At 36.3% G+C, this 72,089-nt stretch overlaps 1 protein-coding gene and 1 long non-coding RNA gene across 3 annotated transcripts; both read left to right on the top strand.

Moving 5' to 3' along the window:
* The first annotated feature begins 24,674 nt into the window (after positions 1-24,674).
* LOC131440498 (protein hedgehog) lies at positions 24,675-58,776 on the top strand. The gene is made up of 3 exons (XM_058611818.1): positions 24,675-25,653; positions 41,649-41,910; positions 57,189-58,776. The coding sequence occupies exons 1-3, from the start codon at positions 25,300-25,302 to the stop codon at positions 57,839-57,841; spliced, it is 1,269 nt and encodes a 422-aa protein (XP_058467801.1). The 5' UTR covers positions 24,675-25,299; the 3' UTR covers positions 57,842-58,776.
* Positions 58,777-61,596: 2,820 nt separating this feature from the next.
* LOC131438607 (uncharacterized) lies at positions 61,597-71,240 on the top strand. 2 transcript variants are annotated; one of them, XR_009230961.1, is made up of 3 exons: positions 61,597-61,936; positions 62,006-62,256; positions 71,152-71,240. It is a non-coding gene; the product is annotated as an uncharacterized LOC131438607 (long non-coding RNA). The 2 variants fall into 2 exon arrangements; XR_009230964.1 differs by adding an exon at positions 63,366-63,476 and having other exon boundaries at positions 61,597-62,256; positions 71,152-71,183.
* Positions 71,241-72,089: the final 849 nt, after the last annotated feature.

Here is a 72,089-nt window from a genome sequence, read left to right as displayed (position 1 = left end):
TTCTCAGAGTCAATATGCCTGAACTTACTTGAAAATATTTTTGGGATTTCCGTCGAGCGTAGATGATCCGGGATTCCACGTACTTTGCGCTGCATGGATGTATCGAAAAATAATGTTGAGTCAGGGGCATTCAGGATGCTGGCACGGATAGGAATATATCTTGACGGGTTGATTTCCTGTGACATGTGGTTAAAATATTATTAGCAGGCGACCCCACCATTATTATTGTTCAATTTCGTACACACAGTGAAGAAAGCGAAAATCAACACCGAAGCTCGAGTTTGAAAACACAAGCGAGTCCATCAGCACCGAGCACGCACACTTAAATTAGATTACCGATCTCTGCTGCTTAAACCTTGCCCACATTATCGAAATGACGGAATGCGCAATGAATTCTTACCTGAATGCATGATTTTTCAGTGCTCGATCGGTTCAGTGCTAGAATTTTCGCCTGAGTTGGCTGCTCGATCAACCCTCGATTGACAGTGACTTTATAAATATCATTGAATATTCGCTCATTCTATGAATATGTTAGTGTAAAATTTAGGCGACTTAAGCCATTTCACTTTACTCCAGCTAGACGAATGGATGATGCTGACTAAGGTAGGCCGTTTTGTTAATTTCCAGTGAATTTCAACAGTTTATGTTGGAATTCTAAGAAGAACTGGTTATTTACTAGTTCTGTATATCCGAAAAACATGAAGATTTAAATGTGTATATTCAGTTACGTTATGTTTTCATTTAAAAATAAACTGAAAATTAGCACGAAAACGTGCAAAATCGGGAAAAAAGAAGACAAATTGACAATTCAGTCCGCATCTTTTCACTCAATTCCGACAGATTTCCGAATTAACCGGTTGTAGGCGAAATTCATTCGGAATCGGTTGTTGCACTGGATTTGGAATTGATTCGGAATTATAATTATATTATAATTATAATTATTATAATAATAATATTAAAAATCAAATGATAGTAACCACGCTGCGACTGCTGTATGTTCGAGACATACATAATCGTGGCATCCTATTACTTCTATAAATCAAATTCATTATAATAGCTTTTTTGCTATTAATCTACATAAATAGGGTTATATTGTGCCAATAATCATCTAAATAGCAGAGCCCTCATGTTAATTGTGGAATACTTGACATTCAATTAACGAATTATGATGAAATCGAATTCAATGTCTTTGTTTCGACTCTAAGAAGCAATACCGCAGCTTTCTCATATTAGTCATATTCTCGAAATGAAATATTTTACCTATCAACTTACAATGCCTACACAAAACAAGAATTATAAGACTAGTTCAAAGGATTTCGTTTGTTTAACATCGTCTTTTATAGAAACACACTTTTTAATTAAAAATATCTACACTTATCCGCTGTAATTTCGAAATTGAAAGTCAGTTTGTAAAAACCGTCATTTAAAACGACGATGCAAAAATGGGAAAAACTCTTCTGAATTTGGCTCAACACCTGTTTCAATTTGTGAGCTATGTTACCGTATGGCGTACTGCACTCAGAAAAATCCTCACTTCAATGCTACGTGAAAATGTATGTGATTTTTATCCATCGAACTTTTCTTGTAATACTTATGTGAAGTATAGATAGCACATAATGACCTCATGAACTCTTAGTCCACATTTGTATCACGTAATATCTACGTCACTTTTTTCGTAGATTCTATAGAACAATTTGGTGAAATTTATTCAAAATTCATTTAAATTTATATCATCTGAACTTAGATTTTACCAGAATTTTGCATAATAGTCACATTATTTTCATATAATTGTTACTATAAAGTTCTATATTGAATCTTAATAATGTATATTGGTACTAAAACTAATAGATTACATAGTCTGTTGGACATAACATTGCGATAAATTTTGTTTGCACGCAGATATTCTGCAAATTTTACTTTTAAATTCGTTTCTGTTGAATCACTGGTGAAAAATATCAGAAATACAGAATGCATTGTTCTAAATGTATGATCTGGTCCTTTCTCCGGAGCAGCTAAACTGAAGCAAACATTGTTCCCTTTATGGAATGCCTTCAGCTGTAACTAGTAGTTCAAGATGCGATAAATGTGCTGGAACACAGTCTAGAGGTTTTGCCTTTTGAACCCCGCTGTAGAAAAAAAAACAAAATTGAATTGTGTTTCAGTTCCGTATTTTTGGTGCACAGAATTCGCGTAAATCGCCAATTGGTCATGCAAATAAGTTGTTTAGGATTGGGTTCGCAGAGCCATTTAGTAAACTCAATAAATGGTACATTTGCTTATAAATTATACTGCTGCTTGATACTAGTAAAGGGTGATTTTTTAAGAGCTTGAGAACTTTTTTAAACAATAAAACGCATAAAATTTGCAAAATCTCATCGGTTCTTTATTTTAAACGTTAGATTGGTACATGACATTTACTTTTTGAAGATAATTTCATCTGCCACAACGTCGAATTTTCAGTGAATGGGCCCTAGAAAAGTTGGCAGAAAATCCGCTTTTTTATCGACAAATTTTGTTCAGCGATGAGGCTCATTTCTGGTTGAATGGCTACGTAAATAAGCAAAATTGCCGCATTTGGAGTGAAGAGCAACCAGAAGCCGTTCAAGAACTGCCCATGCATCCCGAAAAATGCACTGTTTGGTGTGGTTTGTACGCTGGTGGAATCATTGGACCGTATTTTTTCAAAGATGCTGTTGGACGCAACGTTACAGTGAATGGCGATCGCTATCGTTCGATGCTAACAAACTTTTTGTTGCCAAAAATGGAAGAACTGAACTTGGTTGACATGTGGTTTCAACAAGATGGCGCTACATGCCACACAGCTCGCGATTCTATGGCCATTTTGAGGGAAAACTTCGGAGAACAATTCATCTCAAGAAATGGACCGGTAAGTTGGCCACCAAGATCATGCGATTTGACGCCTTTAGACTATTTTTTGTGGGGCTACGTCAAGTCTAAAGTCTACAGAAATAAGCCAGTAACTATTCCAGCTTTGGAAGACAACATTTCCGAAGAAATTCGGGCTATTCCGGCCGAAATGCTCGAAAAAGTTGCCCAAAATTGGACTTTCCGAATGGACCACCTAAGACGCAGCCGCGGTCAACATTTAAATGAAATTATCTTCAAAAAGTAAATGTCATGTACCAATCTAACGTTTAAAATAAAGAACCGATGAGATTTTGCAAATTTTATGCGTTTTATTGTTTAAAAAAGTTCTCAAGCTCTTAAAAAATCACCCTATATTAGATCTGAAAGTATAATAAAAATTAGCTAGACTCCGTAACTGTCGATAGAATCAATAAGCAATTATTTATCCTAAAATCACTGTGATAAATACCGTAGAAGGGTCAAAAGGGATTTGGCCTATGTTGTTTGTACTAGGTTTTTCAACTGGCGCCATATTGCGAGCACAAAATGAACATGACAAAATGAACTCAAGTAAGTACGTGACACATAAAATATATGTGACAACAGCAATAATTCAGACATATGGTTCATTTCATATTCAATCTTTATCCGCTGGTTGGTAAGAACATCACGTGAACCCTGATGTCATAGCCATCTACGGGAATCTACGTGATTGTTCACATAAGGTTAACGTGTGGATTTTTCTGAGTGTGGTAATAGTTTATACCACAGACGTCATATTAACAAGATATCCAGCTCTCACATTTCCCGAACAAATCATTGGCAGTTGGTCCTTTTTTGCGAGCATAGCGCCGTCCGCATCGAATCTCGTACAACGAAGTAGGGGAGAGAAATTTCAAATTCGTGCGCGCCGAAATAGAAACCCTGCGCACCCATACAATTGACATGATATGTTGAATGTGATGCCGTGCGATGGCGTTACTGAACTGAAGATTGATTTCGCCTCAAGCTGACAGGTTCTGTTTATACCCAAATACGCTGTCTAAGTTTTATTCATGTTTTCAATTATATTTTTTGACAGAATCTAATACAGGGTCCGCCATCTAACATTCTTTTCTTGAACTAGCGGTTATCTCGACATTGGTAACCTTAATGTCACTTCTGATTTGACAGAAACTTAGTTTTATCTTGCGCTGAACGAAAATGGTTGTGTATACGCTTGAGGAACGCGTGAAAATAGTTCAGTTTTACTTTGAAGAAGACCCCGATTTTTGCCAAAAAATCATGTTCTCGGATGAGGCAGATTTTCATCTCGGCGGGTATGTTAATAAGCAAAATTGTCGCATCTGCGGGACGGAAAACCAGCACGTTATCATGGAGAAGTCGGTGCATCCTCAGAGAGTGACGGTTTGGTGCGGATTTTGGTCTGGTGGCATCTTCGAAAATGAGGCAGGAGCCGCCGCCACGATCAATGGAGAGTGCTACCGCGCCATGATTAGCGATTGGTTCTTCCCGTTACTTGAAGAGGAAGACTTGGACACCATTTGGTTCCAACAAGACGGCGCTCCGTGCCACACAGCCAACGCTACGATCGATCTTCTGCGCACAGTCTTCGAAGATCGAATTATCAGTCGAAATTCGGATGTCGTTTGGCCGCCTCGGAGCTGTTAGACTATTATATTTGGGGGGTTGTCAAAGGTAAATGTTATGTTATGTGTTATGTGGACAAGTCAGAGACAATTCAAGCCTTGAAGGACAACATTCCTGCAGTCATAGATGAAATAAAACTGCATACAATCGAAAATGTACTAAAAAACTGGACCGACCGTATGGCGTACTGCAAGGCCAGCCGAGGCAGCCATTTGAATGAAATTATATTCGGAGGGATTGTACTTTAATATGAAAAAATAAATTTGTAAATCGGATGAACCGTTGCATGTTTTAAAATAAAGTTACATGACGGACCCTGTATTTATGAAAATATAAGTAATATGAAAAAGTCATCATTACACCACTATATGGATTGAAACAGGTTCTTAAAAAATGAAGAAACTACGCCGGATGTTAGGCAAAATATGGATTTGCCGAATGAAATTTTTGGAGAATGTCTAATTTCTCAAATTACAAATTTCCTTCTTATTCTTATATTATAGATTTTTTTCCATTCGTCTGATTTGTCTACGCCCGACCTTTTCAAAAGGATATTGAAAAGAAAAAGTATTGGACAGCTGAAGATGAATATTCAAGAGAAAATGCTGAGCCCTCCAACGGAAACATTATGGGATGTAAAAAGAAACAATCGCTTAAAAAAGAGTAAAAAAATATACTTACTGTGTTCGAGAAGCAATGCGATTGGCTATTATACAAGTTATCCGTGTTGAACATTAGTAGGTCTTATTTGGCATTTAGAGCAATTAAAAAATCGAATTTTCATAGCGCGCCCCATTTAATGTAGTCTGCTAATTTTGTCCAGATGGCATTTATCGCTCTGCTCCCGAAACTTTTTGTAATTTAATAAACCCCAATTTATCTCAGCTCTACCAATCATCTCTTTCTTTAAAATGAAAACAGTGGAAATTGATATTTCGTAATAATGAAGAATAACAAATCAAAAATCGATGCCTCGAATAAAAATTGGAAGTATGATTATCATTGATTTATAATCAAAAACTTTCCTGTAGTATTCTACAGAACTCAACTCAAAATACGCTTGAAACGGATGTATAAGTATTACCCAAAATTATTTGATAATGTTCAGAAACTCCCTTACACAAAGTAGCAGTAAACGTCTGAAGATATCTGTTATCAGTATTAACCTCATTTCAATGCAAGGTGATAAAAACTAAATTGGAATGCATCTAACACAGTAACACAGCGCAATGGCTTATCGTGCCGTTATCAATTTTTTAGATTAATAACATAATAAAAGGGGTTTGTGCACCATTTTTTTATTCAACGATATATTTAATAAGGCACACTGCCTTAGCACTTAGATGCCGAGGGTATTTCTTAACAGTACTTAAGACTAGTATAATTTCTTAATTTGTAACGTTGTTGTATTTGGTTCACGTTGTCCGCAAATTTGGGGGACCCAGTATCCAGACGGCAGGGAATGGTGGGTTGGATTACATGGGGATAATCCGGATCAGAGTCATTTCGCCGGAAGCCATTTCGCCGAAAGGATTATTTCGCCGAAAGGATTATTTCGCCGAATGTCATTCCGCTGAAAGGGCCATTTCGCCGATTTCTTCAGTAGTTCTCGTATCGTGATTGATATTGATTTGAAATAAAGACAATTGAAAAATGATAATGTTTACTCCCATTTTGTTGAACTACAATCGTACTTCTGAAATAATCCAGAAAGACTTGAATGATTTTTTATTTTATTTTTATTTCATACTTTTAATACGGAATTCCCCAGAAAATGGTTGAATTTGTTAGTATATCTACCATGCAATTGTTTACTGTATTTCCCGATAACTGAGTGCAAATGAAAAAATATCGAATGCAGCTTCGCTACATAGTTTTGCTCGTGTGCTATCCGACCTCGCCACCGTTCATTCAGACCTGAAGTAAAGAAACTTAGCTTTGAATAGACCGGGCAAACGAGGCGGTTGCAGGTATGTATGCAAGAGGCCGCCGTTTCCGACGACGGGTCGGCAGCCTACTCAGCTGGCGTTTCGGTTATGTGGCTGCGCCACATCAAATATTCAGGGGACATAAAAACAAATAGATTATTTTGATGAAAAACCAGAATTTGCAGTGTTCTAATTTATTATGTGATGTAACGAAATTACTCATTCGGCGAAATGACCTCTTCGGCGAAATGACCCCTTCGGCGAAATGACCCCTTCGGCGAAGTGGTCTTCTCGACGAAACGACTTCCCGCGAAATGGCTTTCGGCTTGAGGGAATTTTGCGAATCTCTTCTTTAATGGATGTGTCTAAAACACAGTAATACGCGAACAACGACACTGAATTCTTTCCAGCTTGATGAAATGAATGTTCGCCGTGGATCGGAAGTAGAAGCATGCATATTCCATCATGGATAATATCGTTGTTTGGTACAACCTGATCAGGTGTCTTGGGCGGGCACCCCACCATGATCCGGTTATTGTACAAATAAAATTGATTCTCTGATAGCATTTTTGCTTCAGCTACCTAATGTGACATCCCCAGGTGCCACAGGAGTAGTGGGATTGCTTGGGGTTGGTGTGAAGGAAGCACCGTTCCCGGGTAGGTGTAAATAGCAAACAAAGATCAAAATAATAACAACTTTTACCATCATATCTTGGCTTGATGTTTCTGTGTTATCACAGCGATACTTGATATTTTCGTGATATTGCATCCAAGGAATCAAGAAATTATACAATATCTGTTTAACATCAAAATTAGTTATAATATCTTATTTCGTTATTGATGAGCTATTCCAATTTCATTAAGTAAATTGATCCAGTAGTTCTATCTTCAAATAAAATACTATTGAATAAACTGCATCAGAATCAGATAAGAGAAATACTTATGATATTACTCTATTCTCAATGCTAGAATATAAAAAAATTGAGAAATTCGTCTTCTATAGATATTTTGTTCTTGGTTTCATATTACAATGACAGAATTTAATATTTTGTAGCTATTTTCTCATGCAAGTTTTGTTATGATTTTTGATATTGTAACTCTTATTTCCAACTAAATAATGTTAATTTCTACCATTGAGATGTTTGGTTTTAATAACCGAATTTGTTATTGGTTTTCAAATCACTTTTACCCGGGTTGCCCTTTGGTGTAGTTGTCTCATTGTCCAGTTTATAACATTGCTTACCATAGTGAACAGCTTTTTGGCTATAATGTGGCCATCTGATTGTCATAGGTAACAAGCGATTTGCACGGGATTCTTGTATCCTGACCGAAAGTTACATAAGAAGGTATAGGCCTTTTCAAACGAATGCGTAACAAACGTACGCCATTTAGAATACCAGGGAAAAAGTTCCTCCACTTTTCTTTTTCGATACAGAGAATCTCTCCGTATTGAGACATAGTTTTACGAATATAAGGATCGATGCCGCTTGAGGGAAGATCATGCACACGCACTTCTATAGGGATCAGGGTCATTTCGCCGAAAGCCATTTCGCCGAAAGCCATTTCGCCGAAAGGGTTATTTCGCCGAATGGGTCACTTCGCCGAATGCCATTACGTCGAAAGCCATTTCTCTGAAAGGGTCATTTCGCCGAATCCTGGAAACGTCTTGAAATCGTAATTATAATTGGTTTATATTAAAGACAAACGAAAGATGATAGCGTTAACGCCCTTTTTTGTTGACCTACTATTGTAGTTCCCAAGAAAACTTGTTGACTATTAGCTACTAAGCATCAAAGCAATTGCATAGGTGTATCTACCAGGCAAATGTAGGTGGTTTTTTCCGTTTGTTAAGTGAAAATGAAAAAATATCTAATGCGGCTACGCCACATCGTTTTGGTTCATGTGTTGTCCGACCTCGCTACCGCTCGTTCGGACCTAACTAAAGCAAAGAAACCTAGCTTTGAGTAGACCGGGCAAACGAGGCGGTTACAGGTTTGTATGCAAGAGGCCGCCGCTTCCGACGGCGGATCGGCGGCCGACTCAGCAGGCGTCGGCTCGGCGGCTTTGTGCCGCCAAGCCATCTTGACTTCGGTTATGTGGCTGCGCCACATCAGTTATACAGAAGACATAACATACATGAGATATGACGCTTTCGGCGAAATGACCCTTTCGGCGAAACGACTTTCGGCGAAATGACCTATTCGGCGAAACGACTTTCGGCGAAAAGGCATTCGGCGAAACGACTTTCGGCGAAATGGCTTTCGGCGATATGACCCGCTCCCCTTCTATAGCACTATTTTCCATATATACAGGAATGTTGTACTTAATGTTCTCGTGCTCCACATAATGCTTATTATTATTGTCTTTTGCGAATTGAATTGCATCTAACTCTTTATAAAACTGGATGTAAACAACATTATTTGTCTTATTGCATTGAAGTAAATGCACACGTTTAATGTCAAGATGCATTTGCTCCTTGAAGTTCTCGTATCGATGGTCGAATTTTGCACTGTTTGAAGTCAACAATAATTGTATTCTTTCGAAGCGGCGGTAGCTTTCTATTTTTCACTACACAATACTGTACTTGGTTTCTTCCGTCCCGAACGTAAGCGGTTTTGTTTTATCGACTGACTTGGATGATATGTGAAAGCGAACCGCCGTCCAATTTTTGTTGTGCATACGATAGGTGGTCCAATCAGCTGTTGCGATTCGTAATTCATACGCCGCATACACGCTCCATCATCGATATGCACTCCGCCATAAATGTTTCGCAGCACACAATCGCAGGTAAATTCAGATTATACACTGGAAGCTTCATATGCGATTCAGACAAAGGCGGTAGCTCATTCCTTAGTACACCGTACGTGAAAAGGTTTGCTAAATTCAAAGACGTTGTAGACGAGTAGTCGAGATTTTCTGGAATTTCACACTTGATCGATTTCAAACTTGTAATTTCAAGCCTTTGCTTTGTATATCTCTTCCGAGGAACAAGATGTTGAAAATTTGAATCCAATTTACGACAAAATTATTCAACTGCTTAATCTAAAGTGCCATGTGTCAGTATTTCAACCCAAGTAAAATTCCAGTATTCAATTATTGGTATGAAGTCACACCAATTGAAATCGATAAATAAGTCTTCATCATCATTGCGGAGCAAGTAGGTCTTCGATTTTGAGTACGAAGGAAGGATGATGGTGACCCAATTTCAACAGAGGCGTCGAAAGTTCTTCGACATCGCCATACATCCCGCGACAAAGCAGAATTTTTTCAATGAGATGATCGTTACGACCCCCTGCAAAATCAAAAATAAATGTCTTACCCACTGAGAATCTATTCACTCTATTTATTTTATGGTAATGCCTGTAGACTGCATGTTAAATTTAAAATTTTTTGACAAAAAATTGTTTCAGTGTTTCAACAGCCCAAGCAGTTGACAAAAATTGAAAATTGCCGATTCCAACGTGGAGTCGTGAATCGTCATGCGATTCCATTACTCTAACATAAAGATTATAAGCAAAAATTGCATTGATCACTGAACTAAAAGGTGTCGAGTTTCATCAAGTGAAAAATCATACAAACATGCAATGATTTGTACCATCCAGAGCACTCGTCGGCCAGTTGGTATCCTTGAAGGAACGCTTTGCGTTTAAAGTTCCTAATAAACTAACTAAGTTGATTTCCGTTTAATTCAGTTAGCCAAGTTTTTATCAATGCCATTGCTTTCGGTCGGTACGGTTGTTTTGGGAATATCAAATACATTCAACCGGATTGATTCAACTTTCGCCTTATGTCAGCTATTCAAAACATAGAAAGAGAAACGAATCAGGGTTATGTTGTACAACAACATAATGTTGGATGCGATTTCGAAGACTTATATTTTGAAATAAAAAATATGAGGACATGTTTGTTCAGATTAGTTGATTTCGTAATTACCGCAATGTGTGACTATTTTCTTTATAATCAATAATATTAGCATAATTCACTCACTAGTGCCGAAAAATTAAAGACAATACAAAAACACCTTAAATTACATCGCTACAAGGGCGACCTAAAGCTCACTAAAATCACCATAGATCGACATCTGCACTAATAGCTTTATCACAAAAGACACTCTGTCAAGCTGTCCCTTCGGCCAACCTGCCGGCCTCCCCTACTCTATGGAAACCTAAAAACCTAAATAAAACGCGTATGTCAGATAATGTTGCACGTCAAGTTCAGTAGAAACCAGTGATTCTTGGTAATTCCAACTTCCGCTATCAGTGGGAAATTCCAGGTAAATCAAAATGTAAACTAATATTATTTAATCTCGACACTGCTTGCTTTAACTGATTTATAAAAATGGAATAATACTATCTGTTGTTGATAAACAAAAAAAATTTCAGATTCCATACTCTTCCTATTCTTGTTTTATTGATTCAAATATGCAATCAAAATATGTCATAACATAAACTTTTATTAAATTCGCCGACAAAACTAGCACACGTTTTGTCCCTTTTTAAAATATTTCTCAGCTATCCGTCAGAGCAATTACAGTGTTAGTTTTGTCGCAGATACGTGTTAACAACTGAATAAATAAGGCGCTTGATACATCATTCTATTATCGAATTGCAATTGCAATAACAATGTTAACAATTCAATGAGACATGACAATTTTATGTCTATTTCGTGCCAAAAGAACTTTCATTGCAAGCTAGTCAAAAGATTATAGAACCGGAGTATAACCTGATGATTTTCGCCCTTGATTAGAGCGCCGATAACAAGAGTATGCACAATAAACTACCCTAGGAAACGGATATAGCGTGATGGGTTAGTCGATGCCTTTCATGCAGCTCACCCGAGTTCGATCCCAGGTTTCCTATTCCCAACTCCGAACATCGTGTCAGAAAGTTTTTCTGGTCCTAAGAGGCGGTAATTCAGGTTAAAACTGGAACAAAATAAACAAACTCACCGGCAAACGACCGAACTCAGATTGAAACCGGGGTTAAACGAAACGATACATGGATAACAACAAATAATAATAATAATATTAATAATAATAATAATAATAATAATAATAATAATAATAATAATAATAATAATAATAATAATAATAATAATAATAATAATAATAATAATAATAATAATAATAATAATAATAATAATAATAATAATAATAATAATAATAATAATAATAATAATAATAATAATAATAATAATAATAATAATAATAATAATAATAATAATAATAATAATAATAATAAAAATAAAAATAATAATAATAATAATGACATTAATAATAATTCCCCCTGTTGGTCTCCATCCCGTTATTACCATAGATATGGTGTAAACTGCATGTGCTAAGCTAAAAAAATCATCAAGTGCTGGTTCTGATGGAATACCCTCGATTATTCCTAACAATTGCTCAAAAAGTCTACTGGTTCCTTAGATAATACTATTATTTTCTTTCGCTCTGGTATGTTTCCTAATTCATGGAAGAAATCATTCATCCTTTCTGTATTTAAAAAGGGAGATAAAAGCAATATATAAAATTACCGCGGAATTGCTGCATTATGTGTTGTATCTAAGCTCTTTGAAATAATCATTTTGGACTTCATTACAATTGCTATATTTACATATCTTAAACTCAACATGGTTTTATGACAAAACGATCCACTTTTACAAACCTAGTGTGTTCCATATCCTACGTAATTCAGTCGCTACAGGCTCGACTGCAGGTTGACGTCATATATACAGACTTCTCTGCTGCTTTTGAAAAAATAAACCACCAGAGCTATTGCCAAACTGGAAAGACTTGGATTCAATGGATCCTTTTTTAATTGGATGCATTCGTCCTGATTGTTCGTAGTATAATAACTAAAATCGGAGACTGCACAGCACCTTTTAGACCTTTATTTAAAATTATCTTTCGCCAACGATTTTAAATTGTTCTATCTTATTAAAGATCACGCAAATGCCAGATTCCTGCAAACACAGTGGAATGTTTTCTCCAATTGGTGCGACTATAAAAGAATAGAAACCCGTCCAAATGTTCCGTTATTTCTTTTACTCGCAAACGCACAACTATAGTATTTAACTACGCTATTTCCCAAACTGTCCTCAAGCGAGAGTCGACCGTGAATGATATAGGAATCCTGTGAGATTGTCTAAGGCTTCCAAGACACTTGGTTTTATTTTTCGTGTCACGAAGAACTTTAAAAGTACACTAAGGTCTTTTTTTTGCGGTCTTTTTTTATGTGTTTTTTTATGCGACTTTTTTTATGCGAATTTTCAGAGTTATGCGGTTTTTTTTATGCGAGGTTTCAGAGTTTTGCAGCCTTTTTAATGTAGTTTTTTATGCGGTACGTAAACTCGCATAAAAAAAGACTTCAGTGTATATATTGCCTAAAAGCTCTAAATTGCGCACTGGTTCGTTCTACTCTGGGGCCTGGGCCCCTGAATATCAACTCAACATCCAACACATCGAAGTTATCCAGCAAAATTTTCTTTGCTTCGCTTTTCGTAGTCTTCCTTGGAGAGATCCTAATAACCTTCCAAGCTATCAGGAACGCTGTAAACTGATCGATCTAGACCTGTTATCCGTTCGCCGAGATATCTCCAGGGTAATTTTCGTAGAAGATCTGTTGCAATCTGAAATTAATTGCTCTGAATTGTTAAGCATGGCTATAATGAACCTTTTTCCAGTATGTGTCTTCTATTCAATTCTTGTGTATTTATTTTTTTCTTCAGAAAGTCAGCTTTTATTATCCGTTGATCTTTAAACCAATAATAAGAATAATATTCACCCTTAGGTTTGTCTCTAACATCCGCTCGACCCTCTCAATCCCCCGGTTGTCCACCATCTTCTTCGGAACTAACTAAATCTTTATGACGTTACTAATCTTTTTGTATCCCCCTCTCTCCATCTCTTCGCCATCTTTGGAGTCAATCAACATGATCTTTTGCCTCTTTTAACTTCTTTCACTCTCCCTCCATCAAACCCCTTTTCAACTCCATATACTGCAACGATACGTACCAGAGTCCCCTGACTTAGTTTCAACCCATCAGCCACTTTCGACCATCGCCAGGAGGCATAATATTACTTAGTATTAAGCAACAAGTATATCTGTGGGGTTTTTATAATCTGTTGATATTAAGAAAATATGAGGAGGTTTTATGCCTTCTGGAGGGAGAGAGATCGTAGATTTCAGCTTCAGCGGGCTATTCCCTACTCCCAAACGAATAAAAAAATAAAAAAATCATATTAATAATAATAATAATAATAATAATACTAATATGGGCTACTCAGGCCGAGGGGGTCATTATAATAATAATAATAATAATAATAATAATAATAATAATAATAATAATAATAATAATAATAATAATAATAATAATAATAATAATAATAATAATAATAATAATAAAAATATAAATAATAATAATAATAACAATTACAATAATAATAACAAAGCGCGGCACTTAATAAATTGCCATTTCACATACTTTCTGATTGCTGACTGATACAGCCTTAATTTATTCTTACACTAGCTGAATTACCCGGCGTTGCTCGGAAATGTTTCGTGAAGCAAAGACCGAAAAAACTTTTCGAAGTTATCCTGCTTAGTAAAATACGCTTGTAGTGAGACATAACTTAGCCGGAAACCCGATCGAACAATACTCCGTTCATGTTCAGATTGCGAATGATCAGTGCCCCATCTCAGATCTCACAATAATCATAATTTTCATGGTATTCTCGACAAACCTCACTTAGTTGCTAGAAATATACTGTACTCGTAAAGAAGCACCAATATTTCGTAAAACCCGATCAATTTTCCCTTTCACTTTCCATGTTCGGGGCACTTACTCCACTCTCTCACCCTCTAAATAACCTTATAATCTGTTTGATTCAACTTCTTTTTTGTCAGTGAACTTACTACAGATCTCCTTCATGATTACCCTGAGTAGTGTAGAAAGTATCTGTGCTTTTCAAAAAATATCGACGCCCACCTTTGGTACATGTGCCAAACTTGACGGCAATTCGTTTAGTTGTTTTGTAGTTATGCTGAGACTTGAATACACTCACGTTCATAGGTAGACAAAGATTATTTTCCCTTTGTTCTTTGAATTCCCCGCAACATGGAACCAGATCTTTTGAAATTATTCAAAGAAAAATACGACCTTGAAATTCTTGCCATTCTCTTGTTTTATAAAAAATAGGAGATTAAAATTTATTTTCAAAAACCCCTCCTTCTAGTTTAAATGTCGATTCTCTTCAAATTTCGTCATCGACCCTCTCCCCCCATGTTAAGGACACTTCCTACACACTTTCCTCCCTGAAAATGTCCTAATGATCATTTCTGAAGAGATTTTTTGTGCCAAATTTGATAGCAATCCGTTCTGTAGTTCCAGAGTTATACCGTTACAAACATTACATTCCCTTTTTAGAGCGACGTACTATATCCACTCCATACGAATACCCTTATAATCATATCTAAGTTGCGCAAAAAGTATCTATGGTCTTCAAAAAGTATCGATTCTCGTAAATTAAATAAAGTTTTTCATGACCTCTGTTAAGGATGCTTGCTACGCTCCTTCCTTTATTAAAAAAAACCATCACAACTATCTTTGAAGAGCAAAAATTTTATATGCCAAGTGTGATAGCAATCCGTTCAGTAGTGTCGGAGCTATGCCGTTACATCCCCCTTTTTAAATGCACTTGCTATATTCACCCCCCATATATATCATATCTAAGGTATGGTTGCAATGATCTTCAAAAATTATCGATTCTTGTCAAATTTTATAATTTTTTTCATGGCCCCTCCTGTTAATGATACTTGCTACGCTTCCTCCCCTATAAAAATACCTTTATGGCTATTTCTGAAAAGCAATAAATAACTGTACCAAATTTTATAGCAATTCGTTCAATCGCTCCGGAGTTATGCTGTTACAAACATTACACTTCTTTTTCAGAAGCACTTACTACACCCTCTCCCCACAGAATATGCTTATAATCTTATCTAAGTTGTGCAAAAAGTGTCTTCAAAAAGTACCGATTCTCGTCAATTAAAGTTTAGGGGAGATCGGGGCTGGTGACATCAATAGTGATTTAAATGGGGTAGTAGGTCGCTCGACGTAGTTTCAAATTTTGTGTTACTGTTCGGACACAAAAGTATTCGATTATCAATCTTGTCAAACGCTGCTTTTAGATCGGTGTAGATAACATCCAATTGTGCTTTTGTCTCCATACTAGATATATATTTAGACGTGAAGGTCAACAAATTCGTTGTAACTGATCTACCGGGCATAAATCCGTGTTGAAATCATATGAAATGTAGTTCTTTGCACGATCTAAAATAGCACCACTCACCACCATTATCTCGAATAATTTCGATGAGGCTGAGAGGCTGGTTATTCCTCGATAATTTGCTACATTTCGTCGATCGCCAGTTTTGAAAACAGGACACATATCGTGAAAATAAGCTTTATGATGTAATCAATAAAGTGACACCTGAACCAATTTATTATGTTTCCTGAAATAAACGTAACATCTGCGTAACAGTTCAAGTTGAACTTCTAATAGGTACTATAGCTTAAATTTAAGCTGCTACGCATTAACGAATCAAATGAAATATGTTGAAAAATAAACAAGAAGTTACTTGTTTTTTACATTTCGTCTTCGACTCATCAGATCATTAGCTTCATTGTGGTACCCTGCCATGATGTGTCATTGATTTATTAATTTACTCACTTATTCATTCATTTTACCAAACTGACATACGACAAAAAATATGCATCTGAAACACAATTTACTAAAATTTTAGTTTGCTTCTAACTATTATCCGAAAATATATTTTTAGAAATATTGGTATTATGTTTAGGTATTATAAATCCAAAAATTTCATACAAGTCAGCAAACTTTTTTGAAAAACTGCCCATAGCACTAATGTACTAAGTTTATACTTCATGGATTCTTATACCTAATCAATTTTAAGCGGAAAAGAAAGCGATTTTTAGTGTATTCTCATCTTGTTTTAGTGAACACATAAAGAGTTCTATTATACTATATCCATTTTTCAAAGACTCGCACTTCGATAGGGGAATCCCCACCCGCAACGGCGCTTAACTAGCGGACATGCCACACCATACCATGGATGGGTTGTATTATGGTCTGAAACGTCGGAGCTTTCAACGACCACAACCGAACAAAAAACGGGGGGTAACTCATGAAAGCGTACTACTCGCGAATGGCCGAAGAAAGAGTCGAAAAATTTGAACCCACACAACCACTAGACGGAACAGCAGCCATAGGTGAGTGCGAACAGACAAACTACGAGAGAGGCGAAAAAGCATTGAGCAAAACCTCATTTATTAAAATGATTGGTTTCGGAAAGGGCGGGATTTGAGGTATTTCTCATCTCTCGATCTTCTTACTTTTGAGCCATCGTCATCAATTGCTGCTCTTGCTGGTAACATAGCTGTTTGTTGTGGCCGATTGGATACCTCTTTTGATTTAGTTCTTTTTCGTGTTTATTTCAATTTGATTCATGTTTCCTCAAACTCAAGCCTGAAATTTACCGCTTAGAAATCGTTTCTTTGCTACGGAATCTCTGGTGGAAGTGAACCATCTCTCTGCGGCACTGTAGGTTTTTGTGTTTCAACATTTCGAGCTTTGATTTCGAGTAGGACTCTTGCTTCTTAAAAAGCACATACACATCAAACTAGATTTCACTGGTAACATCAAACTATTGGCGAACTGAACATACTTGTGTGTGCTGCAATTAGGCAGCTTTAATTACAATTATTTTTAAATTCTAACCTATTCAATAACATTACATTATGAACATTTGAATGATTTACAGCCACGTGTTCCTAAATTTATATAGAGTTATTGTACTAATCGTCACCATGTTAGTAAAGTCAGCAAGTTGTTTTTATAATAAATAGACTTTTAATAAACAAATTATAATAAAATCAGGTACAATAGCTTTGGCTCCAAGAAGCAATATTATAGATATAGGAAAAAAAAAGCTCGGCGAATGTGCAATACTGCGTAAATTTAAGGGAATGCGCCTGTTCTCATTCTACCATGTAGATGAATGACGGTACTGTTACCTTATATCTCGAACAAGGTTCCACAAATATGGTTCGTTGAAGTCACTAATATATCCCCTAGCCACATGTTTGAATACAATTGGTCAGCTATAGATAGTAGGCTAGCTACTGTCCCGTTCGTAGAAAACTTATTCGTATCGTTAGATAGTAGACCATTTGAATAAAAATGTAGCAAAGTGTTATGTTTGTAGCAACATCCCCAAGCAAATTCCACTTATTAAAGTATCGTGATAGTATGCATCTACACGCTACGAAAAACTTTGTGTGATTGGAAAATTCCATTACATGAAATTAGCGGTGACTTGAGCCAAGAATCATTAGATCTTTTTTTTTTCTTTACGTTTCGTCTTAGACTCGTCAGTGCAGAGCAGTTCAAATTGAACTGCTTAGTGCAAACTTAAACAGTTCAATTTGAACCGCTAAGCAGACGTAAAGTTAATGCTACTTGCAAAACACTTTTTCAATTGGCACCGAAATGCCATGTCTTTTCTGACGTGCCGAACGAAAACGTCTTTTTCGAATAATACTGGCCGATTCAGGTATGGTCATTTAGGGGTTATCCTATGTTTGTGCTTTGGGCACATAACCGTTTTTACTTTTCTTTACGTTTCGTCTTAGACTCGTCAGTGCAGAGCAGTTCAAATTGAACTGCTTAGTGCAAACTTAAACAGTTCAATTTGAACCGCTAAGCAGACGTAAAGTTAATGCTGCTTGCAAAACACTTTTTCAATTGGCACCGAAGTGCCATGTCTTTTCTGACGTGCCGAACGAAAACGTCTTTTTCGACTAATACTGGCCGATTTAGGTATGGTCATTTAGGGGTTATCCTATGTTTGTGCTTTGGGCACATAACCGTTTTTACTTTTCTTTACGTTTCGTCTTAGACTCGTCAGTGCAGAGCAGTTCAAATTGAACTGCTTAGTGCAAACTTAAACAGTTCAATTTGAATCGCTAAGCACTGACGAGTCTAAGACGAAACGTAAAGAAAAGTAAAAACGGTTATGTGCCCAAAGCACAAACATAGGATAACCCCTAAAAGATCATTAGATCGCAAAGTACGTCCGTTAATCGACTGAGATACAGAAGCTTGGTTGGTAAATGGTGCACATAAATTCATACAGTCGCACTTGCTAGTCGAAATTTCAGGTGAAACCAGTAAAATTCATTCTAATCCAAGATTAAGTGATTGCAAATGGAATTTTTTCATCATTTGGCAAATAAGGTCCTTATGAATTGCATCGTATGAGGGATTAGGTCATCTGTTAAATTTATGTTTTGTGTGTATTACATACCATGTGATTTCAGATCGTACAAATCACCTAAAAAATGACTTCTTTCAACTTTGAGAGTTTTAGATAATCTACAGTTGACAGAAGAAGGAAAGCAATGTTTACGCACTCAAAACTTAATTGCCTTTTCGAAAATACACGGTTTATAATTTCATATATTTCGGCAATTCATAATGTTGTACTGATATTCTGTTCTGTAAATTACCGTATTTACCATTAATTGGTCGTTTTATTAAAACTAATGATATCAACTTACCGAAATCTCGGTAAAGAGCTTTTAGACAACCGAAATTCGGTGATTCATCAAAGTAGCAATTTTTCTTCAGTGCAAAACTGAGCGAAGTGAATGAGTGCATGTGCTCATGTGTGCAATCAGTTGCAACTAAAATTTGAATGTGAATATAGCGATATGTTTCGTGATATTAAGAACCAATTTATTCAATGCTTGGTGATTATTCATGACAAGAATTTAGAGATTTTACAAAAGCACTTCCGAAAGAATGCAGAACGATTCGCAATATGTATGAGCAGAAGTAAATTCGACACCCCATAAGGGAAGCCTAACAATTTGCTCAAACTTTTTAAGGTAGTAAAAGAAAGGATTCCTTCACTCCAGGAGGAACGATTTACACTTTTGGCAATAGATTCTTACCACATTGGGTGAGAAACGATAGATTCAGCCATGTATGGAAAACCAAAAAAAACGGATACACAGTTGTGTCAATGCGGGACAGTTTCATATCAGATGATATGAAGTACCGTTATCGCATTCAGGCAAATCACACGAATAATACTCAGCACGCTGAATAGTAGCCATGTGCCAGTTGAGTTTGCGATTTTCAGTCAGAGCTTTGACTGCAATGTTGCTTGGAAAAATGCGATAGACATTTTGACATTTTCAGATTCAAATTTGGTGAAAATGCTGTTGTCTGAGCGCAAGTTTACAAACTGCGCCAGTAGCTGACATGTTTGGATGAAACCCAAGAATGAATTTTGTACATTATCTAACTAGTTGACAGTGATGAAACTCAATCTTTCATTCGTGATACCAACTTTAACCAACTCTCCAAGATAGTTGATGACTAACAATTTCCAGCATCCGAATTTTCAACGACGGGTGAAAACACAACTGCATCAACCATCTTATGAGGTCCTGTCTCGTAGGATGAAGTAGCAATAGTTACATCATCCTGCATTTGAAACTCGGATACTTGAATGAAATACGTAGCCATCTCAACAAGCTTTACCGAAAGCTATTTGCTTTGCAGAACCAACAAACGACCCGTAATCGTCAGTATTTAAGGTAGATGAAAAAGAAAGTGTATAAACTACGCTTGGCAGCGTGATGAATCAACACTATAACCAACTAACTATTATATGAGAGACATAATCTTACTATTAATGACTCCACCGGAATTCATATAATATGAAGGATATGAATATGAAGTCATCGCTCTGCGAAGACCAGTTATATGGAAAATATTCAAAAACGGAGTTTACGACTATATTTTTAAGGTTCTTGCAGTCATTCATTCATCGGCATGGAAATACACTTTGATATGCGAGCTCCTGTTTTAGTGGCCTTTTACGACATGGAGCAGGAAACCAGTGGATCAATTCTTAGTTGAAATGATTCCACCGGACTTATACCACCGGGACAGATGGACCGTAGCGTTAACACATACAAAAACCTGTTTTAATCCACCTAGTGGTGTAGTGATGCCTTCTTAATATCAATCATACTATCATTTATAATACTGTGGTATTCTTCACAAAATATTCGATTCTTGAAAGAATAACCGAAATCGGTTTGTTTGACCGTCTACTGATAAAAACTATCAAGTTTTGAGGCTGATTTAGAAAATTTTGTACGTTTTTTAACACACTTTACCCTATATTTCCGACTCCGGATGAAATGCAGGATTTCCGTATGGGACCATAGGACATTTCTTTTTAACCTAAGTTTGTGAGAATCGGTCAAACCATCGCTGAGAAAAGTAAGCGAGATCTATTTGGGAAAATATGATCACTATTTCCTGTGCCTCCGAAATCAGAAACCAGGAAAGCCGGAATAGATTTGTTTGGTCATCTACTGATAATGACTACCGATTGAAGTTGTCTTGAGGTCAGTTCAGAATTATATTTTTCGTTTTTTGTTTCGTCGCTTTAATCTGTTAGTCGTTCACCGGGGAAAATCCTGTCGCTTTAAGTGACGGTAACCATAAATACCAGATCCATAAGACCATAAGACTATTCATTTGAATCCATTTCCATTTATTTGCACATTTTACCCCATAACTCCGAAACCGGAAGTCAGATCCAAAAAGAATTCAGACACACACACAGACATTTTGCGTACTCGACTAACTGAGTCGAATGGTATATGACACTCGGCCCTCCGGAACTCGGTTCAAAACTAGGTTTTCACAGGGATTATATAACCTTTCTATATGATAAAGGCAAAAAAAATCATTTTTAATGGAATACACAATTACCTATAACATACTTTTTTTTTGTTTTTTGATTATAGAGGTTTTAACCTTAAGGTTATTCGCCTCTTCGGACCAGAAAAACTTTCTGACCCTATGTGCGGGGCTGGGAATCGAACCCAGGCGGGCTGCGTGAAAGGTATTGACTTACCCATCACGTTATGCCCGTCCCCCCATATAACATACTTAAACCACAAGCAATTTATTGCTTTCATTTTGTAAAAGCATTTATGTTTTTTTCATTATTACTTTATTCAATTTCTATAAACAATTGATTATTTGTCATAAAAAATCATTACGTCTGCTTACCGGATTATGTTGATCCGCGAGGTGGCATTAGCAGTGAACATAATCTGCTAATGCACTGATGAGCTAAATACGAAACGTAAAACAATCAAAACAGTCATGTGCACTTCTGCACATACCGGTACCCACGAGGTACCAAAACCTAAATTAATAAAACATCATGTTTGTCATGTTTTGAGAAATCGGGAAAAAATATCATAATACTAAGAAAAATTGTAGAATCTTATTACATTGAAAAATTTGCAACGAACAATGACGCAAAGATTAACTCGCAACATGGAGATATCACATACGCTGGGTGTTGCTGAGCTCGTGAACTATTAAAAAAGTGAAAATAAAGACACTCAATTTTCTCGGAGACAGCTGAACCGATTTTAACAAACATCGTTTCAAATGAAAGGACTGGAATTCTCATACATAACACATGGATCAATAAGTCCAGAGACTAACAATGGAAACAACATTTTTTTTGCAAAATTGTTTTTTATTCATCAACATAATCACCTTTTAGGGTGATACAATGGTTCCAACGTGTTTCCAATTTTTCAATACCATGTTTATAAAAAAATTTATCTTTCGCTTCAAAATAAGCTTCAGTTTCAGCGATGACCTCCTCATTTGAGCCAAATCTTTTTCCCTGGAGTATTTTTTTTAAGATCAGCAAAGAGCCAGTAGTCACTGGGGGCTAAATCTGGCGAGTATAGGGGGTGGGGAAGCAGATCAAAGCCCAATTCGTTCAATTTCGCCATTGTTTTCATTGTTTTAATCATTGCTGTTTTTGTTCTATCGTAAGCAATCGCGGCATCCACTTGGAAAAAACCTTTTTCATACTCAATTTTTCATGAAGGATAGTAAATACACTCCCATATGAAATCTGTGTCATCTCAGCAATCTCACGGATCTTCACTTTACGATCTTTCATTATAATTTTTGTCACTTCACTCACATTTTCCGGTGTAACGGCTTCCACAGGTCTACCCGAGCGTTCCGCGTCATTTGTGTCGGCACGACCACGTTTAAACTCGGCGAACCACCGACAAATCGTTGCTTTTGATGGACAAGAGTCCGGATAACATTTTTCAATCCATTGTTTCACTTGCACGGTGTTTTTACCCATTAAAAAACAATGTTTCATCAAAACACGAAATTCGGTTTTTGCCATTTTTTAAACAAACTTCAAAACGACTTTACTCCAACCTCGATAACTCAGCTGTTTCTGGTCGGATAGACTTAAAATTTTGACCCGTTTCAAGCAAAGGTTAGTACTCTAGAAAGACGTGGTTACTGGTTTACTACGAGCGCCATTTCTGCTTTAGTCTCGGGACTTATTGATCCATGTGTTAGTTCCCAAATTTGATTTGGATCCCACAGGCCTTTCCAGAAATACAAGGTGATAAGGACCAAAAAAATGTTAGAAGCTTTTTTCTATGATGACTCAACTGATTTTTACTATCTGAGAGGTACTATAAAAATATTATGATTTTTATTCAAATCCAACTTCTAACTTTTTTTCAAAAGTAACCATGTAATAAGTAACGATTTTTTTTAAATTGGGTAATAAATTTCTCTAGTTTGCAGGTCAAGATAGTCCATGGTCTCATATCAGATTTTCATAAAATCGAACTCAAATTAACCGGTCTGATAGTATCATAAAGATATCCAAGTCCGAATTTTCAGAATTTCAAGCAGTTATACAAATTCGTAAAATATCTTCTAAGTTGTGCTCGCAAGTTTTTGGCCATAGGAACTGTTTTCAGTAATACTGGAACTCATTTATTTCAAACCGCCATTTAAATCGAGGGTGCAAACAATTATAGAAATTCTTTTAAATTGGGCTTAAAATTTGTTTTAGTTTGTAGTTCACATTATCTGATGGTTTATTGATCCGAATTTCACTATCCCAGTATCCAGTTTTCTGTTCCGGAAATAGTGGTCAAACTCTTTAAAATGGAGCTCACTCACTTATTCACCAACTTAATTCAAGTGTAGTATTTGAATTTTGTAGTATTATGCAAAGCAGTCTTCCATACTGGGGTCTAAATATTTTAAATTTGTAATATTTTGTTTCATTTTGCTGGAATATATAGGAGATAATGAATGATATAAGAAAGACATCATTACACAACTAGGTTGATCAAACCAGTTTATTTTTAATTAAATTTAAACTCTTCTTCTCTTTTAATTAATGTATCAATATTACGCTATATTATATTCAATACTTTGTTCATGTTTCTTTCGAGATACCAAACTTAAGAATGCTTCCCACAACGTTTGGTAAATTTATTTTCTTGAGGTCAGTCAGAAATATTATTTTACTATTAGAGAAACAGAACAATTTAATGTGATTATTATAATTTAAAAACATTACTCGTATGAAGCGTTGCCCTGCAATTCTCCGTACAATAGTAATCCCAGCGATTAACCCTTAAATGCATACTATCAGAGAGTTAGATCATATTTGTAAAGAGAATTGGTGTGATGGCAAAAACATAGTTCATGCTTTCGAGGCTTAATGATTAAGATCACAAAAACGAATCAATGCGTTACAAATGATCACCAAGCTATATTATGTACATGCCGTCATCATCATCCAACGAAGAAATCATCATTATCGTTGTACCTATGACCAACGAGAACATTGATTTCCAAGCGATCCTTTAAAAGCTCACCAGCGCATTCAAGGTACATCGCACTCTCCCTCTGTAGGACATATCCGAAGGAAACCGCTGAGCCTATGCCCCTTCACTGACTATCGCATTGCTTTCCGGGTAATTCCGCCTCTCTTTCATGCCCTCTCCTATCAGTGGCGAGACGAACGGTACGGCCACTCTCACCAAAACCCCGAAATGGCACCGTCTCTCATACCTCCTGAGCTTAAGCTTGAATGTAGCTACGCAAAACCCATCGCTCAGTGTGTGTGTAATCCAAAAGCTCTTCACATTTCTTTCTATACTCTCTGGGTTTTCCACTACGGGTGGATCGGTTACTTGTGCGAGACGACGGCGCGTTTTCGTGTATAGATGTTGTCCTCTTCCACCCCGAAAGGCAACACAACAGAGAGAGTACGGATACGAAAATTTTCAACCGTGCATCTACTTAGTTCTAATTTAGTGCTAGTCGAAATACCATCTCTCCTCTCTTCAAGGAGTGGGTCAAGCGAAAATCAGTAAACGATACGAGTATTGCGCGACTCCAAAACCATAAACTCGCCGCAAGGATAATGCGCTTAAGTAACGTTAATGGCAGAAGCACGATTGATATCACATAATAATACGAGTGAAATTTGAACTGAGCAAATGGTAATATTTCGTTATAGTGATGGATTCTAACCGAAAGTGAAGGGTTTCAATTCAGTTGACCCAAGGTAGGAGTGCATCAAATTAATTTGTTATAATGTTAACGGAATACGTTGATTGCGCAAGACGAGAATGTTAGTTTCACTGTTTGAGATTGTGTACGATTATATCCGCTGACAAGTGGTTGAGTAAATATATTCCCAGTTCTACATATTGTATGCAGTTTCAATAGAAAAAGCAACGGTGACAAGTGTTTGGCGAAAAAAGTGTTTATTTACTACAACGGTGAGGTGATTACTCAAGTGTTTTGTGAGGCTCGCCCCAGCCAAAGAAAAGAGAGATCATAAATTCCACATTATCCATACTCAAGTGTTCCGATAAAATGTTACACCTAAATAAATCTAGTACTAGTACGTATTGCCAAAGGAACTGTTTCAACGGCAGAAGGAAATTTTTCACAATGCTATTAATCTTTCTGCTATACATGGTGTCCCAGGTGCAATCCTGTGGACCAGGTCGCGGTATTGGAGGTCCACGAAGAACCCGCAAATTGTTACCGTTGGTGTTCAAGCAGCATGTACCGAATGTTAGTGAAAATTCACTCGGTGCATCAGGGATGCAAGAAGGATCAATTTCTCGAAACGATACCAAGTTTCGCAATTTGGAAACCAACTACAATAAAGATATTATCTTCAAAGATGAAGAAGGCACCGGTGCCGATCGTGTTATGACCCAGGTAAGTCCGATAGAGTTCAACCGATGAAACGATTATAAAAGAAGCTTATCGGGCTCAACGGAAAGCGTTACGTTGCAATATCGCGAAATGTTGATAAAAGTCACTTTCTAGATAAGCTAGCGCACGATTCCGGAATGTAGCGAACAAATAGACGTGAGGCATACACAGACGGCTCGCGATAAAAATTCGATTTATTTGAAGGTTGTACATCAATCAATGCGGTTAAGTATTTCACGTATTCGCCCTGAGTGATTGAGTTGAATATTTAGACCTGGTGTGGAGATTGTGTTTGAAAGCCTTGGTGAAACCAACCAACATTTTATATAACCAAGTGACGCTAGAATTCAACATCATATCGGTAGCGCACGTAAAAAATAGGACTGATTCAAACCTGTGCATCTACTTTCAAAGACTATTAGACTTGGTAGGCTATTGGAGTTCGTAAAAACCGTTTATTGCAGGAGAAAGTTACTGTACAACTTGCTTCTTACAAACTGTGTTTAAATGAGTATCCATAAATAATACTAATTACACTCAAGCATTGTCTTAGACAAGGTCGCACGTGTCTGTTTCACCCTCCATATTATATACGACATTGAAGGATTTCAAAATAAGTAGCAATTATATGATCCTATCCTTGGAAAAGGTACAAACGAAAAAAAAAGAATCAAGGGCAAATTCGACCAGAAAGTGTCTCCGACTTCTGTTTATGGCTTTATGACATTTACGGAACTGCAACAAAATTTTCAGTTTGTTTCGATAACATATCAATAAAACAGTGAGACCAGTCAAAACAAATAAACTAGTAAAGCTCATACAAAATTGGAAAACGGCAAGCGCGGATTTGTGTAGAGGGAATTCAAATACTGTAAAGTTGATTACGATAACCATTTTTGTCCCATGATAATTGTTTAAGACTCTTATCGTTTCGACGTTTATTGTTGTTCTTTTTAGATTACTGGGTTCAATCATACGCTTGCAAATAGATTTCTACACATAGCTAAAAATACATGTGTAGTATTAAACAGCTCATTCATTGAAATTGAAATTCATCAAATCACAAAAGTTTTTTGCTCGTTGTCGCAACAAAGTTTTCACCAGTGTCGTAACACTGTTACTATGACAGTGTCTATTTATTTAAATTGCTGTAACAGTAACCACAATAATATACTAACATGACCAATTATCAAAAACACTAATAAATCGGGGATCAACCGCCTAGTTCTATACATTGCGGTTATTCTACACATTAGCTTTCAAGTCGTCGATAACAACCGTAAACTGTGATCCGTCCGTACTGATGTAGCTCCCCGGATGAAGTCATCATTCATCTAAAGTCATAAATATTTCCTTTGTCGTGAATTATAGGAATAAAAAAAATCTTGTGTTGTTACCACAAATTATGTTGTTTGAACTACGAACAATTCCACAAATGGGTAACACATCATCAAATCTTACCTAATCCGATTTGGATGAAACATTGCACATGCCTTCTGCATGGGAAGCCATCAACTTGGAACAGATGGGGGTCAATTCGGAACAAGATTGACATTCGAAAAAGGCGGATATATTTTTTTTGTTTTAACATACTTTTTCATCGAGAGCCGGAGAGTAGAGTTTCATATACCATTCGATTCAGCTCGACGAACTGAGCAAATATATTTTTATGTGTGTATGTATGTATACCTTTCTTTCAATTTCGTATCGACCTAACTTTCAGTTCTGGAATTAAATCAAAAAATTTGCGAAAAATTGATTAAAATATACAGTAACTTTTCCGTGAATGCTGAATCGATTTTAACAAACTGAGACTCAAATGAAAGCCACCATAGAAAATATTTGAACTTCATATGGATCTGACTTCCAGTTTTGGAGTTAAATGGTGGCGAGTGAAAAATATTACAAATTGAATAGTTTGCTTTTATATAGGAATGTGTAAAGATGAGCTAACCACACAAACTCACATCAAATAGACCGGTCCCCGGAATCCGATTCCGGAAATCGTGGTCAAAACCTCCAAAACGGAACTCACTTGCTTTTCTCCGGGATGGCCAAACTGATTTACTTGAACTTAGATTCAAATGAAAGGGTTTACGGTTTTTCACCAATTTTTTTTTTAGAATTTTATCCATATCTGACTTCCGGTTCTGGGATTATAGTGTGACGAGTATTTAAAATGTCAAGCCGTCGTATAGAGCGACGATATAAAAGAGGAAAGTATTCTTCTAAATGGGACTCAACATTGCTCCAATGCATAAGGCCATGTGAGTAACAGGTTATAATCCGGTTTCGGAAGTACCGGAAATTGGAATCGAAATCCAAAAAAGGAAACTCACTTACTTTTCTCCGAGATGGCTCAACCAATTTTCACTAACAAACAACCGACATAAAAAGTAATCCGAAACTACAGCGAACAGTGTGTTTAAAATGTCATTTATACCGATGCCACAAAATTTCAAAAATATCTTCTCATTTTTCTTCGAAATTTTTTAGAATTTTAAGCTAAAACAGCTAAGATCTATTATATGAGCAGTTTTTCAAAAAATAACCACAGCAATATTGCTGAGAATACAAGTCACATGAGAAAGGCATCATCACACCAGGCATTTTTTTTAATTCTTGTAATTCGCAAACTGTTAAAATGGTTTCTAAATTGTAGAAAATCGATTAAAGTAGTGAAGCGATGCATCGTCCTCAAAACAGTCATTGTTTGATCACTTGTACTTTCATACTTACAATACATTAGGTTCATTCCACATATTCCACATATTCATACATTTACTATTAATTACGGAATCGAGAGGGATCATCAAGACCACCAGGGCAGGGAAAGTAGAAATGCCTACTTTCTACCCGTTGGAACTAATTTCCATTATGATCGCGATTGATTCATAAGCTCTTGTCATTGGAAGAAGTTTTCTCAACACTCCCGTGGAACGCTTCGGCGAAATTCTTATTATTTCAAATACCATGGAACCATCTAGCCTCATTTGTATTCTTCATACAATGTCTAGCAGATGATCCTCAATAAGTAATGGCTGATCAACTTTGGACAGACCGCTACAAAAAATAGTGGTTTTGCTAAAGAAATGGTTAGTACCACAGATAGTTCAACATATCATAAATTTGTTGCAAATAACTGTGGTTTTAAATTAGGTGTCTTATTGTAAAGATGTAGCAGAAAATTGTATAATAGTCATGTAATTGACAAATCGTACTTTGTATCGTATATCAGTTAAATATTTTGTAATCCTTTTGTTAAAGCAGAAATGTATAATAGAATATTACAAGTTCGTACATAAATGTGTGCTAATATACGTTCACTTTCAACTTTATCAGAACTAAATAAATTATCAAATCATCCGATCAAAACATTATTGTATGAAAAACGAGCGGCAGAATACAAAAATCGGATAAGTGCAACTTAGTTTAGAAAACCCGTTTATGTACTTTTGAGAACAAAAACCGGATGAAAACATTCACTGCAAACACCGGGCACTGTGTTTGGAATGTAACAATCGTTTTTCAAAACATTTTTGAAAAATCCGGACAAACAAACTATGAATACAAATACCGAATAAAAACTTTTTCGATTCATCCAAAACAAATGTTTTAATCCGATTCTTATATTCAAAGTTTTGCTTGTGCAGTTCTTGCAAATATAAAATTTTAAACGAATTTACAAAATTACAATACACAACCCGTGCTCGGTTTTTTCTCTTACTTTTTTATTTTCGCTTATCAAATTCTGGCATTCAGTTGGAAGGAAGCTTTTTAATTATTTTCAATTAAAAAAATCAAATTACTTTTATACAATAAATTATATATCATTAAATCTTGTGGCCTAGCTACATCTGATTGAGTTGGTATTGCAGACATACAATAATCCATCCCTTTGCCGCCTTGTTTGAAACGTTATCTGTAAATTCTTTGAATTGGATGAGCAACATTTTCACTGTCGCGACTGACAGTCGAAGTGTGGGAAATCCTTCATTTCATCTATCTCAGCATTTACCAGAAACTATTTGAATCTCGGCCACGATCGATCGATGATTTTGCGCATCTCATTTTTGCCTTCATTATTACTACTGCTTGGGTACACAAACAAATGGCTTTATTATAAATTTTCGCATCCGACTGTTTGGCTGACTGCGGGTGCAGCTTTTCCCCTGCCAAGCGGCGACACAATCATGATGTTTACATTTCACGCTGCCGCGCAAGTTTCCGTTGGCCGCGTGATAGACACGATAGGTACCCTTTACCGTGTCGGTAGAGGACTGAGTGTTGAAAGGCAAGTGGTGTTGGAGGTTATTATATCAATATGCCATTATAACGGGCGCACATTAGATAAAGCGAAGTGTAAATAAAATATTAAAAATCAATTCAATGACCAGCCGTGAGTCGTCTTCTGGTTGACGATTGAAAGAGATCTTTCATGGATTAGGCCTTCTGGAAAGTGTCTACTCATAACAGATGGAAAGTGTCTACTAAAGCCGCAATAAACGAAGCGGTTTGTGTTAATATAATTTATAATATCGAATTTAATAGATTGAAATTCGATTTGGGTTTTAGTGCGTTTTTTTCTATTTCATTAACAAGGTACTTATTGATAACATTCAGACTGGTGAATTCGCACTTATAAGATATTCATAGAAATAACATTTATTTTGATTCCATATGAAGCAGCATCTATTCTTCTCGTTTGCCTTTTGGTTGTTTATTTTTTGTTTCGATCTCCACAAGACCAACTTTTCTCGCTCCTCGCTGCCTTACTCAAAGTAAATCTTGAGCTCTTAAGCTTAAACAAATCAAAAAAAGAAGCAAAAACAAACTCTGGCCTCCATTTGTACTGCCGACCTCGCCGGCGGCAGCAAGAGTAGGCAGACATATGACCCAGAACATGCGCCAGAAGAGAAAGCCTCGGGCGACGACAGGCAGTGCAACGTACAAGGTAAAATATTTAATCATTAAAATTAAATAATCGCTTCTCCAAACGGTTGAGTTTCTTCGGCAAAAGTTGATCATCCCTTTAAAACCCCGAAAAGCTTTTAGTGAGAAAAATCAAGAAAATTATCTTAAGATAAAGTAATGCGCTCCACTCCCTCTGTCGCCCAATAGTTTTGAATGTGGATTCAAATAGCTCGCTGCCACAACATTGTGTAGTTTTCTTTATGCTGTAGGTAAAGTACTATTGTTGCATACTCTTGTTGATTTGTTACATTTCTTCAAGATGGAGTGGGAAAACACTTGTAAGCCGACGCTGTTAACAACGTACTTCACACCCGTGTGTTACTTATATATGCAATGATGCCTCGTCATGATGCAGCTTATTTCCTTCATTCGGACGAGCTGAAGAAAGTCAGTGAAGTCTCACCGACCGATAGCGAAAATATTTGTCGAGGGATTTTGGGGGAAAAGATTATCATTGCGTCAATATTGACTACCTTTTTGACAGCTGTACGTGATCACTGCCAATATTTGCTGTGTTCTTGCGGCACGGTTTCTTGATATGTGGGACTATTCAACACTTTCAAGAGAGAAGGTATATGATCCCATTTCACTCAAAAAACATGTTAAAACAAATATACAAATTTAACAAACTATGTGTCAATGTGAAAAACAAATACTAGTAAAATGACATCGTTTGTGATAACCGGCATCTAAGACTGAGACAATGAAGGAAAATTTTGAATGGAGGAAAAGTTGCAAGAAAATTATTTCCAAACTCATAATTTCTACACCAAAATGGTATATTTTTACAATTGATATGGACGGTCATCGATTTTTTTCGGTGAAAATAATAACTGATCGGTGCATTCAACCGGACGTTTCGACCTACTAAAGTGTTCGGTCATCCTCAGCGGCTATATGCTAATGACGTCTACACTACAACACTTCACATTTTCAACTATTTTTACATTTGATTCAACAAATATGTTATGAATTCTGCTATATTTTTACGTGCTATCACATTTAAGTTTATAAGCACCAAAAGTTAGGTATGTTTACTGAAGAGTATTTTTGGAATAATTCGTCCATTGATTGAATTACGTATTGATGAGTGGTATTAAATGAGGAATTACGTCGCATGTAAGCTTCTAATTTGTATATAGTTGTGTATATCTCACAAAGTACTACGCAGGCAACTTATGCGTTTATGAACCAGAATAGGAAGAAAGCACAAACATAATCATATCTATCGACGTACAAGAAAGTACCGTAATCACGGAAGTGAAATCCGAAAATTCCAGTAGGAAAGGTGGTAACATCAGGACCGACTTGCTCTGATTTCGAAGAAATTTTGAGTACGTTTTCAGTATGGCAAACCATCATTTTCAGTATGGCAAACCATCAAACCAGACCGACTCGGCTTAAAAGAATAAATTTGCTCAGAATTACTACTCTCTTATGCCGTTTTCGTTTTTAAATTGCACTACACCGGTGTATCGAAGGCTCAACTGAAACCGTTCGTTTTTACCAATTTCACTACACCAGTGCTACACTTTTTCTGCACCGATACCACTGGTGTAGCACTCATCAAAAATTCGGTGTAGCTCTGTGCAATGGAATCGTTTATTGTAGTCAAGGGTTACTGTTTATGTTTTCATAATTTTTCTTCGTTTATTCATGCCATGGTGTAGCACTGCACCGGTTGTAGTGCTAGCACCTGGTGGCAACGATACCTCCAACAACTAACGGAATGCAGCATTCTTTTGTTAAAAAGGTGAAGAAAACGGCACAAATCTCCAAATATCAAGGGAAACGTGCCATTTGAGCCAATTTGTTCTGATTCCTGAACAAGTGCGCAAAAAAAATAACAGAATCACTCAAAGAACCTTGTTCGACAATAAGCAGTGTTCTGAATCGCTTCCCGGGTAGACTTCCAACAACTAACGGAATGCAGCATTCTTTTGTTCAAAAGGTGAAGAAACCTGCAGGGTATAGGTCGATCAAGGTTATAAAAACCCCAAACAGGAACAAAAATCAGTAATCTAGTTCCTTTATAAGCAAATTCCGACAAAAATCGATGCAATCTTCAATTGAATCGATTCGCTCTCTGTATAAGTTAGTATATAAGTTCCTTTTCCCCATTACACAATACAAGTAGGTTTAGAATTTTCCCTACACAAAAATCTCAGAATTGCGGAAGCAAATGATGTCCTCATGGTAACAACCAAATCATATATATAATAGGGCTGAAAAGTCACCACTTGTGGCTGAACACCCAATTTAAATCTTAATAATTTAATTTTAACTCATATTCCAATAAATAGCTATTAAAAAAAAAAAATAATCCAGTTCGTGTGAGCAGTTCGACAAAAATCTTACTTTGTCAAAAAGTCAAAGGCAAACATTGAAAATTATTCATATGCAGTCTTCATTTGCTTGACGAAATAAATTAACAAATAAAATGTAATTAATTACGGTAATTAGCATTATGTTAAAAGCTTAAAAAATTGATAAACACTGGAAATCATAGCAACAATACACCTTCTTTATGATCATCAGTAGCGTCAATTGTTCGTAACCTTAAAGATTAAAAACGAACATGTCACAACCTCTGCAGCGATGTTAAATACATTCAAATTTCACGCAGATCTTGTAAGAACTGGTATGATTAAAGTAGACTAATAATAGGATTAAAGTACTGTTGAAAACCTGCCAAGGCTAACATTAGCCACCAAAAAAATCCATAGAAGTGATCGATCGTAGGTATCTTGCGAATCTGCTTAACTTTTCGACTGACCAGTATGCAAACAAGTGGGTATTTATGTTTATGTCTTTATGGCGCACCATTCAAATAAAAACTTGCTGTGGGTAGCGCTTGTAATGCCGCCTTTTAAGTTCCTTGCCGAAAGCAGTTCTATTGGTGCTGGTTCTAGTAGCCTACCGAAGGGGCTATGCTACCTTTAGCAGCTACAACCTTCGGCATGCAGAGATCTAGATTTGAGGATGTTACGAATCAGCGCTACAGCATCAAGCGGTGCACGAGTTGTAAAACTCATCACAAATATTCAATCAATTATGGAATTTATATCAGCACATATAAATCCAGTCTAAATAAGAAATCAACAGACAGAGCGGAAAATTTATGACATCACCTTTCATAATCTTTGATGGTCTTTATTCCTCAAAACACTGTTTGGTTTCGAATATGCAATAAAATTAAAGCAGAATTAGTTAATATGATTACGCGTTGGATATGCTCATTCTCAATATTGCCGACCACAGTCCTCGTATATTTTCCCTGGTTGCAAATTATCAAAGCCCTCTTTCTAAAAACAAAGATGTGTGGTTTCACTTTTAAGTAGAGTGCCTTCGAAAGACGAATGATTATCATGAAGAGAATGGTGCGCACAATAAAAAACAATAAAACGATAAAAGCTATACGGCAGACCAGTGTGATCGTGATGAAATTGATGATCATTATCACAGCATCATTATCGAGACCGTCAGAAACGCAAATTCAAATCTTACCGACGAACTTTTGACTATATCACGCGTTAGTTCACACGAAATGAAAAGGTCAACACAACGGTACTGCCACGAGCTTCTCATACACGATCGGATTGCCCGATCATCACTAATTCGAATTTGATTGCTATGCTACCAATAACTTGAAGATCACGTTTGGCGATTGCAACAAATTAGATACAGCACCATAGTCAAGAAATTGCACCAAAACAAATTTTAAAATTTTTCCTTTTGTGATTCGTACGCAAGTGTATTTGAGATGCGTACAGAAAAGCATGCGAATCAATGAAGGAGAGATTCCTTGATAAATAATAATTTTCTCAAAACTAGTATATGAACCGGAAATTTTAATTTTTTCAGCATATGGCTAGTGTACTAAATTGCTTCTGCATGCTCATGTTTGCTCAACCTCTCAATGTAATGTTTTGGTTTGGAATCGTGATTCTTCAATCGTCAAAAAGGTCACTTCCCCCGACATACAGGCTTTGGCATATCTCCTAGGTATAATTATTCACATCCTAGATTTCTCACAGTTATGTGCTTTGCCGGAGGGCTTCTGCAAAAGTTTTGTTTCTGTAAAGATATGCTATGCAACGATATATGAAAGGCTTGATTAAAACTTGAAGAACAACAAATCCGAATGAAATCGAGGCTTCGATATTGGTGGAAAATATATGTAGATTCCAAAAAGCACAGGCTCTGGCAATTGCAGTGCTACATTGAAACAAACAGATAAATTTAGAAACACTTTATTTCTGATTTATTTCATTTTTTTTTAAACAATTGAATAAACTGCATTAGAATCAGATAAGATAAATGTATATCATAAGCATATTCTATTCTGAATAGTAGAATATCAAATAACTGAAAAAATCATATTCTATAAATACTTTGTTCTTGCTTTGAATTTACAATGACAGAATTTTATATTTTGTTGATATGTTCTCATGCAGACTTTGTTATGATTATTGATATTTTAACTCTTATCTCAATCTAAATAATGTTATGATATTGTTATTTCAACGATGATCTGTAATGCAGGTGTTTATTAAACGTAATACACGCCGAATAGTGGAGCATGCTTAAAATAACGAAACTGTTAGTATATTTTTAAATAAGATTTATGATGATTTCTAGCTTCAACATAAATACTGTTCTCGGTTTGATTTGAATCAAAATTTTAGTCTAATCATATGAAACAAATATTTGTTCCGACTGATTTTTGTTCAGATAAACTAATTTTCTATGATGTTGTTTGTTTAATAATACAACTAAGTTTACGGGTTAAATGAACCATATTGGATTTATTTCTTATTTTATTTAAAATCGCATAATATTACATAGTCCATATATTTGATGCAGAATATCTATCTTGATTGGACTGATGAAGCACCGAATCATTGGATACTAATTGAAATACCAGGGTTTTTGTCTAGCGACGAATATAAATGGAAATGAAAATAGTATCAAGAATTACCTTGCAAGTTAGTTTGAAAGAAATCATTTTATTCTTAAAAACAAACACAAGTGTATGATTTTAACAAACAAAAGCGTTAGTCGAAATAACTAAATTTAAATTCATTTGGTTATCTTTGCATATAGGAGTCAACAGTAACAGGATGTTGTTTCAAAATCTATCAATTTGTTTTATTCGTGTATTAAATGTCAAACTGTAATTATTCTTCGCTCGTTCTGATGCGATGTCCTAGCGATGCGTAGGACATCGCACTGAAGTATTTGCGTTGCTATTATCAACCATAATTTTTGCTGTATGACACAAGCACAGACATATAACAAACTACCTGTCATACAGTTAACCCGTTGGTTGTTGCCATAAATAAATGAAATCACCATTCGCGATCTGGCCCGTGCAATTATTTGCACGGTATGGTGCCCGATCACCACTCTATAAGACGTACAGTAATATACGATTAATGTATAACCATCAAACGGTGCGTTTAACCACTTGTTTATGGTCGTTTATAACGACATAAAGCATATACGTAGCCTCTCGACATCTCCCGTGACGCATAAATACCATTCGAGTGAATGTCGACTGCCTGTAGTTTGTATCATAGCTATACGACATTCGCGACTAGTCAATTTATTTGTTACCTATACAAACCAAAATTCATACCAAATCATTATATTTTCCCAACAGCGAACGAGGTTCATCGAAGGTTATCGATGAAATTCCACTCTTGCCCTTCCGAAAAATCAACCACAAAATGTGTCGCATTCTTCGCCGTATATTCGATACTTCCAGTCAATGCGGTATACGTAGGGAATGATCTACTCGTTGTTTATTGAAAAGTTCTCTTGCCCAGCGTGATCCCACACAAAATCCCGGCACAACTTCAACCTGGCGGTAGGTTGATCCAGTATCTAATTACAAACTCCGGATACTCTTTTGGCTAGATGGATATTGATCTCCAAAAAAAAACTCTTCAAATGAACACATGGGAGCGTCGGCTCTTGACGTACGGTACACACTCTTAAGGATTCCCGTAATTAAACTATCTGATAACTAACCTTCCTCAATCAACTTGAAGCATGTGATCCTTTGTAACCCCTTTATCCTGTTGGTAGCATTTAGTTCGATTCCCGTTCGCCGTGGCTTCCGAGACACGGCAACTGATTCGTATCACCTGCCATCGATCATCCGGTAACTCTCACGCACCGCTCAGTCGAAGAGTAGCCCGTTGAGTGAGTTGATTGCCTCTTGTGTTATGGCACATTTATAATAGCTGCTCAGCACTGCACAATTGAAACCTGATCCGCTTTTACCGCCTCGTCCGTCAATTCCTGTGCCGTCTCTGATTGATTTTCCTTCGTCGGGTAGCGATTATAATCTTCAATAGCATTATGTGTACTGTTACTCTATACAAGAAGATTTCCTATGGACTACCTTATCCACTTTCTCGTCTCGTCAACGGAACAAGCAAACCAGGCAAACGGTTGCATATTATTAAGGCAAGATTACATTTTAATCACATTTTTTCAATCTACACGTTCCAGCCCGTGCAGCCCTTCTTTGACACTCGCCAGTGTTACTCCTGACTGGATTCACAGGCGGGTTATTAATCACACCTCTGAGGTGTATTGTTGAACAGCCTCCGACAACGACGACCGGTCGACCAGCAGCTGAATAGAGCTCGATGACACAACTTATTGTACCAGGAGCCTGTTTAACATAAATAACACGGCCCACTAACTGAAAGTGGTCGCGTACGATTGTGGTATCCCACACTGTTTCTTGCCCTCAAAATCTACTGATCGTCCTCATGAACTTGAAATGACAAAACAAGTGAATTATATTAATGCGTTGTAATTTAATATTTATCTCCCGTTTACCCTTCGTCCTTATTGTGAGCTTGACAAATGATTTCAGTTAAGGCAATTTATCATCTCGAATGTGTGGAAAATTTTACGCGCACACGGAAATAGAAGTGTCACCGACATAGATCCAATAGTCATGCGTGCGTCGATGTAGATATTTTCAAATCTTGATCAACCTGGAGGATATTTTCCGATTCGTCTGATGAACTAGTGATTCTTCAACTCGTTGTTTCAATAATTATTAGTTGAATGGAATTTTCAGCTTGTTCAATTGAACATGAAATAACTAAGTTATAAAATCATCAATGTATAAAACTAAAGCTAAATCATCTGGTAATGTTTCATGAATTGTGTTATCTGTGTTTGTTGATTTGTTTTTTGTTTTTTTTTTGTAAGTATTCCATACACCGAGTTCCGGTGAACATCTTTTTTTTAAGTTTGATTTTTTGTATTCAACTACTGCTAAACATAATAAAAAAAAGTCGAGTAAGTTGGCACATTATTTAATGCGCTCCCAGCCCCTAATTCTGTATGCAAACACAAATTGTTCACGTATCTGAAGCCTTCTTAATTATAAAATTATTGTAACACGGTGGCTTCCCTAGTCGGGACCAACTAATCCTTCTAATCATTCAAGGATACTCAAAGACAAACACTAAACATGCCACCGGCATTGCGATTTAGCTTCTTAGCATTGCCGTACGAGTTTTGTTGGTTCATTCCTCGTTTACATCCGTTTCTCAAGTGAAACTTCCACGAAACTCCGGCAAGGTGATATCTGAGTAATCCACTGCCCTTTTGGAACAAATTATTTAGATACCGAACCGTACAAAGAATCAAAGAAAGTGACCGTATCCTACTCCCTGTCTCACCGCTGAGGATTGGCCGCTCTCCCGCGCAAGATGCTAAACAATACTACAAACAGTCGGTTTCTATGCAGACCATTGATGACAGGCCTTTTGTGGATCCAAACGACTAGGCAAACATAATTAAACACGCAATACGCGCATCAAACAAGAGAGGAAATTAACAAAATAGTGTAAATTTGCTGTTGTTTTATAATTATATACAAAATAACAAGAATAACCAGCCATTTTTTTATATCCATTCAAAATCAGTAAAAGGGGGCGAGAACAAAATTTAGACAAACATATTTGAGACAATGTAGCGGTTAGATTTGCACCTTTAAAACTAACCATAGCTGGCACATAGTTGAATGAACATTGTTTTCGGAATACTGAATATTTGTTGCTACATATTCTGCATCGAATTACCTGCAAGCTACTCGAGTGTGTAGGGAAGTATCACAGCCTATTGAATGTTTCCTCTTTTATTGCTTCAAAAGTTAATCCCTGACTCTCAGGGGAACGCAACCGGTAGCAGCTGATGGTTTCTAATAGCCACAATAGCAAGAGAAGGTAAAAATTCGCATGCCTCATTGATGTTTGCAAACATAAATCTTTTGCATTGTTTCGAATACCGGTGAGGTATGTACCTTTGGGAGAAATGATTCATTTTTTGCACCACGACACATTCAATTAGAACAACAATTGATGACACAGTTACCTACCTTACCTACCGGCATTTTATCCCCGGAGAAATTATTGTGTTTGTTGTAGGATTTCAACAATTTTCATTTTGCTGTTTTTAATGTGAGCTGAGTTGAAAACAAAATTCTATCGAAGGCTTGTCGCTTCACGACCATTGATGTCGTTTTTTCTCTTTAAAGGTAAACAACGAATTGAGAAGAATTTCAAAATAATAATTTGCATTGGATAGCACATTTTTAACGACATTGGTTTTGTACTTTTTAAGATTTTAATATCAAAATTCATATTACATTCAAAATAGCTATTCGAAAAAGATCTGAAATAAGCGATTTATTTTGTTTTAGAAATCGTTCATGCCAAATTCATAGATCAAATTTGCTATAAATTGCTTAGTTCGCGCATCCATACTGTTCACATAATTGTCTATATAACATGTTGAAACTCACTTCTGCTGGAAAAATTGACTCAATCTAATATCCTGACCGAAGTGCAGTATACTAAAGTAATACGGCACACATCAAAACAAGGAATATCCCAGATGGTCAAACGAACGCAGTCAATAAAAAATGCTTATAGCAGGAAGGGAGCAACGCTATGAAAGAAGTTCAAAGCGAGAAGTTTAAACCTTATAACGTCCAAATATTTAGACGCCGTAACAAATTCTTCCGGCTTTCAGAAGGGAGGCCGGGGAGAATCGATTCCATGGTACCCTTAAAACAAACAGCACGCAACACGACCAAAGATCGGTTAGAAAGGTTTTCAAGACAAGACAAATGCTACCAAGACTACAAATTCCAGGAAACCAACACAAGAAAAAACGAAAGCTGAGACGGCCAGAGAAACGATGACAGAAACGGATGGCAAACTGCTGGAGAATGGGACAAGTCTCGAAAATCGATTACTTTTTGAGTCCAGGTTACCTCTTCGCTCTGACCTCGCATTTGTCTCGCTTCGAGGACACCGCTCCAGGGTGGTGACTAAATAGCTGCCAACCACGACGGGCGGGTGAAAAACGAAAGAAGCGTTTCATCAGACACCCAACCCAATTGACAGCCGTGAAAACATTTAAATCTAATATGACATCTGTGACGAAATGTTTACCGGATTAACTGTGTTGTTGTGAGGAGATGAATCTGCCTTCCTACCTCTGAAACTAGTTGTGTTGTTGCTCTTCGATTTCGAAAGTTCGTTCGACTGGAACGACCATGAAAATAAACATAAATTTTGATTTTATTTTTTAGCCTTAGTCCAAGGAATTGGGAAAAAAGACGAACAAGGGTGGCAAATTGGACATAGTTGGAATAAACTGCTCTGATCCCACATACTCCGTTCACTTGTACGTTTTGGCTAATCTGAAAAAAAAACGCTCGGAAATCATACCAAGTTCCGAAGCATTCATGCAGTATTTTGAACTGTTTTCTTTCAATTATGAAAACAGTTGAAAACACTGTTTCACCTGCCAATTGATTTATATTGCACTATAGTATTCATCTAGCTGGTACTTCCTGTTGAGAGAAAGAGCACCAAAATTATAGGATGCAGCAGACATACACGAAATGAAAATAATTTTAATGACTTAAGCCACGCCTTCACACTTCTTCGCGCTCTCATAGGTGGAGTCATCCGCGTCTGAAACATTTTGGTTGTTGCCGTTGTCGCTCAGGAGACGAAAAACGCAGACAAACATCCCACTGACTACGTAGTAGCTTTCAACTCCTTGCACTAACAACGACGGAACCGTTATTGTCGCTGTTTAATTCGACAGTTATTTAGCTCCATTCGAGCGCTGTCAATTTCCTCTTCGCACCTTCACGACGACTGGCTGGCTGACAAGAAGAAGGTGAAAATTAGCAGCCGGTGGCGATTGAGCTTCTGCTGCTGTTTCAATGCTGAAAGTGGCCCCTGCACGTTCAGCGACACCAAGTCGTCAATGTGGCCATGGTCGGGTGCAAAAAAGATTAATATTTATTTTTATAGCTACACGCACCTCGTTAATCAACTGCCAGTCAGCGAGTGGAGCCATCATTAAATGCAAAGGAGGTTTTTATCATACTCTTTTCTCGCCGCGGCTGTCATTCCATGCATCAGATAGGTGCAAAAGCTTGAAATTGAGTTGAGCCCATGTCATTGCATTGGCAAAGTGTATCATTTTTAGACTCACGCATTGAAACCATAGCTATTTCATCTCTATGCTATTGCTTCTAGGTTTAAATTAGTAGTGGGACAAATCATAAATCGATCATTTAATTCTTTATACCAGGTGGTCTAATACAGAGTGCCACAGAACTACTTGAACATGGGATACGCCTTTAATGAGCAATTTTAATGATATCTTCACTTATTTATTACCTTGTTTTTTTCCTAACGCGCTTGTCAAGCCATATTACAAGTGCATTCGCAACTATGTTGAAGTAAAGTTACTCTGTATAGTTTCTTGCACGTTACAAATTCCCGGGCTAACTAACTGTTTCAATTCCTTTCACCCTATGTTCATAACACCAACAGGTATCGCTATGTATTAATTTATGACAATTACCATGTTGACAAATGATTATCGTCATTATAATTTAATCTAATCAACGGAAACGTGATTTAATTTCTAACATGCATATGTTTTAATTCTGCTTGCAGCGTTGCAAAGAAAAGCTCAACATCTTAGCAGTATCGGTCATGAACCAATGGCCCGGACTACGACTGATGGTCACCGAAGGGTGGGATGAAGATCACATGCACGCCCGAGAATCTCTACACTACGAGGGTCGGGCAGTAGATATTATGACATCGGATAAGGATCGTTCCAAAATTGGAATGCTGGCGCGGCTCGCCGTCGAAGCAGGCTTCGATTGGGTATTCTACGAAAGCCGCAGTCACATACACTGCTCCGTCAAGTCAGGTAAGTTCAAAATTTAGCACATTTCAACTTCGTCAAGCAAAAGAGCTAACCACAGTACGTAAGCGCCGGTGTTGTAACACTACCCACCCCCTTCAGTGATCTTTTTCCGATCTCACCAATCCCTGAAACAGATTGAAATCGGATATTTTTATTTTGCCGACATACACGTACTCCTACATGATACAGTTCCATTCAGATATATCATTTTTCAATGTTAAAAGTGACTTCACATTTGCTTTTCAGTTTGATAAAATTGTCGGAATGTATTCTTCTGTCGAAACTGTTGTCACACACATTCTTGAATACAGTACATGTCTTCAGCCTCGTACAGACTGCATGCATATCTTCCTCCTAGCAAAATCTGGAATAGCAGTTATAATCATAAGAGTCTTGATTGCTTTTGTGAATTTCTCATACCCTCAGAAAACCGATATTGTATCCGACATTTACCAAAAACTTGATTACCTGATATTGTTCATATTACTCAAAATTATTTGTTTCACGATAGTTTAGTCATCTACATCCTTTTTGTAAGGAAACTTTTAATTTTTCGCACACATTACTAGATATCGACAAATTTTGTATGGATTCAAAGTGTCTTTTGGGTTTGGTGTTAATGTATAAGTTGGAACGAAAACAGTAGATCCTTCTAGATTCATTTTAATTGAGCAATAATTGAAATATCATGAGCGTTTCTTTGAATTTTAATAGTTAAAACTAGTGCATTACAATATTGAATAGTGCTATACTTCTCGCAAACTTGTTTAATTTTCAAACAGCCATAGGAACTCCTAAGTGTACCTCGAATTACGACGAAAACTCACATCGTTTAATGATTTAATAAGTACATTAACCGATTCACACCCGAGAAGAAATACCGAAAGGCTGATAAGAGCTACCGGTCCTACTATTAAATACTTCTTGAGTTATCCAGAAGCAACAAAAACTCCTTTTTTGTTGGATCATTACACGCCGCACGTTAAATATCCTTCATTTTCAACGAACACTAAGGTGTTGCAAGGAAAGTAGAAAAGCGAAACACAAACCAGATCTTGATCGCAAACATGCAAATGATTGCAAGTTGCAAACCAGCGAACAGAAAAAATAAAAAATTGCATCCATGTGCAGACGAATGGACGAAAAAGGTTAAACATGCACGAAAAGTGTGATGATGATAATGACAGTGAGAGAAAAATACCCGCAGGCTTTACAGCAAATGCTGAAGAACCAAAAATCGTGCGAATTTTGAACTCGTGCGAAACTGATCTTAATTCATATAAACTTGTTGTCCAAACAGTACTCTTATACATATTTTCTCATTGTTGTAAGTCAAATCCATTATGTGTTGATTTACCCAACAGATTTTAATAAACATAAGAATTATTTATTCATCAACTGACTTTCGGAACAGTGATATAACAAGTACGGTAACATTACCCAACCTTCATCTCTGCTTCAGTAGTCATCTAATATGCGAAAACTATTAGATAAAGGGGACGGGTATAGCGTGATGGGTAAGTCGATGCCTTTCACGTAATCCGCCTAGGTTCGATTCCCAACCCCGCACATAGGATCAGAAAGTTTTTCTGACCCGAAGAGGCGAATGACCTTAAGGTTAAAACCTCTACAATTGAAACAAAAAAAACTGAGATCTGCTGTCTCTGTTCGATAGATTGACTTTAAGGGTTAGATGGAAATAGGCGAATTCGCTTCGAGCTTGTGCGTCGCTGTAACAGCAGTATTGCACAATTGTCGAAGTATTCTTTCTACGGTATTGCTTCTTGGAACCGAAGCAAAGATATTGTATCCGATTTTATCACAATTCGTTGATGGAATATTATGGCGTCTCTACTATTGAGATAACTTCATACTTTGCTAAACACTCATTATTATTTTTTGTTTACATATGAAGGAATCAACAATTTTGTTTGGCAAAACACTAAAACGACAAATTGAGAACTAGTGAACTAGTGAACTTGCGAAATTGTTCCTCAAAGATTCACGGTATTCACAATGAATTTTGTTCATTCCGTGGAATTTCTCTTCCATTATGCTATCCTGGAATATGGAAACCCTCACCCATAGTGCGTTTTTTATTGCTCTTTTGTCATACTGTTTGATGGTCAATATAATAACTTTCATATGGATCTAAATTTGTAAAAATGTCAAATATACACGGTTGCGAAATTTAATGCATTATTATTGTTAATCCTAGAACGCTGTCGTGACTTTTTCTATACGTAATCGCCAAAAAATCTTGCACATTTACACCAAAATTTATGCTCGGTGCACATAACCATGTACATACCTTATGATCAAAAAAGAACCGGAATTTTCATTTAAAAATTCCCGCGCTTGTCCAATCGGTGAACTTTTATTCTCTTAACGTTGGTAACACTTTTATACACATTCTGTCAAATTTTGACGCATATCGTACGATTAGTTTTTGTTTGGCGTCTATACAAAGAAGTTGAAAAATTTTCGTGTGGCGATTTTTATAATGGATGGTTTCGGCTCGCCTTCGAAGCGCCACTCGGTTCGATTGTTGTGCGGTTTAGTGGTTCTTTTTTATCATAAGGTACTTGTTTTACGTGTCGTCTTTGAACTACTACGCACTGATGAGTCAAAGACAAAACGTAAAACAAGTATATAAAATTTTTTTGTCCTAAATTACATCGAAATTTTCTTTCTACCCTCGTTTTGCTGTAAATCCAGCATTTTCCAACCCATTTTTTTTTTAAATTGATTTGGCATTGTTAAGGTTTGGAAATTATTTATTTGACACACGGCAAATGTTTTCCAAACCATTCGAAACATTTATTTATTCCTATGTATTTGTGAGCATCAAGTTCAAGTATTTATTAACACTATATATAGATTAAGTTATTGTTAATTATGTGTGGGTGGTTTGCGAATAAGCTCTTTTATCCAAGAAATCATAAACACATGTATCGCTTCACTCGTGTATGTCACTACTCTTCACTACTCTTCTATAACTGTTATCGAATGGCTAGTTCTACATACAAGATAAACAATGTTATTATTCAACAATATTGTAACTTTCAATATTCTTTACATTTTTCTCTCTTAACTTTATTCTCAATAACGACGTATTGTTTTTTCGATCGTATTTCATTTGTATTCCAAAAAACTCTTACAATCAAATTTCCGTATTTTTTGCTCTCAACAAAACATTAACGTAAACGCTCTCGTGGGTTCATTTGTACCCCAGACAAACTTCAAACGGTCATAGCTCAACCCGTTAAGTTAAATACAAATAATGCACTAGTGTAAACGAAAAACTAAACATCAGATTGAATTATAGTAAAAAAATTTTACGGCTACAGTAAATCGTAACGAAATAACGGAAATTTGAAGTTGCGAAAGCGTTCTAGAGTTAAAACCAGATTATGGTTTGTCACCGTAAAAAATAAGTCGATAAACGTACAATACTGCTGTTTTAGCGACGCAAAAATTCGAGGCAAATTCACGAATTCTCGGCCAAAAGCAAAGTCTTGGCGTTACATTCCTTTTTTTGAAATTTGGCCTCTCTGTTTCAACAGACTTCGCAGCCGATTCATAGCGTACAAAATCATTACATGGCTAGTGCAACGTTTTCACTGACGTTAAGAATCCTTTCAGGTTAGGGCTTGAACATACTGCAACTGGCTTGTAGGACCAGCACCCTATGCATTGAACCGTCAACCCGGGCGAATTGTCTGCCAATCTTCTCTTAATCAATGCGCTAACGAGAGATAGCAGATCTCATTCTAACTAATGGCTTTAGTATATCATATGAATGATATAGTTGCGATGAACAGATCATAATTAAAATTGCAGGAGGTCAAGAATATAAATAAAAAATAAATTGAAATGCACTTCTTGCTGTCGTAATCATTTTCTTGATCGGTCTCCATTTTGTTTTTTTTTTTATTTATCTAATTCGTACATGCGACTGTATTGTCCAAGCTTACACGAGTGAATGAGCTAACCTTCTCATGTACATCAAAGCATCCATCCGTCAGGGATGGTTTCCTTTCATGGATTACACACTAAATGAAAACACGAATAATTATAGTAATTAGGTTTTTTTTATGAAATGTTCATTGATAATTTCTATTGGGTACTACATTATCCTCGTCCTCTACTCTAATTAAAAACAAAATAAACAAATTTATCGTCAAACTTAGATGGTTTCTTGATTTTATCTCTACGTCGAAGGGCTTTGGTTTGTGATTTTGGATTCTCATCCGGCGTATCTGATGAACACAAGTCAGGTTTCTGACTTTGAACTGTATCGGTAATTCTTGCTGAATCAATAATATCAGAAGCAAATCTGGGACCTTTTTAACGTCGTTTACATTTCGTGTGTATTGTACCCCGTTGCCGCTTATTACCACGATTTTTGCTCCGGTTCTTGAAACGACGGTATATTGCTCTGAGGAAAAATTTGAATCGACCTTGTTACGCTTTTGCTGCAAAATTAGCACTTTATCACCAACCCTAATATTGGAATTCTTTGCTGCTCTGGTTGAATCTGCATGTTTTTTGCTTAACAATTTAGATTGAGCATCACTCTCTTTTATATCAATCCTGTCCAATTCATTATAAGTACCGTCCCAGAGACTTGGAAACGTACCACGAAACTTCCATCCTGTCATTAACTCAAAAGGGGTGACAAGCAGCCTAGAATGAGGTATTATCGTGTTATGGTGGTGTACATAGCGCTGTAGGACCACTCTCCAGTTTGTGCCGTCAATCTTTGATCCAGCAATAGTTTTTATTATTCCTTGATTGTGTCGTTCCACCAATCCATTCGTTTGTGGGCAGAGAGGAATGGATTTTCTAACTCGCACTCCTTTATCTTCCCAAAACTTTATAAAGGTTTGACTTTGAAAAGGGGATCCATTGTCGCTTTGAATAATTTTCGGACATCCCCAGGTTTTAAACACTTCACATAGAGCAGCATTGGTACTTTCCGCGTCTGTCAGCCTCATTTGTACTACTGACAGGTACCTAGAATACGTATCTACTACAACAAGGAAGTGTCCTGTACCATATGCAGGAATGGAAAGAAAATCAATCTGTATTATTTGCCACGGTCCATCTGGCAATTCACGACTCGACAGTGGAACTGGAGGATTCTTTCTGCATAACATAGCACAAGTCTTACATTGTTTGACAAATCTTATAGCATCTGAAGCCATTCTTGGCCACCAGAAAAACTCACGAAGAATTCTTTTCATTGCTGATTCTCCCACATGACCGGAATGAGCTAACTGCATCACTTTTAGTCGTAATCCGATTGGTAGTATTGACTTATCGTTTTTGAAAACAAGAGATCCTAGTACATGAAGATTGTCTTTTTGTACTTCAAATCTACTTAGTTCGACAGGCCAATGACCACACGCTATAGCTCTTCGAACCTGTTGGAGTTCTTCATCGTCATCAGAGTGGCGTTCTATTTCTTCCCATGAGATGTCCATACATCCTACATCTAGAGCAAACAGAAAATGATTCTCATCCTCCTCTTCAAACGGTGGAGGTGTTTGTGTTTCCTTGATTAACCGCGATAGAGCATCAGCAATATTCTGCTCACCTGGCACTCGCCTCATTACAAAATCATACGGCTGTAAGCGAAGTGCCCACGCCTCTGCTCGAGAAATGGCTCGTTTGCCTAGGCGATGATAAGAATTAAATATGTACTCATTCGCTTCTGCATCAGTCCGAACTACAAAAGATCTCCATTATTTTTACGTTTCGTCTTTGACTCATCAGTGCAGAGCAGTTCAAATTGAACTGCTTAGTGCTAAACTCGGCAGTTCAATTTGAACCGCTAAGCAGACGTAAAGTTTCTGCTATTTACAGAACACTTTTTGTTTTGCAACGAAGTGCAATGTCTTTTCTGACGTGCCGAACGAAAACGTGTTTTCGACTATTTCTGGCCGATGCAGGTATGGTCATTTAGGGGTTAGCCAAATTTTGTGCTAGGGCACGATCTGCTCAACAAGTAAAATGAGAACCTTTCCACACCCCAAACGACCGCCAAAGCTTCCTTATGTGAATGAGGATACTTTTTTTCAGTTAACGTAAGCACTTTAGACGCACACGCAATTATACGAGCAGCTCCAGATTCATCATACTGTACTAAGACAGCTCCTAGACCTATAGGTGATGCATCAACAAACAATTCAGTCTTATCTGTAGTTTTGTAGTAACCCAATTTTTTAATTGTCCTTAATGCCTCACATCTTAATGAATTGAACTCATCCTCCTCTTTTTGTGTCCAGTAAAACTGGTCTGCATTTGCTAGACTACGAAGCCGTTCAGTTTTATTTGCGCGGTTTAGTATAAATTTATCGGCAAAAGTCACCAATCCCAGAAAACTCTTTACCTCCGAACAGCTGGCTGGATGTCGAAAATTTTTAATTGCGCTAATTTTTTCCTCTTCCATCTTCCATCCATCACTCGTTAAAATAAAACCAACAAACTTAACCTCTCCCTTACCGAAAATACACTTCGATTCATTAAGCTTTACGTTATGCTCCCGCAAACGAATCATAACCATCTCTAAGTTGGCATCATGCTCTTCTTTTGTAGATCCGAAAACTAAAATATCATCCAGGTAATTTTTTACACCTTTGCAATCACCCAGTATCTGCCTTTGCAGGGTCTCCTGGAAGATATCTGGAGCATTGCAAAGACCAAATGGCAATCTGACAAATCTGTACATGCCGAATTCCGTAAAGAAATTTGTTAAGTGTCTGGAATCCTTATGTAGCTCGATGTGAAAGAAAGCGTTAGATAGATCTATAGTAGAGAACCAGGTCGCGCCATTGAGTTCAACTAAGATTTTTTCTAATGTTGGCATCGGAAAGGGTGTTCTGTTTATATATCGATTTGGTCCCCGCAAATCGATAACCAACCGGATGTCATTTTTTCCTTTTGCTACGACCAGCATGGAAGAACAGAATGATGTATCCATGTCGCTATCAACACTTTCAATTATTCCTGTTTCTGCCAATTGCTTTAGTCTTTGTTCCACCAATGGTTTCAGAGCATGAGGAACATTGACAAAAATATTTCTACATGGAACTTCATCCTTGTTGTATGAAATTCTAACAGGGGGTACATTGAACTTCGGAAAAACTTCTGACTTAGTGATAGAATCTACGTAAGACTTATTCTGAACTCCTGTAATCATAGCTATACTATCCATACAAATTGTAGAATTTACTGGGACGCTAAGACCCAGCATTAGGATAAAATACCTATTAGATGTAGCTCTACTCAATAGCGAACGAAATTCTTTCACAACATAGAACTTTTCTATGTATACAGGTCTGTCATCACTGACGAACAAAGTTGCTTCAAAAGTGGCTAGCACTGTCATGTTTACGGTAGCTGCATATGCTCTAACCGAACAGTTAGAACCATCTTGAATATTGTACACGTTTTCCCTATAGTTTTTATCAGCAATTAACATTTTGAAGAGATCCTCCGTAAGCGTGTTTACCTGTGCACCCGAATCGATCAGAAATTGACATTTCATGCCGGCAACTTCACATAAGATCAGCCCATCCGCTCCATTTTCAATGGTAGCGACCCAGTAGGAGCCTTGGTCGGACGGAACCCCTTTAAGAAAGTCTCTAATTGGCACAACAAGAATATCACTCTCTTTCGAATAATCGCGATGTTTTGGATCGTGAACTGGTTGTACACTTTCAGCCTCTTCTACAGCTGAGATTCGTTGCGATTCAGTCGGTGTTGCGGGCAACAATTGATTTGACGATGATGGGGCGGCTGCTTTGGACCGGCACGCTCTTTGGAAATGGCCCATACGACCGCAATTTCTGCAGGCTTTGTCTTTAGCGGGACAATCTGATTGAGTGTGATAATAGCTGAAGCATCGCCAGCATTTTTGCTCAGATGATTGTATGGATTTTTTAAAGCGATTGTGTCATATAGCTGCTGGTCGTTTGCGTTGGAGAAAAAGAAAACGAAATCCAAATATTATCTAAAAAACTATTGAGGTTGCTTCTTTGCAAATCGAAGATAAAAATCATCAGTTTAGTGCTAATCTAGCATAATTCAATTAGCTTTGTAAAGCTAGCTAGCATTTGGCTGCAGAATTATGTTCCGAACAATGTTTAATATCGAAGAGAATTCCACAACTTGGTCCTTCTGAATGCCAGAAATGAATCCGAAATGATTTTCATATTTCGATCGTCATAAAAAATTCTCTATGTTGCTATTTTAGTGGCCGCTGGGACCGCCCATTTGTGAAAAAGCTACAAACGAAATCACGTATAAATTAATTCCTAATAAAATTGATTCAGTTTGGAATCAATCGGCACTGTGAGCAGATGTGTTGCGGGCCGTTCGCAAGGCCAGTTTAGCTTCAAACATGAGCGATTATGTTTTCCAGCTGCTGGTCATTTGAATTGGAGAAAAAGAAAACGAAAAGTGGACAACGATGGGAAATATTATACAAAATCAGCTGTTCTAATGGCTCTAAATGTTATCTAAAGAACAATTAAGACTGTTTCTTTGTAAATCGAAGGTTTTTACCGTCAGTTTAGAGCAAGTCTAGGATAATTTGATTAGCTTTGTGCACTTTTCGCTGAGCAAAATTTGCACCAAACTAACGCAAATAGAGCTAAAGTTTGGCTGCATCGCGTTCAAGAAAAATGTTCCGAACAGTGCTTAATATCGTAGAGAGTTCCACAATTTGGCTGAATTTGATGTATGAAAAATTGTAATATATGAGCGACTGTACAACTTGTGTTACGATTATATTTATGTAATGATTTCTTCTAGGTCAAGGCTCAAACATAAAAATGACTTGGAATGGCAACATAATTCCTAGAATACAAATGTAATCATCCGTAACTAAGTAATCTTTTCCAGAGCTTCAAAGCCAATAACGGTCCTCTTCACGAAAGTGACGAAAACAATTTGTTTAGAAAACTGTGTTAAACTGCCGTTTTACTCCCTAGAATACAAACGTAATACAAACGCAATCGTCCTTTTCAGTACTATAACATCTTGAACAATCAAACAGTATCACATAAATTAATATCTACACAATTAGAAAAATTTACATCTTAATAGATGCACATAAAAGGAGCGTCGCGATTCACTTACATTCACAATTCAAAATATGTAAAGATAAATCATATCATTAACTTCACAGTTAATTTAGCTGAAACTTACATCGATACAGACGCTAAATTTGTTTTTATATGTTAGTAGATGTAATATTGTGTCATCACTGAAGAAACTACGGTATGCTTGAATTTACGTCAAGCGTAAATTTCATTTTTTCTAAGATACACATCTCGAGTGCAGTCCTACGTCAATCTCGCGGTTATTTATCTGGCATTACCTACTCCAATTTTTATTCTGTTTAAGTGTTTTGAGCTAAAGATGCCCCATTTCTAGAAAGCGCTGCTTCTTTTATTTAATATGAAATGCCAGAGACTTGCACGGATTGACGCGAATAAAACTAGAATTGACTCGCTTTCGATAGATTTTCATGTTAATCAAAGTATTCTGCTACAAAGTGACTGTGTGTCGTAATCATTTTCTTGATCGGTCTCCATTTTGTTTTTTTTTTTATTTATCTAATTCGTACATGCGACTGTATTGTCCAAGCTTACACGAGTGAATGAGCTAACCTTCTCATGTACATCAAAGCATCCATCCGTCAGGGATGGTTTCCTTTCATGGATTACACACTAAATGAAAACACGAATAATTATAGTAATTAGGTTTTTTTTATGAAATGTTCATTGATAATTTCTATTGGGTACTACACTTGCTACGCATTTCCAACGGGAATTTGTATTTTCAACCAGCGAGAAAGTTCACAAGAAACGTTGAAAGTTCACGATGACCTAAATTTGAACGATTTGTGAACTTGAAAATTTCTCAGATATTGTGAAGAAAACCACATTTTTGTTGCAATACAAAGGAATATAAGGTGCATGCACTTGTGTTTGGGTGAGTTAAACATTCAAAGGCAACTACTCCATTCCATTTCCTTCATTTGTGGATACGCAAATGAATGAAAACTATTTTCAAATAACTTTAAAGATATCGTTGAGTAAAACAAACATGAATGCAGACGCGATCATCCTACTCGATAATAAACTTGCTTACAAAACTAGAACTAGCGGATACACCTATGAACTTTGAACTATGTAATCGGAAAACCTCGTTGCATGTCGATACCCGTGTGAACGTAAGTGACCGATATCCTAAAAAACGTTATGTTCAGTATTCCTTTTCCATTGGCACTTCCTCAAAAGTAGAAACCGCAAACCTAGTATAGGGTACATGCATGGCGCAGTTGCTCACCTGAGAAACATTTTCCTCTTGTATGCAGTTTCCTCTGTTCGAAGCCGCCCAAAAGATTGGGCAAACCCGACTGAATGTATTGCATAGTCCGTCCCTTTTCTTCATCCGTAGAGTCATGTGATGAACATCTTTTATCCTCTTCTTTAACATTTTACTCGCGTTGGCTTGTTCAAGAAGCACCAACAAGAAAAACAAAACGGACGGCAGCAGTAGACAGCGGTAACAACGTCGGAACATATCAGCAGCAAAAAAGACTACAACAGTAGAGAAGCGCAAAAGAATTTCAATCAATAAAATGGCGGCGGCGGCGGCATGCTCTGACCCATGCTTCGTCATCTTCGGGAGCGCAACTCCATGCGTAAGCGACGTAACATAGCTCAGAATGAGTCAGGCACATAAGGTTGGGATTTTATTGAAGTTAAAATAAAATACGCCTTTGATGTCGTTCCGTGTCCATACAAATCGACTGATATGTAGATGGAGATCAGCTTTATCCCATCCATGAAGTACTACCTGAAATATACAAGTGTGATTATTTGTTACCCAAAAATCATCAATCTCTCTATCAATCAGTCTACAGGTTCATGTCCATAACCTCCCCGATGGTGTATACCTTTACTACTAAAAGTCTCCATTCGATTTCGATGGCTGCTTTTGGCATGATGCAATGGCGGCGGCACCTCGTTTGATTGATTATCATTCTTAGCGACTTAAGCGAAAAAGGTGATACCAGTACCTGCGGCAGCAAATCCAAACGGCGGCATTTAGACTGGTTGATGGAGAAGTGAAAGAAGGAGAATCTCCTTAAAAGAGTATCTCATTTATAAACCTTTAATCATGCTTGTTACAAACTGACACGACACCGTGCAGCGTGTTGGGTTGAGCCGTAATAGCAAGAAAAAAGCAACGACGCACACAGCAGAACGAGTTAAATAAATTCAATTTTGATATCGTGAGAATGCAATTTACCGGGGTGTTCGGTGTCGTGGCACGCAATCGTTTATGTGCTATCGTTCCATTCATCTTCTTACAGTTGTTGGACGAGTGCCGCAGGATCAAGTCAGAAATCATTCATACTAAACCCGCTAAATGTCGAGATTTATTTGTTGTGAATTTATAACAATAACAAAACAGCAAACAAGCGTAAATTCTTTGCTGCTCCCACCAGCAAGCCTCGGTGAGAAACTTCAATTTTTCCTTTTCAACCATTCGGACAAGATTCGTTGAGTTCATCGCTTTCGAAGTCACCATGTAGAAAAAAAAAACTATTACAATCGATGAAATTGACAATCTGCTGTTAACCTCTTCAACGAATGCCGAAGAGTCACAGCAATGATCCCGATAAGTGTTTATTTACACTTGTAGACATACAATAATACAAACAATGATATGCGGTTCCTTTTGCTGACAATACCGACAGTGCAGAAACATGAAATTTTCTGCACAGGATGACAACTGATATTGTTTATTTTTGTAGCGATTTAATAAGCTATCAGCAGACGAACAATGTTGAGATACGAATGACACTTTATACATTGTTCGTTGGCTCTGTTTTTAGCATTAGGCAAATAATATAAGAAATCTTTTTCATCACTAAATGGACTACTTTAATCAATAGTGAATATACAAGGAATAAACTATAAATTAACAGAAAGAATTTCATTACTGTAATTCTCATAATCCAATTGAGCCTAATTAAGATGGATTATGAAAACTTTTCTATCCTCCTCATGTTCATACCTAACTGGCCTGATAATCTTATAATCCAACGCGCGGCTATGAGAATCAAACTCAAGTCTTACCCATAACGCTGTACCCACCCTCACTCTAAACTTTAGGTAGAATAGAAATCACAATCGTCAAAGAACTCTTTTGAAATAAGAAGATATGGCTACCAAACAGAAGTCCTTATGCGCTTTTAAACAAGCGACAAATAATTCAAACTCATGTGTCCAATATATAAGGTGTTAGTCGTATCATTGTGCATCCTACGCAAAAATATATTTCTGTGGACTAGATCACAGGAATAACAAAAATGAATGAAACGCCTTTTATCGACCGCCATTTTACATGCCGACCCGTGGCCCACTATAAGCATCACAGGAACAACAACAACAACTGATTTGCATTTTCCCCTTATAAATATTGAAGCAAATCGACAGATTATTATCACATCGCGAAGAAACTGGTTATCGACAATCAAAAATTCATTCATATGTGCTTTTTGGGGAGACTCAGCGAGCTTTCGAATCGTCCATTTATCTTCGATCGCTCATCGCCGTAAAGACCCCGAAGCTAAAGCAAAAGAGTTCACCAAGAAACTGGTTTTCCTGGCAGGATGCCACTCTGTGCTTTGAAACTGCTGTGCACAACCAACCAGCGGCAACAGGATTGGCAACAGCAGCCCCAGTAATAGCATCCAACGGCGATTCAACCACATATCTGAGGACGGGCCGTTTATTTTATTGAGTACCATAACAGAACACCTCCGAAAATTTTGCCTTCACTTCGTATTCGTTTGGACTGCACTGTTTGAGCTGCTGCCGCTGCTAAAACTTAGTGGTGAGAACGGTTCGGGAAGTGAGAAACCACATGAGTTGGCATTTTGAAACATTATAGCCTGTAGAATCAGCACGAGAGGCATAACGAAGAAAACCGAGAGGAAAAAGGGGCTCGGAAATCTACTTTTAATATTTGTAGTTTGCTTATTTTTCTGATTCGTTTTAGTACGGTTTTCCATGATCCTTGATGTTGTTAGCCAGGCATTATAATGGCAAACACCTGAACAAATCTTCTTCTGGCGGAAAAAATCAGTCCCGAGTCAAAGAGTGCAAGTTACGAGAGCTAAGCAAACATAATCCTTGTTTTTTCGACAATCCTTTTCTAATTCCCAGAATCGGTCGAACACGCCGACGACATGGCGAAGATAAAGCCAATAACCTACTGAGAGATAATATTATTAGGAAATTAATTTTTTGACAGAATTATGTGGGATTTCTCTTATTTTTGGGTGGAAGTTGCTTAGCCAAATGGATTATCAGGAACTTTGTTTTTAGCTATGTAAGTGCTGATCGGATTGCGATTGAATTGGCATAAAAGTTGCAATAGAAGTTAATTTAGAAAGAAAAACTGTGAGAGATTTACTCTGTGATTCAGGAAAACTTAAAAATAACTATGAAACCGATGTATAGCTTTATTTCTATATAGTTCTAAAAAAAATTGGTGACATTACTAGATACAACATAAAAGAAGCGATATAGCTAATGCATATTCGCATTCAAAAATATGTTGAATCGTGTTTTCATTGACCATGAGAACGTTTGTAGGAATCATCTATGGATAGTTTAGATATAACGCACACGCGATTTTGATGTAGGACTGTTTTTGATAGTACTCAAATTCCTGCAGCTGATAAAAAAACTGAAATTTTCGAAAAAGTTTTCCATGTTATTTTTTTGTTTGAGGTTTCGAAAAATCGTTGAATCATCTGTAAAAATAACCCATTTTATATGCTAAAATATTTCGGTCTCGAGTACTCAAATTTTTGAAGCAAATTCCTTAATTTTAAATAATACAAACATTTGGTTCCTTCATTTAAAACAATCAATTAAAATGAATGATCAATAAAACAGTGTTGTGAACTGCAAGTAAGTTGACTATACACATGCAATTGACCAATTGTTCAATCAATTAGTTATCCATGATGTAGTTTTGATTCTCTTCACTAGTCTCCTTAGCTACACAAAAGATAAAATTGTTGGTCTTGGACCACCATCAAAAATGTTGAAGATTTTCACTCAGTGATTGAATACGTAATATGACGTATTGTAATCTCTACCGGTCAATCTTACGCCCTGGGAACACTTCTAATATCACACTTGTGTGTGCAAACTGTTACTTAACTAATACGAATGCCACAACTGATTTTTTTTCTTTATTGCGGATTTGATCAAACAATAATTACAAGCTTAAACCAAATAAATAACACAACAAATTGCAATACAATTTATGGTTTGGAAATCATTAATTACCTTGCTATGACAGGCCAGTTGGCAAACATGTCAAAGATTAGACCGGAAAGACCAAACAAAAACAGAAAATATTTATAATATAGAAAAAAAAGGTCCGCACAAAATATAACAAAACAACACAATGGACAAAACCGATAAGCATAGCCTATTTATGTATTTTAATTGCCCTTCGAGTTGCACACTACAAACTTACTAGACCAAAAGCGTTGGTGAAATGTTCTTCCTTTCATAAATATTTCGAATATCACCGCAGAAATGCGCAACTAGATCGATATCATAGATAACCATCATTCTACGCCACACACGCACCCGAAGTGCAAACTTTCGGTGTTTCCTCCCTTGATCGAGAAGACCTCACGCAGGATCCGGCAAAAATCTGTCGGATCCTCTTTCCTTCTTCTTTTGTTACCGATCGGCTATTGTTACTTGTCATTGCCATTGATACAGTTTATTTTCCTTTCTGGCTGCATTCATGTAACCTCAAAAAGCCAAACATTTTTCCCGCAATAAAGCCGAAGTATTAGAGGAAAGGAGATAGTAATCAGGCCGAAAAAAAGATGAGCAGCCCACGCAGATAATTGAATCTTGTTACGTTTATCCGTACACATGGGCAAGAAAAAGAACATTTGACTCTCCAGTCGGGATGCTATGAGGAAAGGAGAAAAACAGTGCGGCTAAAGGAGGCTGTAATAAATCAATAGATAGTAAAAATGTAAACCACAGCATGGCGCCGCGGTACCTTTTCTTGCTATTTTCTCTTTGATGTATTCCATCAGACTATTGTGCTACTTTGTGGGTATCTGTTTGGGCTGTATTCCTATAGTTTCTCAATGCGTTCATTTTGGTACAAATTTTTGATATTTACTATTTTTCTATTCTTTGCAGATTCGTCGCAATCAAATCATGCTAGTGGATGTTTCACCGGAGATGGCACAGTACAAACAGCCAATGGCGAAAAGCGAAAACTCAGCGAACTTAAGATTGGAGAAAAGGTACTCAGTGTCGATAGTTCAGGGAACACCGTTTTCAGTGAAGTGATGATGTTTATGGATCGGGACACTCACCAGAGTCGTGAATTTGTGCACATTGAAGCTGATGGTGGTGCTCAACTGACAGTGACGCCGGCGCATCTAGTAATGGTGTGGCAAAAAGGAATTACCGAAGTCAGATACCTGTTTGCTGATCGAATCCAGGAAGGCGATTTCATTCTGGTCAACATTAACAATAACTTGGAACCCCGAAGAGTACTCCGAATATCGTCAAAATTATCTCTCGGCGTCTACGCACCTCTGACCCGAGAGGGCACCGTTGTAGTTGATTCAATTGCCGCCTCCTGCTACGCACTCATAGATAGCCAAACGATAGCGCATCTCAGTTTTATGCCGTATCGAACGGTTACTAAAATTATGAATCTATTTTACTCTAGCAGTCAGAGTAATAGTTTGAGTTTGCCTCGACATGAAGGCATACATTGGTACGCCAAATCATTGTATGCGATCAAAGACTACTTAATACCAGTAAACTGGCTGTATCATTAGCAGAAGATCGAAATCTCTATTCGATAAAGAAGTTGGTTCCATATTGTACATTTTGTATATTACTGTTTACGCAACAAAACGATTCCATTTGTTCCCGAAAAACCATTACAAAAGCGCGATAGAGTGTGAGATAATCCTAAATTATACACGAACGATCGAGACAATATGGAAGTGTTCATACCCTCTCAACGCCGCCCAATGTGCCAGCGGGATGGTAAAGTAATTGTATTTGCTTAGCAACCTTCGGAATGTTTGTGAAACGCTCCTTGATATTTAATGACAGCCAATCTTGACAAGAGACAGTGGTTAAGTTTATTACTTTTTACCCGCGGAGATGTTTAGTTTTTGTAAGTAGGACGAATAAAACAAATAATTTATTCTAATTGTAAAAAGCTTTTAACATAATTAATGTGTAAATCTTGATCCAAAAATTTTATTGTTAATATTGTTTGATAAAATTTGGCCAGTGAACAATCTGCTTTTCTGTCAAAAAGCGCACCTCTAGGCTTGAGACGAAAGAACGTATTTTGATGATATGGATAAATGAGTAATAGTATTTATTAAGTAGCATTATGTAACTACAAGAAAAGTGATATCTAATTATAATTTGAATATATCGGAATATTATTTATAATTGAATAGTAACAAAAGACAGTCGTGAAAAATGAAAATGAACAAAAGCTTGCAAGTAATTAAAAAACTTGCAACCAACCCTTGCAATATTTCAAAAACATTCTATTCCAGCAAACACTTTATTTGTATCGAAGTTGAATGCAAGAAATAAGCGCTGAAACATTTCTTAGCAAAGACTCAAGCTCGTTTTAGTAAACAAACTGTTCGGCCACAGTTACAGTAACTTTTCGTTCCCATATCGGAAAAGAATACCTTCCATTTGAAACTACATTTTGTACATATAGTGAAATACGAGACTCCAGTATGAAGAGTTGTAATAAACTAATTCAAATTTGTTATTTAAAACAATGAAATAAATTTAGGTTCATTTGTTTGAAAATATGAGAAATGTATATCAACGATGACACTAACACTAGCACGAAACACGATTCCTTCTTTTTTTGTTCGTCCAAGTCATCTTTTCGGAGATGGAGCTCAGTTTTTTTTTGCTCACGGCAGCCAACGATGGGGGCGGAGAATTTTATTTTGCCCCTACAATTTAGAACTATTCCTCAATTATAATGGAAATCTTATTTAAATAGTACATAGTATAGGATTAAACGATTTTATTTAATATTCCGTGTTGCAAAACAGATATTCTTATTTTTAATATTACTATTGATGGCCGCACGAAATTTCAGGTGTGTAATTACCAATCTCTAGAATTTTCGGGTGGGTAGCATAATGAAACATGCTTTGTGATTGAATTTTTATTTTTGTTATTATTATCAATATAATCATTTGACTGTGATATCCGGTGAATTCGGTTATGTTTTGAAAACGTTGTAAGTTTTCGTTCGTCCATTCACGCTATACAAAGGCACAAATCTCCAAATAAGTAGGGAAACGTGCCACTTGACCCAATTAGTTCTGATCCTGATCCATTCACGCTATACGAATTTGAAAAAAGCCCACTGTGTACTTCGTTCGCAAAGGCGGTTTTGTTTTCTGTATCCGCTGTGTGCCGGTTTGCGTACCGATTTTGCATCGTCATTTTGTTTGACTGTTTGAAAGTTTCGACACTCATCGCCCTATAATTCCGGAACCGGAAGTCGGATCTGGATGAAGTTGCACAGTACCTTTTCAGACAATGTGAGCTTCAATTTTAATCAGTATTAATGAAAATCGGTTTAACCGTTGCTGAGAAATTGAAGTAAGTATGTTTCTTCAATATTGTCATGTTTTCGGAACCGAAAACCGTCGACTAGTAATCCAAAAGTAGGTTTACATATCCAACTACTAACAAGATCTGCTAACTAGATGAATTTAGCAGGAAGTTTTATAAAAATGTGCACCTCGTTTTGCCATCACTTGTGAAAAAATACTCATGAAATAGAACACTTCTCACTTATCACGTTGTAATCCTGGAACTGAAGGTCGAATCCGGATCGAATTGTCGGAAACTTTTTTTAAAAATTTCAACAACTTTTATTTGCATCTTAGTTTGTGCACATCGGTTAAAAAGTTTCCGAGAGAATGGAGTGCACATTTTCTCATAAATTTACACATATTACCTTGTAATTCTGAAACCGGACGAAGGATAAAGATGAAATTCAATAGCAGACTATAGGACCATAAAACCTTTCATTTTTATCTAAACTTGTGAAAATCGGTTCAGCCATCTCTGAGAACAGTGAGTGACTATTTCTTCCATTTTTTTATTAATATCACCCTGTAATTCCGAAAGACATAAGATCTTTTATTTGAATTTGAGATTGTGAAAACCGATTCAGCCTTCTTTGAGAAAATTGAGTAACATTATTTGTCACATACATACAGACATACATACACACAGACATTTTGTAATCTCGATTAACTGAGTCGAATGGTATCTGACACTCGGCCTTCCGGGTTTCAGTTGTGAAATCGGTTTTCACAAAGATTGCTTAGCCTTTCTATATGAGAAAGGCAAAAAACAGTTGAATGATTTCCAAGTGATATCAATTAATTGATTTGAAACTTATATAAAAGGAATTGTATCAACATTACTATCTATAATTACTTTCTTAGTTAAGCTAAGACTAATTGATGAAATATACTGAATCGCAAGCAGTAAAAATGTTTATGTTAAGTTCATAATTTCCGGAGTTATTAAAGACTGATGTTTGGATCCAATAAGGTCAATGAAATCAATGTTCACAATCTGTAAAACGAATCTGCTTAGTAAATACTGTATAAGACATTGTCCTTTCTTCAACACGAATGAATTGGGCATTTTCTCTCCAGAGGCTTCGGATCTGGAATTTTTTTCTGTGTTTATTAAGGAGGTTTTCAGTACTCGGTTGATAAGTCTGTTGAAGTACATGTGTAATTGTGGAATATGCATTAAATAAATCAAAAGATATCTAATCGAAAAATACGACCATAGCTTATATTTATACATACACCTTTATACAATCTGAAAGCATCGAACGATGCAACGCCATCATGCATCTGGATATCATTACCAACCAGTTCATATTACTCATTTAGCCTTACTCAAACTAATGAAGCTAAGGAGTTATATTGTTCCTTTATTGAGAGTATTACAGGAATATGTTCTTGATAAACGAAATTTTGGAATCAACACATCACGACGACAGCAAAACATGAGATTAAATGAGTGTTAAATTGAAACTGAATCTTTAGATAGAGATTTACATTAACCGCTTACAAGCAACAAGTAAAGTTTGTTGTCGATAGCTGTGAGATACTGCTCACGGATGTGTATATAAATATTATGTTTTAATTGATTATTTATACGCTACAAAACGACCATTACGCAGAGAGCAAAATGAAATCGTTTTCTCCTCTCTGGGAAAATGTGCGTTTTTTGGGGGAAAATATACATCGAATCAAAAGGAGTGCTATCATTGATGCCAGTAAATTAATAGTTCTTGAAGTTTTTGTAATATCATCAGGTACTAATATTTCTACCAAATACAACTGCTCAACCCGGATGTTCAATAAAAAAAAAACAAAACTTAAGTATAATAAAGACATTGAACTAAAAAACACTGTTATTAGTTATTTGTAATTTGGACTGGCAACACGCAAAGAGTTTGTATTTCAAAACAGAGAAAACATTAGTTGTTTCGTAGAATTCGGCAGAGTAGGTTGCTCTTTGCCTTGTGGTGCACTCCTGAAAAGCGCGCAACAGTTTTCCAAAATTCAACGTTCCTCCCCCAAGCAACCCGGTCCCAGTTGCTGGAATGATTAAGACAAGTTATATTCAGACATGATAGCAAAGTGAAGTTTAGCATTGGGAACACATCTATACAATACAGTTCGGTCCGTTTCTTGCTACTTTTACTAATAGCACAAGTGCTTTTCTGACGTGCGATGCGAAAAATTTTTATGGTTCCATTTTCTGTCATATTTAGCTTGGCTGCGTGTTTGCATAAAATTTGTATTATTTCGAATGTGTGTTGGAATATTTCACCAGTATATACTTCATTAAAGAGTTCCTGACGTGGATCGTTAAAGCAGTAAAATAAATTTGTATCTCTGCAGATTTGTATATATACAGACTGGTGAACATTGGCGGGATAAAATGCATCCTTAGTCAGTCGGATTGCGACTACATTAGTATCATCAGTTCCTCTACATAATCTATGTAAACAAATTTACGCTGTATGTGACACCTAATATACACTATAATTGATGGAAGTAATTGAAAGTAAATTTGTAGTCATTATTTCTAGACGTCTGATAAGATTCTATATGTTAAGTAAAGTGATGGAAGCAATTAGTATTTACAAATGGTGAGTAACTAGAACCGTATTCTCAGCAGTTTACCACTATCGCCATCATCAATTATTATTTCAACCAATTTTTCAAGATAGGAATATTCAATATGTGCCACTTCGGTTGTTTGAAAAAGGATGAACTGATGCTCACTTTTAAAAGGTACACAAGAGCCATTCTGTCGAAAATCGTTTTGGGGATAGAAATTTTACCAATCCAAAATAAAATTATAAGCTTATTAGAATTCATTTTAATTACGAGAAATGAAAAATGTGCGGTTGAACATCAACTTTGATGAGCAAACATCTTTCTTCAATCTTGGACATTGATTTAGGTTGAAGTAACATTAAATCAAATGTAACATATATTCTCTCGAAAAATTAGTACCCATTCTCGAATTACACAAAATCTAAATTAAATTTGGTATTCGGTGTTACAACAATCAATTAAATTTATTTCGATCCGTGACTATTTGCTACAGAATTTTTCATTCTATAACCGTTGTATATGTACCGCTGCAATATAATATACACAAATGTAAATATTTAGACACAGAACATCATTTCCTCTCTAGTTATCCTATATCACATCCATCCGTTTTGGTTACCGAGTAGAAATAGACAGAATATCACGACAGTAAACACATTCCCCAAATGAAATTTAGCTAACGGAACCGCTTTTCCAGTTATCCGAGAACGGAACGATACAACCAACAAAAAGACGCAATCAAATGATTTTAATTCGAGCAGTGTATGTTTAAATCGAGTACATACTGTTTGTGTATAGGGTAAAGTGTTACAATACGTTCCCTGAGATTGAGATATTTTCAAACGTATTTATATAGTTTCCTCCATACCAAAGGAACTTCATTTCAATACGGCTGAGAAACATAATTTTTAATAATGATGAAAACACATTTTTCAAAACGACCACATTCTTTTTTTTTTTTTTTATTTGCCTCTCAATGTTACATTTTCTTTAATAACCGTTAAAAATTTATTAATATTTCAAATCGAAGCATACTGCTAATAAAAATTGTTCGAACTCATGAAGGACAATACAATCTACCAGTTCATGCACAATTCTGTCGAAACAGAAAGTTCATCCAACACTTTCTCTCTTGCAGATATTACAAAAGTTGAACGATCAGCTGTGTTAGCGATATGCAGATTCGCACAACTTGAAACATCAGTTCAAAGCCTCTGAAATCCATACCTGAATTACCTAAAATGACATGGTAAGCATTCACAACACTGCCATTGTGCAAAATACGTCGAGTTATGAGTTCAAATATAAAATATGCATCGAACGTACTGCTTGCAAATGTCAATGCTCGAGGCATTTCACGTGAGCTAGTCATGTCCTTCTTGTCACTCTAATAATTATCTGACGTAAAACGTCTCTTTTTTAACCAAAGCACTAGAACCTTACTGCACAATAAGCGACGGATTCGGTACGGTCAAGCTAAAGATTAATTCAGTCATCGCCACGGAGATAAACCTTCGACTTAGGAGCCCAAATACAAAATATCTTGCTATATGATATTGTACCAAATCTCTCAATTACGTCTACCGCTGATCATGAACTGTACCGCATTGCAAATTATGTCTGATTGACCTTCCAAACATCCCTATCAGCAACAGCAAATTTAAAACAAACCTCAAACAGTAACAAGTTCATAACAAAGGTGGCACAATCCTCACCAACCACTAAACTATGAAAGTCGCAAGTTCGAGAAGTAGAAATAAGACTGACTGCCCCACTTTGCTTCGCGAAGTTTATATTAATGTCCGAACCCGTGTTCCTCTCAGTAGTCTCTTCTTCGAACACTGCTGTTATTGACTTGCTGAGATCATTCAAACGTGTGTCACTAGAATTTGATTTAAATCTATCACGCAAAAGAATATTTGATTTTTTTTTGTGTTTTATAGTTAAAATTTTACAATTTTCTAACAAGTAGCAGAAAGACAAACATCGTTTACAAAAAAATGCAGGGTTGTGTACGAGACACGACCGATCATGATGACATTAAATATGCAATTTCAAACTCTCATCAATAGATTTAAATTTTAAAAATAGGTCAATAATTGTGAAACACTACCTATGATTCAAAAGTTAATGTAAGGATTACATAAAAGTAAGAGCCTATAGTTAAAAAAAAAATCATCATCAAGTTCATTCAAGTAGTATTTATAATAATTGGGTACATTAAATCCACAACAGGTTGGTGTTTCCGATAAGCCTGATATGAAAATTTCCAACGCAGATCTATATCTACGGATTTTTGCTATCCCTACGAATCTACTTCTTAGAGCTTATGTATTTTGGTTTTTTAGTAAGCCACAGAAAATTCAAATTGAAAATTATTCAACTGTAATCACATAATTATTATAGTTATCTACTACTACTATACGATATTCGAAGTGTAAAGCGATGTTTAAGCTACTCTGATTGTTTTGAACAAACGATACAACGAGTCGTTTCATTATGACTTTTAATAGCGAAATTAACGATGAATAATGTCAAAAAATAGTGCAGGGTCGACGTGGATACACATTGGCTTGTAGTATTACCTACTAGCACATGCTATTGAAACTTGGAGACGCAGAGTATTTTCAGCATTGGAGTTTAAAATAAAGGAAAGTATATAATATGTACACTACCAATATTGGTTTATAAAACAACTTAAAACATCAATTTTAAGTCCTGACAATACAGAAAGAAGTCACTTGAAACATCAAAGTTTGAAACCTTCTCGTCGAACTCATTCCAAAATACCCAAATGTAGAGATTCGAAATAGTATCGACAACAATAATTTATTTATTTATTTATTTATTTATTTATTTATTTATTTCTTATTGGGTTCATCGGACATATGTCTAAATGAACCGACAGAGTGGGAAAAAGCCTATATGAGTTGAACAAATTTCATGCCATTCTCAGACAGGCGCAAAAACCACTATCTTTTAAACAACAAACACAAAACAAAAAGTAATTACAATGCGTCAAGTGAAATAAATTAGCACATAGAAAAAACAGTCCTTATAATATAGTTCGTTTTATTCTTTCTGCGAAGCGACGGGAAGGCTCATCAAACTCAAAAATTGTTTCAACAGAAGTAAAAGCTCGTGTGCACGCAGTTATAGGTTCGTTACTTCCAAATAAAGTCCTGTGGAATCCGTTTTGAAGTAGAGTCGTATATCGCAATGATCTGCTTGGTACTCGAAAACTAATTTTGCTACGCAATTCTGGAGCATCGATCTCCCCGTTTATTAATTTCGCAATGGTCAATGCTTGTTGAATTTTTCTTCGGCGCTGTAAAGTATCGATTCCCAATAATTGGCATCTGTCCGGGTATGGTGGCAAGTTTACAGGATCTCTCCAAGGCAAATGCAAACAAAACGTTTCTGAACACGTTCAAGTCTAAGGCTCCACGATAATCATTGAAATTTACTCATCAAGCAGGTTGCAGTGTGGTTCACACTCACACAAACGAACATGGCGTCCACACACCGCACTGTCGCAGTCTGCGGCTGTCCAGCGAGCGAATGGACTTGATTTTTTTTTGTTTTGTCATCCACTCGCTACTATCGACCCCTAACGCAGTCGTAGGTTGACTGGGGAAAATGTGTCGGTGCCTATATTTATAGATTCCTCTTTGAGTGAAAGTTCATACTGCCTAGAACGATGTGGTATTTTCGCCTCCCTATACCGATCGAAGCAGATTTGCTACTGAATGAAATTTGAAGTGAAAGCAACGATCGAAACCGTCGACCGTGCGAGAGAACTCAAACAGAAGACATCATGATGGCATGCTGTGATTGGCTCTGGAAAATATGGGAGTCAATTTTTCAATAGTATGCTACTGAAATAATGAAACGACGTTGCCATACATGTTTAAGTTAAATTTACCCGAATCTATTGGTTTATTATCGTTCAAAATTAGGACAGAAAAAAGTTACGCGGCGAAACGCGTTTCGAAACTTTTAATTGACACCCAGCCCCATATAATGAAGAGTAAGGCATTTTTAATGCTAAAAAAGAAACATCGGGATCGTTTTATTATGCAGTGCTCCTATTCTAACAATCTATTGCTTTGTGGATAAGTATTAACCTATTATATACAGAAATTTTTTCGAGAAATTTTCAATTTTTTATCGACGCTTACACTTATACGTATGTCGATATCAGAAGCCGTCTTTTCGATTATTTGTCATATTTTTACTATACTAATAACTCATTTTCTAGTCTAAAGCCTATATAACATTCATATAGAAAAAAACGACCTATTTTAATCTTATAGTAACTGGAACTAGGTAGGATGCTCTCCCATAAGACTTAATTGGTTTATAGGGTCAGAATACGTAAAATCGCCAAGAATAAAAAACTATTTTTATTTAATGTTCAAGTATTGATAATTCGGATCTATTTGATCATTTAAATCATTTTGCGAAAGAAACGTAAAAAACAATCTATTTTTACCTTTTTTTCCTTTTTTTATATATATAAAAAATAGGTATAGAATTCGCTCAAACTTTCGAAAAATTTTCCGAGGCCATATGTCATATACCAATCGATTCAGCTCGACGAACTGAGCAAATGTCCGTGTGTGTATGTGTGTGTATGTGGTCGAGATCTCAGAGATGGCTGGACCAATTTTGATCAAACTAGTCGCAAATAAAAGGTCTCCCCGTCACCCAGAACGCTATTGAATGGTTTTGAGATCGGATGTTTACTTTTTGAGTTATTCAAAGTTTTATGTCAAAATTTTCAGTTTTTTGACAATATGCCACAACTAACTTTGAAAACAGAATATGTTTTTAGACTTAGATTTCGCACAGTAATAGCTATCCAACAAGCCACAAATTGTCAAAATCCGTCCATTTTTAACGGAGATATCGATATTTTTTATACTGTTACATATAATTGTTTCTATGTACCAAAAAGACTGTGTACAGCATCTTTTTTCATGGCACTTTGCCTCGGACCGATTTTAGCACGGTTCGTTTTTGGCAACATAATCGTTCGAGTATGACATGTAAACTAGATGATGGCAGCATTTTCAAGTTGAAAGTAATATCATAATTATTTTAATTAAAATACTTACAGTAATATATGCTGGAAGAACATTACTCCCATATACCATTCGACTCAGTTCGTCGAGATCAGCAAATGCGTGTGTGACAAATAATTTCACTCAATTTTCTCGGAAATGACTCAACCCATTTCTACAAACTCAGGTTCATATGAAAAGTAATATACTCCCAAACAAGGTTCCTGAATTACGTTTGGATCCGACTTCTGATTGCGGAACCACAGGATGATATGTGAAACGAAATTAAAATAATGCAACTCATTTTTCTCGTAGATGGCTGAACCGATCTAAGATTCAAATGAAATCTAAGAATCATCTATGATTCAAATGAGAGGTCTTAAAATCCTATAAAACATCTTACTTTTTAGTCAGATCCGACTTCTAGTTTAGGAGATACAGGGTGATTAGTATAAAAATGTCCATTCCACATAAATTAATCAGGTGTCTGGGGTTTGCAGATTTGGATAGTCGAATACAAAATAAATTTATTTCAGTTTAAGCGGTATTCGTTTTTGGATTCGGAATGTACCCCCAAATTTTAATTCGCACTACAATTTCTCAAAGATGTCTACACACTCTTTGGTGAATTTAACTGATTTCGGCTACACCGATTTTAGAATTCCTGTTCCAGTATCGAATCGTTTCTCAAAGTTCTATCATTTTTCTCAAAAAGTCCAAATCGAAATTCAAAAACAAAAATTCAAATTTAAGGACTTATGGTCCCATACGAAATTGATAAATTTTATCCAATTCTTCAATTACAGGATGATGAGTTTTTAAAATTCATACCGATATAGAAGATGTAAATTGTTTGGCGTATTAATTTATGGCCATACGAATCATTTTTGGTTATGCTAGTTCTTGAATACCGGCTCTGGAAGTGCCATAAATAATGACGAAAAACTCTAAAGTGGATCTTACTTCGACATCTCATGGAATGTTCAATCGATTGTCACACGTTAAGATTGGAATTCGATACGATTTGTAGTTTCGACATTACAGGGTAATGAGTGATTAAAATCTCATTTTGCCGTTTAAAACGACGATAATTAAAATAATGCTATGAGAAATAAAACACCGAAGAATATCCATGTAAAAAACATATGCGGATTGATAAAAAAAAAGGTATCATCTCACCGCTAGGTGTATTATTCACGTTTTTCTTATAAAATGATATAGTTTTGTAGAAAAAGGGACGAAATATTTAATTTTTTAATCACTTTTAGGAAAAAAATTCAATGTTTTTTTTTCGAAAATTATTTTTATGATTGAACTAGTCCAATTCGAAGGTCATGTTTGGTGATAGATTAAACATACTTCGGCCATGCCGGCCTCTGGATTCCGGCTCCAGAAATACCGGAAATAGTAGTCAAAATCACCAATATAGAAACAGAACCTCTGAATATTTTTTGGATCTGCCTTCCGGTTCAGGAACTACACGATAGTGCGTAACTTAAATTTTATAGCTTAGAACGACTATGCAAAAAACCGTATAAAATATTGCAAATCGGGTTCAAAGCTAATCCAAATTTTGGATCATGTTAGTTAATGGCCACACGAACCAACTTCGGCTACACCGGTCTCCAGATTCCGGCTTCGGAATTACCTGAAATAGTGGAAATTCGTTTTATTAGAAATGGCTTAACCGATTTGAGAACTGTTTCAATTTTTACCGAACTGTTTCAGTTTGTAGATCATGCTAGTTGATTTCCAAACAAACTGCTTTCTTTCAAAAGTCAAAGAAAAGTATTTTATAGAGTACTGCAGTATTATATGTGAGAATATCAGTGATATAAGAAAGACATTATTACACCACCAGTTAACTATTTTCTTATTTTTACTTTTCATCTTCGATTCATCAGTGCATTAGAAGTTTATATTAAACTGCTAACTCTATCTAACGGTTCAAATTAACCTAATGGTGGTGTTAGATTTTGAACATATGACAACTAGCTTCTGATAACAAAGTTTGAATTCCTGATTCCAACCCGATGTAAAATTGAGCAAAGTTCATCAGAAATAGTACTCATCGTCAATATTTGTCCTATTCATTCTCATTCATCCTACTAACCTCTGTAATTAAGTAGTTAGCCATCGGCCAACTCGACCGTTGAAAGAGTTGGATTGCTCATTCCACTGTTATTGAAAAACAATTAAATTGACTGACGAGTTTATAACCAAAGTAACAAATGCTTGTCAAGCTGAAGTGTCTCTTCTCCTCTCATCCTATTGAACATTGAAGGCAGTCAGCTTCAAATGTACGTGACTAAACATCTAAACTGAAGCTATCGAAAAGATAGATAATTTCGGTATCAATTAAAGGAAGATGTACGCTATCTAAATTTAAAGTGGGTACTGCGGTCTGTTCCTCTATACAATATATCTCAAATGATCCCTACAAGTCGATGAATGGTTTTTGATTAGTAGTTAAGCAATTGAGAGTTTTTATACTGTCAACAAACATCCTGTTAATTTGTCATAGGAAGATAGGGTAATAAATCAATACAAATATCATTCCTATCGTTCGCTTATTATAAATGTGCTTTCGTATCGATAAACGATTAGAATAATACCACAACCTAAGCTTTTACATTGCTAATGTAGAAGGCATTATGCGAAATACAAATTACTATCACTAAGCCCATATCAAGATATGAGTTGCGTTTTTATTTACAGTTATCTTCTGTACAACTGGGACAGTATGAATAAGCTACAAAATACGGAGAATAATAAATAACAAAAGTCCAAGGGAGTGTTTCATCGATTTCACCGCTTGTGAACAATTAATGGCACATAATTCGGTTTTAAAGTCTTTGCTTCCTTTTCTAACATATAGAGTAAATAATAGAGAGAAACTGAAGATTCATTTTCGAATGACACAAAAATGGGATCGATTTACTTCCTAAATTTGAGTTACTGTATTAAACATACATAACAGATCTTATTCTCATATGTGGTTGCAAGTAGGTAAAATGAGCGAAAATGAATAAGAATATTGCTTGCCTGTTAATATTCAATGTAATGCAAACAGAATTACTCTAACAGAAACCTTTTCAGCAATGAGGAATAAACAGTTACCATGTAATCCGTACTACGTGCGTTTTGGAAGAAACAGCTTTTGTGCAAAATATTGAATTGTGATAAAACTTGTTTTTCTTTTGTATCAAATCGAGGCAAATTAAACAGACGAATTTCGTGCCAAATCGTATTCAGAATTTTCAGCACTCTCTCAGATTTCAATGAAACATCCTGGACATCACTTGAGTTCAATTCTCAACCCTAAACAACAGCCATTGAAATGAGTCAAACCCGAAAATCGTTATTTACCTGTATCAATAAAGAATAATCGGTATTTAAGAATAACATATTTCATTACTGGATTGAGGGCAAATATCTGTAAAAAAATATCGATAAATCGGTACACCTGGCAACGCTGCTTGTAACAAGAATCCTCTTTGAAAACATTATTTTTTCAAAGTTGATCAATACTATCTTTTGAAATAGTCCGCACATTTTTACTATTTTCTTTCGGGTTAGCACGAATTCGTTGAAAAGTCTAGCTAATTCTGTTGCTATCAGAAAAAACATTTCCTTGAAATGAAATCGTAGCTGTCATAGTGCATCTAAAAATGTGCCATAAATCTCTTAACCACTGACTTGGACTAAAAATAGTAAAAATATTCTGAGTTTCAAAAATATTTCAGGCGTAACACAGAAATTATTTTCCTTACATTGACTTATACAAACCACACAAATGACATCAAACAATGTAATAGATTTTGATAGATGCTTTCCATTTTCTCATTCACATTCCAGAACCACTCTCATTTAAACGAACAACAATGTACATATTCGAGAATTACTAAAACGAATACAACACAATACCAATCACTGTCTCATGATGGAAGGTGAGGTAAGCGTGCTACTGGTGATAACAGTAATCATCGGCACAGTGCTGATGACATCTTTACTTGCTTGCTATATCTGCGTATTTCGCCAACTTTGCTGCTCGAATGATGCAGATTTAGATCGCGGATACAGCCAGCGAAGCTATAAGCGAACCTACGCACTCCGCGACAGCACCCATATGGCAGAAATCACCAATGTTACTAGTCAACAAACGGAAATAGAAAAAGTATAGCAAAATAATCTAATCCAAAATTACCACTTCACTGTTACTGGTGAAAAGTCCTTTGCATATCTGAAGTCTAGTACTGGAGGAATACTAAAGTTCTAGTAATTAATTAATTTCTATCCTAGGTGAATAATATACAATAAATAGTTGATCATATGAAAATCACAAAGTTGAAGTTAATGATTCCTAGATAGCATAATATAATAATTGCAATAGTTATTAATACCTTCAATTGTTATTGATGACTCACGTCTCATACATCACCGGAACGAACAATGAATTACGCATTTCGAGCTGTGACTTCTAGACATCATCTGTACACTGATGATGATCTTAAGTAACAGTTCTAAGTGTGTATCTGTATTGTTATGTGTTACACTTAGTGAAAATGTAGGTAGGTACATTACCCTATAGTGTAATTCAACGACGACTAACGTACTGACGAGTGGAGTAAATACAAGTCTTAAATAGCCCCTGAATAACTACAAAAGAAAAGAACGGAAAGAAAAGAATACTTTGTTAAAAATCAGTGACCTCCAAGGTGTGTCATCATAATTCGAATTCGATAGCGTGCATCTGCACGAGTAAAAAGCACAATTTTCTATCATTCCGAAATATA

This window comes from Malaya genurostris, chromosome 1 (genome assembly GCF_030247185.1).
Source record: "Malaya genurostris strain Urasoe2022 chromosome 1, Malgen_1.1, whole genome shotgun sequence".
Lineage (NCBI taxonomy): Eukaryota > Metazoa > Arthropoda > Insecta > Diptera > Culicidae > Malaya > Malaya genurostris.
The sequence above is the reverse complement of the archived record's forward strand: the minus strand, read 5'-3'. Positions and strand labels throughout refer to the sequence as shown.

Excerpts from the sequence above, each read along its gene's own strand:
- LOC131440498 (XM_058611818.1), top strand. The coding sequence starts at position 25,300 with ATGTTACACCTAAATAAATCTAGTACTAGTACGTATTGCCAAAGGAAC. Across the intron at positions 25,654-41,648 it reads CCGATCGTGTTATGACCCAG|CGTTGCAAAGAAAAGCTCAA; the intron begins GTAAGTCCGATA and ends TTCTGCTTGCAG. Across the intron at positions 41,911-57,188 it reads ACACTGCTCCGTCAAGTCAG|ATTCGTCGCAATCAAATCAT; the intron begins GTAAGTTCAAAA and ends TATTCTTTGCAG.